General features: G+C 36.5%; 1 protein-coding gene and 1 long non-coding RNA gene across 2 annotated transcripts; both read left to right on the top strand.

The window, feature by feature from the left end:
* Positions 1 to 5,298: 5,298 nt before the first annotated feature.
* LOC125666691 (uncharacterized) lies at positions 5,299 to 34,778 on the top strand. The gene is made up of 14 exons (XM_056151813.1): positions 5,299 to 5,431; positions 7,145 to 7,314; positions 7,503 to 7,608; positions 10,110 to 10,210; positions 10,719 to 10,880; positions 11,237 to 11,330; positions 11,692 to 11,755; positions 16,415 to 16,575; positions 19,074 to 19,333; positions 20,792 to 20,849; positions 22,235 to 22,449; positions 26,111 to 26,201; positions 31,376 to 31,493; positions 34,601 to 34,778. Exons 1-14 carry the CDS (start codon positions 5,299 to 5,301, stop codon positions 34,776 to 34,778), a joined length of 1,911 nt encoding a protein of 636 aa, XP_056007788.1.
* Positions 34,779 to 43,393: 8,615 nt separating this feature from the next.
* On the top strand, positions 43,394 to 48,070 carry LOC130050913 (uncharacterized). Its single transcript, XR_008799299.1, has 4 exons — positions 43,394 to 44,225; positions 45,998 to 46,059; positions 46,330 to 46,403; positions 46,598 to 48,070. It is a non-coding gene; the product is annotated as an uncharacterized LOC130050913 (long non-coding RNA).
* The last annotated feature ends 12,116 nt before the right edge of the window (positions 48,071 to 60,186 follow it).

Genomic DNA, 60,186 nt, shown 5'->3' on the forward strand with positions numbered 1-60,186 from the left:
TATATATATATATATATATATATATTTAATAGTTGAACGGACAAGTCACATTTTGCCGGAGTCGACACCATAGACACCTGTGTTGATTTACCTGTACTAGTACGTTTATTAACCTGGGCCCAGGTGCACAAAAGTTAATTAACTTTAGCTGATAGTTAATATTAATACTAAAAACCAACAGTTCAACTTTAAGTATCGTATTTCGTAGACAAGCGGTATATGTGAACGCGGTGAACGCAGCTTGATGAACGGTAAGAGAATGTAAAACACGAATGGAGCGCAAACGCAATATGAACGGTGAAGCAAGATGGACGCTTTATTCGGAATGTCTTGGATGTTTTCCTTGCATTGTACTTATTTCATAATCAGGCAAGAAATGAGCCGGTTCGTCATCACGTGGGATAATGCAACATGGCAAGATGTAAGTGTAGGAAGTTTGAAAGTAACTCTTCTGTAACCGTATAGTAATTTCCTGACACGGCTATTTTACCATTGTCCCCCTTCACCAAAGTCAAACAAAGATGCGATTTGTGAAAAAGACACGGTCCAAAAACAGCAATATTGTTAAGCGAGTAAAACGCACAGAAGTATCACGACATTTGATAAAAGTCATCATAATGCTTATTATCCCGCCCATGCCTTGCTCTCTCCATCGGTTAGCTTTGCTGATAAATGGGATTTTCCTGTTTTCATTATTTCCAATACCATTATGATTATTTCCTCCTCATTGCTGTAACCCAAAGTCAGCACATTTATCTAGATGTTTGCCAGCAGTACAAGTTATTGCACAATCGAACACTTATTATGTGTCTGTGACGTGTACATAGGGCGGAAGTCTCTCTGTAATGATCTGGGTATCATTTGACATCCTTTCCGCACAGGTCGGTGACAAACACAACAATGTTTTTGACCCCACCCCCACCCCACCCCCAAGGGAGTTACACACTTCTAATGCGGTGCTTTTACAACAAGAGCGCGTATCAATTTCCCCACACAGTAGTCTGATCTGGTTCTCCATAACTTTACATGGTATGCCGCTCGAATCGATTTCAGAAGAAAAAACATTTCCGTACATGCAATGCTCTATTCTGTAGAATTGATACCCTTAATCTCTAGCTCATTTGGTAAGCATAAATAAACCTTCCCATTCACATACGGTATTACCCGCCTTAATATGCCTTTTGTGATTTATTTGATTCATTACGGTTTTACGCCGTTTAAGCAATATTTCAGCCATTTTACTGCGGTGCCTTTTGTGTTGTTTTAGTACATGTATAAGTACAAAGTACACATGTGTCAGCCATAGTGAAAGTTTTCATCATCCTGGTCACCGCATCTTTCATACTATGAAATAGTTACCCGGGCCTGCTATTGTGTGACTTAAGGTACAGCCTACACATTTCCACAATGACTGGCGAACGCATTTTATAGATCATCAAATAAATTAAATCAAATAATCTCATTGTGATATACTATTGGACTTTTGCGAGACGGGCTGACTTTTACAGTCAACGGCTGACTTTGACACGAGCATATAATACGGAAACCTTTTCGTGACATATCTGTATACATGAATAAGTGATGTACAGAAATGGTCAAGTTGTCCAAACATTATAGAGTTGTTCCGGTTCATTTCCATACTCGTACTGTTTCTGAAACAGTAAAGACTATGTGACCTAATATCCCCATAAATATTTTTGTCACCTGACCTAATGCAATTGGTCAGCATCTGTCGCCGTGCGCCGTTCGTGAACACTTGACCATTCTTAATTTCTTCCTGATACTGTAACTGCCATTTAATTTTTTTTTTAAATCTGGTATGAAGCATCTTTGGGACAAGGGGGTATAAAGTATAAATTTCAGGACTTCTGCATCCCCTGGGCCTTAAGGATGGAGCAAAAATTGGCCAATGTTAAAGCTGTATGGTCCGAATTACAATATTTTTTTCCATCTCGTAAAAACGCTATTAAATCATCGCACGTATGTAGTTATGAGACTGTAAGACATATCATACATTATTTCAACTGTTTTAACCCAAATGATTTGATTTTAAATCGATGTTTACTAATAACCGCGTCACTCTGCCATTTCAAGTGACAGTCACGTGACCAGTTCAAACTTTCATATCATTGGTGGTCTTATCTGTGTAAAGCTGTGTATTTTGTTATAACAGCACCGTACCATAAGTTTAATAGAAATAAAAATATCAAATACCTCTTAGTAATTCGTTGTTTTACGCTCTTTCAGCCTTAAAACTAGACAGTTGCGTATGAGTTAATACATCATGTTGGGATTCCCCTGACGCGCAGGGGTCTATTTATAGACGTATATTATGGGATGATTTATATATGTAGCCACTATATTTACTTTCTAAATAATATTCGCACTGTTTTCTTTTACATGCAGATGTTTTCAAGCATGTAATATGTAATAAGGGAAAGTTAATAACTTTATAAAGTAATTAATCTCCTTTAAAGTTATTATGTACAAAAATAATACATGAACATCGGGTCATACAGCTTTAAAAATCTCCCTTACATTTGTAAGAAAATCTGGTCATGTAGAGCTGGAGGGCCTCTACCGAAATTGTAAATTTCATGATATCCGGGGTAGACGTTCTGACTCCAGGTTGGGGCCAAACTAGGTACTAGTATTTAGTGTTTATGCTGGAACTTGATTCGACCTCGCCGGTATTACCGGGCCGCCGGTTTTTGACCGGCTGAACACTTGATTGGAAGCCGATTATGCGTGCGCATCAACCGGGCCGGCCCGCTGGCGCCGAATTTTTTGACAGGCGTGAGCGGGACCAAGATGGCGTCGTTTGTAGATATGCAAGTTTTGTCAGTTTCATTAACGAACATCAGCTTCTACATAAGTGCATTATGCATATATTTTTACAAGATCTTGTAACAACATATATTTTTATTATTCATTTCATCACTTTTGTCAATGCATACACCTCGAAGATCCTACATTTATGAAATAACAAAAGAATGTGAGTTGTTTAGTTACGACTCATCCAATCTTACAGGTCAGTTGCCAATTTTAATTTTTATTAGGGTTAAATAAATAGTTCTAGAAAAGCCACTTGCAGTTGCAAGAGAGGCTAGGACAGACAGTAGTTTATGTATGGTTGTCCGATTATTGTGTCAAAATAACTATATGGCATGCTATCAATAGATGTCTAATTAACATAATTGACACATAGGACATTGTTGCGGCAATGAATACTTCGTCGTTATCATCGTCAAGCTCTTCTTCTGAAAATGTGTATAAAACTGTAGCGGTTATGCTGGGCGCAGCCATATTGGATTTGGAGCCGGGGGTGCCGCCACACTTGATTCATTTTCAGCCCGGTCACATGACCGGCGGCCCGATTTTGCTGCGAATCAAGTTCCAGCATATTTAAAAATAGCATAGATCTTCTTCAATGCTATTCCGTGGGCCTCTTGTTAGTTAAATATTTTAGATGAAACAATTCCAGTTCCATCCCCGCCAAGTTCTGTTTTTATATGTCAGTATTGAAAAGATTAATTGGAGAAATGGGGACCAGACGCATGGCTTTCATAACGCACTAGGATTTCTTTTCAATATTTACGTACTTCATATTGGATAGAATGAATAGATATAAAAATCAACGGGGTTCGAATTGACTACTGCCTAACATGGCTACCTCTACAAACAGATGCGTTTTTGGTTCACATGCGGCTTTAATAAACGTTTGGACAGAAATACGGTATACTGGGAAAATATGTAAGGATTTTTTTTATATTATGATGCGACCTACGCCGTAAATCGAAGGTTTTCATAATGGGTGGATTTGTAGCTCTCTGGTATGTCCAAATATTTCCCCAGAGAGCTACACATCTGCATCAGTGCAGATACACATGTAATTCCGAATTAGGAAGAGGGCTGAAATAGGCCATGCCTGCTGCCCAATCCCATTCACTTCTAATGAATAGAATATTGTTCAAATAAAAATTCCTAATTGTAGGTACGTTTATCATGTTCTGTGTTGTACCTTTGTGTTTGATTGAATAAAGTTGTATAACAACGTCATATATTTTCACGATAAAGTAAAATGCAAAACTCTTGCATGATAAACTTGCATTTAATTTATTAATGATGCAATGACTTTTTGTAAAGTTTTAACAAGGTATCTGTGCGAGTTAAAATCTTACACCCAGGTATGCATGCAAAAAATGAAATGAATCAATAGCCTTGTGTGAAATATGTTTTGATAATTGTCAGATAAATAAAAGAAGTTCAAATGGTTTGAAACGTAACAGGCCGACCGTAATAATATTATAACGTGCAGTGATCTGAACACGCTCGCCGTTGCTTAGAGAGAGACTCTACCATATCACTAGAAAAACTACCTCACTAGCGAGGCCGTAGAAAATCCCTACATACTGTCTGCTACACTTCCCCCGCTCAGGGAGGTTTTGTCCCGAAGCTTAGCATGGGTCTTCTCTGATTTTTGGCACCTCTTTCGCAAAAGCATCTGTCGTTCACGTCGTTCACGACAACAACCACCGTCGCCCCAGGACGAAACAACGTGCGAACATGAACACACAGTCCCAGAGTTCCAAACATACTCTACGTAAGTGTTAATGTACGAGTATCGCTCCATTCCTTAAAAGTAACGGACCGAGGCCCCGAAGGGGCGGAGGTCCATTGCTTTTAAGGAATGGAGTGATACGAGTACATTGACTCACTTAAAATCCACCTTTGCTGGGCCCCTTGCTACTAAACTTTGTGCATTTTAATCATGTCTTACGTTTTTCATTCTTTTGTTGCATGCATTTATATCTACTTGTATAAAGGTTGACCTACTCTCCGAACACTCCATTCCTGAAAAATAATGGAGTGTTCGAACAAAAGAATGACGTCATAGGTGGATTTTAACTGAAGCAAGCCTCTGGACAGCCAAACACCAGAGTCACTACAATGTCACAATTTTGTAACGTGCAGCGGTTTGAACACGCTTGTCTTTGCTTAATTTGCGTGATCAAGAGAAATCACTATTTAGGAGTTATGAGATTGATCACTGTTCGTTATCTTCACCTTGCATATAGCTAGCTCAAGAGCAAGGTAGAAGTTCCCTATATTCTGTTCAACAAATCGACATTGCATATATTTAACGATTCCGTGCTTCCATACAATACGCAGGTCAGTCGTTGACTGTGAAAGTCAGTCGTGCTCGCAAAAGTCCATTTGTCAATTATGACGTCACATGTTTTGCAGATTTTCTCGTGATTTGTTTAGCATGTCAGCGATATATATTGTAATTTCAGCATGAAGACAAGATCCAATGACGCTGTCTTAACCTTCACAGACGTCTGTCTGACCTTGAAAGACAAGACCATTCTTACAAATATCAATGGCAAAGCCAAAAGTGGACAGATACTAGCTATCATGGGTCCAACAGGTAAACGATCTGTGTACACTCTCAACTTCATGTCAGGTGTTGCTAAAGATATTGATAGCGGTATTCTGTTTTGATGTAAAGGTGACATATGATAGATTCTATAGGAGAATGACTTGATGATTGATAGAGAAGCCGGTGTTTATTCTGGAGTCAGAGCACTAAGGATTCTATATTAAGCCAGCGTCTACTCAGACACAGAGCTGTTTTTTTGTTTTTTTGCTTTTTGTTGTTTTGTTTTTTTGGGGGGGGGGGGTGAAAGTTTCTAACAAAAATTACTAACAATATCTAAACGCAAACTTCGTATCGTCCATCGTTACTACCATCCCAAGATGGCGGAAGGAAATTCCGGAAAGATCACGTTTAGTTATTATATCTATTTGTATTGTTTATTTGCGAATGATATGTAGATAAGAAATATCATACACTAGCAACAATTACGATCAGGTGTTATTTTATCTTTTATACGGCTCATATGAAGAGAAAATTCGTCGTTGAAAAAACAGCGAGGATGATAGTAACGTAAAACTTTCGTTACTATCATCAGTTTAATACCAGTGACTAACGCGGTATATCTAAGTACTAGATTAAATTCAGGTCAGGTTGTGTTCTTTGGGAGAGCGTTTAAACCAGTGACTAACGCGGTATATCTAAGTACTAGATTAAATTCAGTTCAGGTTGTGTTCTTTGGGAGAGCGCTTAAACCAGTGACTAACGCGGTATATCTAAGTACTAGATTAAATTCAGGTTTTGTTCTTTGGGAGACGCTTAAACCAGTGACTAACGCGGTATATCTAAGTACTAGATTAAATTCAGGTTGTGTTCTTTGGGAGAGCGCTTAAACCAGTGACTAACGCGGTATATCTAAGTACTAGATTAAATTCAGGTTGTGTTCTTTGGGAGACGCTTAAACCAGTGACTAACGCGGTATATCTAAGTACTAGATTAAATTCAGGTTGTGTTCTTTGGGAGAGCGCTTAAACCAGTGACTAACGCGGTATATCTAAGTATTAAATTCAGGTTGTGTTCTTTGGGAGACGCTTAATTGGGTTGAAAGTCACGTGTTATCCATTCTGCTTATTTACAGAGAGTTTTCTTTATAAAATTCAACATCATAAAATTGTTCATTTTACAACAATCAACAAGGTCTACAAAATACAAGAATGTTTCATGAAATGCGTTTACTAGCTACTGAGGACGAGGATCGAACTGATATCGCAGCAGTGAGAAGCGAGTGTTATACCACTTTGGGGAGTTGAACTTCTGGCAAAGCGCGCATGGATATATTGCAAGGGACTTTTGAGTGAGCCGCATCACACCTCCGCCTATTTTTGATACTTAAAAGACATTACAGAAATCGTCAACTAAATCATGCCATCCTATATGTACAACACAGTTCCTACACAGAAAGATTTGCTTCATTAAATGTAAACAATATCATTTGAAACAGAATTATGGATCCCCCCCCCCCCCCAATTTATTGTGTTTTATAAATAAGATAAACTTCAGTTTTAATTTTTTGAGCATCAAGAAAGGGATATCGTTATTATAACTTGAACACTGGGCACTATGTAGGCGAGCTCGTCACTGAGGGATTGAGGGACACTAGATAACACGCTGGAATCTCCGCATATAATGAATTAACAATATATAAATCCATTGAACCAATGCTAACTGTATTTTTGTGTTTTTCTTAGATATTCTTGATAATTATAGGATCAGGAAAAACCTCTCTTTTGAATATTTTGGCGGGAAATGTGCCATTGACATCAGGAACGATAACTCTGAACGGAAGCTCCTTTACCAAGTTACAGCGGCGGAAACTGGCGTATGTTTTACAGAGTGATATATTCATGTCAAGGCTCACACTGAGAGAAACACTTTACGTAAGTCTGAGTATCAAATTCTGAAGTTATGGATTCAGCTTTTCCTGCGATCACAAAAGTGAAGGGTAATCTCGAAGAATGTTTGTATTTAAAAAATTCAGGATTTATTATGTTTCACAATATTAGAGAATGGTAGCAAGAAAATAGGCTGAACGGGAAAAATGAAAGCAGCTGTTCATTTCTTTCAGTTTACCGCCATGATTCGACTTCCCGATCACGTGTCAAAGGCGGATAAAATGGCGCGAATTGAGGAAATTGTGGATGCGCTTCATCTCAGAAAATGTTTGGACACGAGTAAGGAAGCAATATACTTAATTTGTTTGACTTCAAAGTATACAAAGTTTACATTGCACTCTGCTCAATGGTGTACATGTATGTTTAATGAAAATCGACCCCCACCTTTCCACTACTTTTACAACGCTAACAGGAATCAACCCCATGCATTCGGTAATGCAAGAAAAATCTGTGACCTACCTTACGGCCGAATTCCAAGCAGTGGTTACCGACTCCCCCTGGCGTTAAAAGCGATTCGCCAGTTCTTTTAGCGACTCTCCAAAGTAATGGTTGTGCACGGTGTGAAATCGTAATTAAAAACAATCACGTAACCCATGCCTTTATTGTAATAACTGTCTTTTCAATTATTTATTATATTGCTACAGAAATAGGGTGCCTTGGTCAATTAATAGTTCACCTGTCCATTAATACATTAGGAATTGGACGATATTTATTTTGATTTTTGGTGAACTATATCGTCAACGCGAAATATTTGAACTCGCGATATTTCCTCCTCGCAATTTGATGCAATAGGACTAGATCGCGGAATAAAGTACTCGCGTAAAATAAGGAATCTAAAATTAAAGAAATGTGTTAAAGCCTTCTCCTCAGCAACAGCAGGTTAATGCTTAGTCATACTGATATGCAAGAATCATCAGGTACTGCAGAGTTAGTCCTTTTAAATTAAGACAGGGGGTTCTGCCCGACTCTACACCTGAATGACCTGATCAAAGATGTCTTACTGCAGGATATGTTCCAGTTGTTTCAGGTGATCCGAAGAGGTTTATATAGACATGAGAGGAACAATAATCTTCATCACTGTTATCACCATTGTCGTCTCAAATGTAGGAAAAAAAGTCACGGATAAAAAGTCACAGGAAAAAAAGTCACAGGAAAATAAATAACAAGAAAAAAAGTCATAGGAAAAAAAGGTCACGGAAAAAAAGTCACGGACAAAAAGTCACAGGAAAGTAAATCACAGGAAAAAAAGTCACAATGTACATTTTGTATAAAAATCACATAGATGTAGGGAAAAAAGTCACAATATATATTATATTATATGCATAGGGAAAAATTCATAGTATATATTTTGATAGAAAAGGGTCATATATACAAAGGGGGAGAAAGTCACAGTATACTAGTATATATTTTGAAAGAAAACTACATGAATATACAGAAAAAAGTCAAATATTATATAAGGAGAAAAGTTTTTCTTAAATTTGATTCAAAGTTAGAAGATTCCATGGGTTTTTTTTTTTTAATCATTTGCAACAGAGTTTATATATTTTAATGTTAAAAAACGAATAACCCTAATAAAAAGTAATTAACTTTTAAGTATTTACAACAGTTGTTGACTGTTGAGATTAATTAGTGGCTTCACAAGGCACCTTTCCCCTTTTCTAGACAGTGTATTTCCTGTATAAGTAGACAAAATGGCATCAATTTACAATCTTTAAAGTCATACATAGGATGGAGGAAAAATATGTGTTTTTTTTCTTTTTTAGCAAAATGTATGCCAGAACCAACAATGTGTGACATCAAACAAATTGTGACTTTTTTTCCTAGGTGTGGTCATAGGCACTTTTTATACATATTGTGACTTTTTTTCCTGTGACTTTTTTCCGTTTACCGTCGTCTTATTGATATGACACTGACACTAGTGACAATGGTTATACATCTTTCATCGTCTTTTTTGTCCTGACAAGATTATTTCTCTACCAAAATTACGTCCATCGGATAATTTGTTCGTAAACATCATCGGGTAATAATGACATGAAATACGTTTGATTGGTAAATGACAGAAAATGGGCTTTAATTCCCCCGTACAGGGTTGACCTAAATTTTCTAAATATCAGTAATTCGAAGTCGGTCGCTTTGATACTGTCATTGATACCAGTTTGAAAATTTTGCTTTTTAATTCTAAATGTTCACATATTTGATAATCTGTTGATATTAAAATAATGATTCAGTGATGTATAAACATCTGAATCGCGTGTAGGAAAATCAGAATAGTAATGTAGACTTTTAGTTTATCTCCACATGATTTGTATAGAGATTACAGATCTGAATCAATATTTACAAGCTTACACTAATTGTCTTGTGGAATAGGACTATAGCCTTTTTAAATTTAAAAATACATCCTTAGGTAAAAATTACGACATTTGTGATGTTTTACGAACTTTGCTGATCTGATCTCTGATCACTTTATAAACTTTAATCTCTTCTGATCTGATCTCTAATCACTATATAAACATTAATCTCCTCTGATCTGATCTCTGATTGCTATATAAACATTAATGTCTTCTGATCTGATCATTGATTACTATATAAACATTAATCTCCTCTGATTTGATCTCTAATCACTATATAAACATTAATCTCTTCTGATCTGATCTTTGATTACTATATAAACATTAGTCTCCTCTGATCTGATCTCTAATCACTATATAAACATTGATATATTCTGATCTGATTACTATATAAACATTAATGTCTTTAATCTTTATACTTTCATTTGATAGTTATTGGTGACTTCATGCATCGAGGATTGAGCGGAGGGGAGAAGAAGCGAGCTAATATAGCATGTGAGCTACTGACCGATCCCAACATTATGTTGATAGATGTACGTATACTATTGAGCCAGTAATGTTTGTATATTTTCTTGACATCCTGTTGAGTGAGTTGTCACTTATATAGAGACATCATAGCCTATACATGAAAAGCCACACATTTATACCAAATGTCAATACAGTGGATAATATTCTTAACGTGTCCAACGCCTACCGCGACACGAAACCTTTCATGTTAAGGTTATATCTACAAGACCCGTGACTTTCACTTCTTATGCCAGGCACTTTACACTACAATAGTATCTCTCTCTCTCTCTCTCTCTCTCTCTCTCTCTCTCTCTCTCTCTCTCTCTCTCTCACACACACACACACACACACACACACACACACACACACACACACATACATACATACACTCACACACACACACACACACACAGATTAACGAATCTCAGACCCGGGTTTTAGCATAATGAGTTATTTACCTGCGAACCGAGTGTTTCATTGAAACGTTCCAATGAGGTATAGTATACGTTTTGAGTAACTTTATGAATATTCCAGGAACCCACTTCCGGTCTCGATTCGAGCACCGCCCAAGTGTTGATGGAGGAACTTCTGGACTTTGCCTCCCGGTATAACAAAACGATTCTGACCACCATACACCAACCTTCCAGTCAGATCTATCACATGTTCTCCTCCCTATTGTTGCTTGTCAACGGACACGTGAGTTTTGATTTTAAGTAACCATGTTGTGTTTGTGTTGGGTCTGGCAATCAACGTCAGGTTCAGTTCACCTTCTCCTTATTTCACACTTTGTGCTAATTCTAATTCCCAAGTTTCCATGTTCGTTACACTTACTTCAATATCCACAACCATAAATTTAGAATAATTAATGTTATACAAAACATTCAAATTGAGCAATAACACCTATAGCAAACAGAGTTAGATAGAAATATTTGTATGCGTACTTAAACCGACGATTGAGTGCAAGATATCGACAAATTCTAAAATACTCGTATATCGCAGTATAATTTGTCCCCAATATATTTTCACATTAGGTCATACTTGTTTCCCTTTAGGCTGCCTATTATGGTGAGGCTCAAACAGCCTTGCAGTACTTCAGTGACCTTGGGTTAACATTCCCTGACCATTACAACCCCGCTGATAGCATGTGTAAGTATGACTCAGAAAGGAGTTGATTACATCCATAAAATGCTACAATCCATTTGTGATATATCATTTTCTGTTTCAATTGAAATATGAATGAAATGATGAAAATAATTAATAAACATGTAGCTGTCTCGATCTAGCATAAAACGGAATTCAAGTGTCAATGATTTATTTTTATAAAATATTCTTATTTCTAGGCCGGTTTCAGATTAATCATTGATCATACATAATTGTACCAAATGTTGTATTTAGCAATCTCCAAAGTTTTATACATAACAGATTCGAGATACATATAGATCTGTGCGTGTGTTCAGCAACAGTAAAACTCAAACCGTCACTGCTGTTTTTTTTATATCCTTTTCAGTGGAGCTGCTAACCATTAATACGGAGGTTCTCAACAGAATTCTTGCAGCGTCTGACAAAAGAAAGTAAGTACAGGTATATATACAATATGCCCATTTTTAGGCCACCTGAGATACTCAAGAAACCTTTTGCTAACTGGGTTTTTGTTTGTAGTCGTTCATCGTCCAGCAGTCGTAAACTTTTGAACATTGTCAGTTTCTTCTCTGGAACGACTGAACCAATTGCAACCAACTTTGGTATATAACATCAATAGAGAGAAAAGGAAAACACAAATTGGGAAAATAATGAACCCTGCTTCCCTGGGGCCTTAGATGTGTTGCAAGTATTATCAAATTATCCTCAGTACTCCTGGACATGAAGTAGTAAAAGATATGAATTTGATAAGTAACATACCTTTACTAATACTGGGTCCAGGGTTCATGAACTTAAGTGGAGTTTAGTTGGACATGTATTGAAAATGCATTATCCATTATTATTATATTTCATGTTTTTTACCCCTGAACACCAAACAGTCAAACTATTGAAATGATTATAATAAGTAACAAGCCCTCTTTGCAAACTGTGTAAATTGCTTTGCCTTTTGGAACTCAAATAAAAAATCACATTTTGCTGTGATGTGATAAAAGTTAACATCCTATAAACAAGTTCTAAATGATTAATATACGTATCTATCATTTGATACAGAGTATAAAAATGGAAAAGTGCACGGCGGGTGTGACCGGTCAACAGGGGATGCTTACTCCTGCTAGGCACTGATCCCACCTCTGGTCTGTCCAGGGGTCCGTGTTTGCCCAACTTTCTACATTTTGTGCTCTTTATAATGAATACTCAACTGATTCGATACCCAAGAGCATGTTCTGCATATAACCAGTCTATAAATCGAGCCAGGCTACTGTCAAAAAAATAGATGTCAAATGGGGTTCAACAGTCTCGTTTATAGTCAATACTTCACAAACTATAACGATCTAATTTACAAATACAACCTGTCATTAGGTCGAATGCTGTTTTGTGTGTTTTATATCAATGGTTAGACCGTTTTTACATATTCTAACTACGGAATACTCTTTTTACCTAATAAAGATATAGGGCTCACGGCGGATGAGACCAGTCGACAAGGGATGATTAATTCTCATAGGCACCCAGGGGTGGATCCAGGAATTGCGGTTACGGGGGGCGCCACTTTATGAGCCAGGGGTCTGGGGGCCGCCTTGAGGCCCCCAGTGGTGGGGGCCTAGGATGCGAAGCCCCCGGAAGCTCCGGGATTTTACAGATTGTATAGGGCTTGAAATATGTCTCCTCTTTAGTCATTTGTACTATTTCTATCATTTCTTATAAGGTAAAATTAATAAAATGACGCTAATTTTAAGGGTTTTTGGAACAAAATTAAGTTCTCCCAATAAAGTAATGCAAGAAATCAAAAGATTTTGTCATTTATTTCTCCGGGAGTGGAAGAAATCATTACTTCTTTTATCGTTTAGTACATTTTTCTAAACAAGATACCCCGATTTACCTTAAATTTGAAGATTTTAGGGGGCGCGCGCCGGCTCCCTCCCCGCTTAAATCCGCCACTAGCACCTGGTCCACCTCTGAAGTGGCATGGGGTCCGTGTTTGCCTACCTCTTCATCTCTGTATTGCTTATAAGATTTGTGAGATTGATCGTTATTTTCCCTTTTCACTCTTGAGACTGATGGTTGTTCCTTATCTTAACTTGTTCATAAAAAGAACATAGATACTGATTTCTAAAGACACAAAATATTCATACTCAGGTGACTGTTCAGACCCATGGACCACTTGTGTAATAATTAAAGCATACGTGACCTCAGAATGAGTTTCCTTAAAATGTATTTTTAATGAAATATATTGCATAAAACATGAAAGTTAACTCATTTAATGGCACTGCACAATAATTTAGAATAAATCTCTTTGAACTAGCTTTGCAATTGCATTGCATAACTCAAATCTCTGAGGCTTTCTATATAGAAAACTCTGCGGAAGAACATTAAGATTGAGCCAAATGTCGTGCCAATCTGGACTATGATTAGGGCATATAATAGAATTACCCCCTGTCCGTCATAGTCAAATTTGCAGAATTCCTCGCATTGCTTTTAGATAATGCATAAGCTAATTTTCAATATGTCTCTTGATATTGATGACTAGTCTTACAGACGAAGTTCGTGTTTCATGTTGATTGACATATTTTTAGAACAATTATTGCCCTTGACCTTTGCAAATTACTCCCTGTCAATTCCACACTCGTAGATAATGAGCTGAATGATAGTATTACCTTAATTATGATGAATTATAGATTAAATTTCGCTTGCTTGTTTACTGGTTTAATTTTGCAGGGTTATTGTCCTTGGACTTAGAAAATATCAAATAGTTTTCCTCATTAGACTTGACATGTATACGTTTACAACTAAAAGATGTTGATTTATCAAATCAATTAGTTGCAAGGTGCATTACAGGAACAGTTTTGCAAAATCGTCATTTGATTTACATAAAATATAATTTTATTGTCAACTGGAATTTTGTATGTAGATCCATTCTTTTAAAAATCTGTGTCAATAAATATTTCTGATTTGAATAGCTTTAACAATTTCAATTGACAAAGTGTGACCGGTTGACGGGGATGCTTGCTCCCCCTGATCCACCTCTGGTGTGTCCAGGGGTCCGTGTTTGCCCAACTCAGGGTTTTGTATTGCTTATAGGAGTTATGAGATTGATCACTGTTCGTTATCTAAACCCTTTCATTGTACATGTGCATGTATATTCATTGGTCAACGTGTTCCTTTCTGCATCCAAAGATATTTTTATTTTAGTAATAAAAGGGGCATTAGCTGTGAAAGTTATTTCAACCATCCTCTCAAACTCTCTCACTGGCATAGTAATATAAATCAATGTCTAATAAAAACATTCATTTTCTACAAAAACAAGAGAAACCTATTAAAACTGTTAGATTGATTATATCTTCTTTAACGTCTCTCTCTCTCTCTCTCTCTCTCTCTCTCTCTCTCTCGATCTTTTCATTCATATGGAGACGTCACCAAGAACGGTGGACATCTTCAAATTTCGGCCTTTGCTAGATAACCGCTTTTAGTGTAAAGAAATATATAAGAAAGAATGACTGTCTTGGGAGATACTAATTATTTAATCACCAAAATCACATGTTCATGTGTCTTTTTTTTAAGTTAAAAGTGTTTGAAATAATTAAAATAATTGAATACTGGTGTTATAACTGAAATAATATAGAGCAATTTTCATCGAATTCAACTTTTGGTGACATAATGACATCTATTGGTGACAAAATGACAGCTAAAGGTGACAAAATGACAGCTAATGGTGACAAAATGACAGCTAATGTCCCTTTAAGGTCAACTTTGCACTTCCTTTGGAAGATATTTAGGTAAATTCTCTTCACAACATATATTCAACAAATATTCAACGAAATGTAAAATGAAACCCTATTTTTGTGTTATTTGCACCTAGATGTAATGTTATTTTTCACATTCTTTGTACTTTCAAATAAGGCAAACTTGTAGGTCAGTATTTGTGTTACACTGTTACTTCATTTAAATCCCCGAGGCATAATCAGATCTTGCCAACACATTTGAGGCTTTATAACCAGGATTTGCATCATATGACACACAGAAAGTGTTATCAGTCGGCTGACTTAACTGTATTTTGAATTCGCATTACAGTAAAACACGCTTACAGTGAAGTGCTAGAGACGAACCAATTCGTTATATCCAAAAAGTCGTTTTAAAATTACAGGAAATGAAATCACTTCGCTGTTAGGGTGATTTTATTATACGTGTGTTCGTTGTACCCTGTTTTATTGTAACTATTTTGTTTTCTTTAATGAAGGCGCTGCATCGTTAGCGTAGAACACTCTGTTCCCAACTGTTAGGTCATCCGAGTCACTCAGGTGACCTAGTGCTATCCGGACCCGACTATTGTCATTCATCATTACTTCTTCTTAGGAAGGATAGTGTCACAACTTCAGTAGTGCGGTGTGTCACGGCAGGCGTTGGCACGTTAAAGAATCCTCACTGCTAAGGCCGTAAGTGCTAAGTATAGGTCTGAACTTTTACGCGGTACTTAACCTGCAACTGATGACGTCTCAGTATGAGTGAAAGGTGAAGATAACTAACAATGAAAAAATTCTTGCGTTAAGCAAACAATTAACCCAAGTTAGCATTGAAAGATACAAGTGAATGACCCGCGTGTTTCATAATTTAAGAAAATGCATCTATGGAGCATATCATTTAATTTGTCTGAATGATTACAAAAATATATTAGATCTTTAATAGCAAATTACGTTTTCACACTTTGTAAGTGCAATCAAGTTATATTCATAACCCAAAACGTTGCTAGTAGATCTCATCTTTATGCTTATTTGAATCATTTGATGAATACGCTTTTGATTCTGTTTTATGGTGAATTTTAAACAAAGATATCAACTTCAAAGATGTCATGACATTTTGCATAGCGAGTTATGTCGCAGAAATTTAAAGTATCTCAATCAGCCAATCAAACTGTCGTTTACAAACGAAAGTGGATTCTTTATAAATGTGATAACTCTACTCATCACAAGTTGGTAAGCATTTATAATTCATTTGATAGACATAATATTCACAGTAATTTCAGGGTTTCTACATAGTAATTCTACACATCACAAGTTGGTAAGCATTTATAATTTATTTGATAGACAAAATATTCACAGTAATTTCAGGGTTGAAACAGATAACAGTGAAAACTGTGACAGGAAAGAAAAACACAAAGGTGAAGACCAAAGAACCGGAGCGATGACGTCACACTTGAATGGAAACATCGCGAAAACGCCGTCACATGATGTTGTCGTTGGTCTTGGGTACAACAAAAGAGGTAACAGTTTATGTTTAAAATAAATTGGTCATTTTGTCTTTCGACTCATTGATTGACGAATATCCAAGTTAAGGGTACATATTGTAACGTGTGTTGTACTGGGTTGTTCTTCTCAGGCGACAAGATGATACTATATAAATTGTCCTCTCACTCTACCGGAGTATACAATGATTGGTTATAAGTTACGATGAGGTTGTGTGTGTGTTCTTGATCGTGTTTTAGTCAGAGTTCTTATTGTGTTGTGAAGTACCAGGTTATTTGACCCTTATCGAGGATTACTTTTCGCTCACACTCAATTCTTCTAGCCTACGTCTTGTCACTGGTGCTACTTGCAATTGTACTTTCTATCCTAGCTCTTAAATTGTTTACCTTTAGACTGTCTAGTTATCATCTCCGTCTGCTCACTGAAAGCTCTAGCAACTTTGTCTCTCGGCTCCTCGCCACGCTGACTTATATACTAATGGATCAGTCTACCTAAAAGGGGTGATCAGCATTCGGGGAGAGTCTCAATGTCCTAAAATTCACTTCTTTTGTTACGATGGTTTTTCCAATTATGTACAGATTACACGTACGCATTAAGATTTATGGATTTAAAATTCCTTCCTCAAATCTTTCGAAAAACCTTCATTTTGGTACCTTCTGATAACCCTCACGGTTATTTGGTGACTGTTCATAACAGTCTGTGAACTGGCGTCCTTCATTTTAGCTATTATCTTACATCAAGGAAAATGGAAAAAAATCAAAGGCGCCATATGATTTCTAACTGTTTCTGTACTGATACAAGTTTCGGTAGACCCGTTGCTGTCAGAAATCTGCTTCTGATCTACCGACTTTCGCTTCACTCTAGGCGATGATGGAGAAATCTGCTTGTGGATAGTCCCGCCAGACTCAAAACGAGTTGGAAAATGAACTCACCAGGATCTTCATGTCATTCCTAACTGGTCGCGGTTGATCAGTGGTAGAGTGTTCGCTTCGTAACCAGGAGTAAAATAAACAATCAGTCAGGCCATTCTTGATCAATGTCCGATTGTGTGTAGACGACAGTCATACAGGTGATACCGCTACTAAGTGATTCCGGTGTGCTTCATATGGTTGTAGTCACGTGAGCTCTCTTATAATGTCGGACGAGAAAAGAAGCTTAGGCAAATGATTTTCTTCAAAAATCATATGTTGAAACCTAACGAAAAGGCCCCATGGTTTCTATTTCTGATTTTGATATAACCCCTGCTTAGTTTCAGACACCAAATCCTTCAAGCGATCGTAGATGGCTTTAGTAGATCATTTCACTTCTAGGGAGTATGCATGAACGGTGACGATAACAGTGATCAATCTAATAACTCCTATAAGCAGTACAGAATAGAAAGTCGGGAAAACATATTGGTCAAATTGTTGGGTGGGGTCACAATAGGGGATTAATGTTTACCATGGGAATATATAAGAAAGTTTTTTTTTAGATAAACAACAAGAGATCCACAGGATGAGGCATATTCCCGCATAATGACTGTCTACTAGCTTTTCCTATGAAGTCCCATAATGATCTTGATATGTGACCTTTAACCCCGAAATCAATACGGTTCTATCTCTCTTGATTACAAAGCTTCATGTACATGATTGGAGCACAATTTGTGGTGCGTAGAGTGTTTATTATTTTTTCCTATGATGTACCGTATAGCGTTCTTCCTCTCTTGATAACAAAACTACATGTGAAGTATGAAATCAATGGAGCAAAACATGTGCCACGTGAAGTGTCTCCAGGCTCTGTATTACACGCATACATTTACATGTACACAAACACACACGGTCCCGTTATGATATCGAATTGCAAGGGAATAATAACAGCAGGGCCATGAATACTCGTATCAAATATACAAGCATCCCCAGGTAGTGCAGATTCAAGATTGTTGAAATCATTGCCCCCAGGTAGGATGGGGCAGCAATAGGGGATCAAAGTTTTACATGGGAATTTATAGGAAAACTTCTCTAAAAATCTTCCCAAGAACAGCAGGGCCACGATTAGGTATACTCATACATATGTATGCAAAGATCTTCAAGGTACTACAAATTCAAGTTTGCTGAATTCAGGGCCTTCAGGGGAAGGGTGCCATAATAGGAGATCAATGTTGGTATCCGAATATATACAAGAAATTAATTAAAACAAATTATTTTCAAAATTAGCAGTCACACTAAATCATATCAAAATGCAAACGTTCCTAAGTCGTTTGGACTGAAGTTTTTTATGCCCCCCCCCCCCTCCCCGAGATTAAATTCTCCTGTCTGATTTTTGACCTTATGACCTTTTATCATGGTTATGTCGTGATCTTTTGGGGCTAGGTTGGGGTCACAATATGGGGTCAAAAATTTCCATAAGCTTTTTAAAATCAAAACAGCAAAGTCAACGTGATTCAGATGAGCGATGAGGCCCTTATTATTATATCCTTCCAAAAACATATTAACCAGATTTCATTAGACTTCCTTTTTCTTTTCTTTTTTATTATTAGATCCCTCAGAAGTTGTACTAGATGTTTCTTCCGTTGATGATGTGGTCACAAGCCGTGTTGAATTCTCCATACATAAAAAGTGGGAAGCCTCGTTTTGGACGCAGTTCCGTATGTTGTGCTGGAGAAATACGAAACAGTCAAAATGGCGGATATTTGATGACTGTACAATTGCACATACCCTGATCGTCTGCTGTGTCTTCTGTGTCATTTATTACCAGATACCACACACCATTGACACCCTCCGGAACAGGATGGGCGCGGTAAGATTCATTTATTACCAGATACCACACTCTATTTACTGACTCCGTAACAGAATGAGCGCGGTAAGAATCATTTATTACCAGATACCACACTCTATTGACTGACTCCGTAACAGAATGAGCGCGGTAAGAATCATTTATTACCAGATACCACACTCTATTGACTGACTCCGTAACGGAATGGGCGCGGTAAGAATCATTTCAATAGATTTATAGTCAACATGTGATTGTGTAGCAGAAGAGAGAAAATGCAACGGACCAAACTGGATAAAAATCCTAGGTTGATGTCTTCGAGGTTTGAAAATGTTTAAGGGGGATGTGATGACCAGACGGGTTTGATCGCCAGTGGCCACATAGCTTAGTTGTTAGAGTACCTAAGAGGTCTGGATTCGAACCTCGGTACGATCCGTTGTATTTTCTTCTTACCTGTTATTCTTATAATTCCTTGAGTTTTTCTTTTACTTTAGAGGGGCATTAGCTGTCATTTTGTCACCGAAAATTGAATTCAATGATAATTGCATTATATCATATATTTAAGTAATAAAACCAGTATTTAATTATTTCAAACACTTTTTATCCTCAAAGCAGGCATATGAATATCTAATACGTGACTTTCGAGATACGGATCCACTCTGACTTTCATCGCGCATTGAACGTACGGTGTAATCTGTAGGACACGTCACTTCCGGATTACAATAACAACTAAGTAAACAAGCTTGGGATACTTCAATTGTTATCAAATTCCTGCATTTAAATGGTATCTTTGAAAGAAATGAATTACTACAACCATTTTATAGGAACATGCGTTTGATTAAAATATGTGGTTTGACGAGGGAAATAAATCTAGGGAATATCTTGAGGATATCGGTAAAACCTCACGCCTTGCATCCAATGATACGCGTCTAAATTCGCCTTTTCCCTTTCATCTAATTTACACCCAGGTACTAAGCAACAATAGTGACTTTGGTCGTCATCGTAGGACTGTGTATAATAGCTCTTTACGGACCGTCGGCTAACGAAACACCATTTGTATCAATGTCAACTTTGCCCTACAATATGTTGGTGATCAAATACTTATTGTCTTGAAACACAATAATATATTTATTTACACTAAAAGCGATTATCTACTTGTAAAGATTTTTCTTGTTGTTGTATAGAATAAGTGTTTTTTATTAGTCATCAATATATTCCTATGCCATTTAGAGATTTTGAGAAAAAATGGCTGCCAACACATTCACAGCTAATGCCCCTTTAAAGTACAGTATTATTAGTATCGCGACTGGCTGCATGATAGCTGTAAAATGCGCATTTCTTTCGGAAAAGAAATTTTTAGATTGTTAAGCAGGGGGCATCGATTACTAAAGATCGCATTAACAGTTTAAGTGAAATTTAAATTTGAATTATCTGGCCTGGTGTATGATTGATAATCGTTCTTACTATTGTTGAATGTTTTGACAGGTTTTCTTTTCTTTGGTGTTTTGGGGATTTGCCATGGTAACCGATTCCGTCACAAGTTGTAAGTGTACCTTAAATATTGTTGATATTTTTCTCTACCACGTAAAACAGTTTACATGTATTATGAAAGTTATAGAAAGTAATTTTGTATGTCGCACGGTGTATCATGCTTTTGTCATCTTGTGCTCCAATCTAATTGAAATTATATGTTAGATCCTCTTGCATACTCGCTACACAAACATCTAACAACATCCCGTAGAGGGTCACGTCAGAGGTCAAATTCGATTGACCAATGAAATCACCGCTGGCAAAATCATTGAATGTTTGTTGAAGCCGATAAGTCTAGAGTGATACCGAATTTGACCTCTGACATGACCCACTATGGGATGTTTTTTTATGTTTGTGTAGCGAGTATGCGAGCGGATCCAACATCTAATTTTAATTAGATTGCTTGGGCTCTACAGATATAGATTTTCATGTTCATACTATTTTGGGTACTATTTTTATTCACCCCAACTCCTTACTGTTGTGATACAGATTTACCTTTCTGTTTATCAGCTTCTATTACCCAAACTCTCTGCTTATTGTAGCTCGTTTTTGCTGTCATTTAATATCTGAACAAAACATAAGAGTGAATGAGATTCAAAATTGTCTTTTATTACAATACCAAATGACGAAAGAAATCTTCAACAGAGGATTCTGGGGGAAATCAGCTAAAACATTCTACATCAAAGTACCTGCAAAGCTAAATTACTCAAAGTCCGATTTCCCCCAAAGAAGACAAAATAACAAAAATAATGCAAAAATAATTTCTAATCTCTCTCTCTCTCTCTCTCTCTCTCTCTCTCTCTCTCTCTCTCTCTCTCACCTTTTTTGTTGTTGCAAAAATGATGTGGATGTTTGTGCGTACAAATGTACGCCTGGCTACGCGCCTGGCAACACATAACTACAAGATTGTTCTTTACCTCAGTTGAAATTTCTACATCGTGGCGTTGGGGGTGGGGTTGGCAATCACTACTGCTAATAAAAAAGAGGGGGGGGGGGTCAGCTGATATATTTTACTTTGCATGTTAAGGTGACTAGCATTGTATATGAAAATAACGGACAATGACGCCCCCGGGTCTCTGTCCTGCGGTCTGAATATTCCGCACCAATAGGAAATTGTTCTTCCTGATAATATGGTAACTGTTTATTGACTACCAATTTTCCACGGGCAGCTCATCTTGTTAGAGCGGCTGTTCATGTTATATAATGGGTACAGCATCACTAATTATATGTAATTAAATAAACGAGGCACAAAAGGGGGGAAAATGAACAAAATACGCTTTCTAGACACTTGTCTGTTTGTTTGATATGCATGTACATTATTACTATCACTACAATATTTGTGCTTTTATACCTACATTAATCGATAAAATGTACGATTTTTGTTATTGTCTTTCAAAGTTATGGGAGAGCGAGAAGTGGTCAGGAAAGAGCGGAAATCCGGCGCTTACCGCCTCTCCGCCTACTACACGGCCAAAATGGTTAGCGAGCTGCCCATGATGATAGTGCTGCCCGTAGTCCAGCTCACTGTCATGTTCTGGTTAGCTGGAATCGGTGGACCAGTTAAATACGCTATGTTCCTGGGAATAAACCTCCTGAATTGTTTCACCATGCAGGTGAGGGTCACGTGACATTAAAACAAATTCAGCAATGTACACTCCCAAGCACCGCCGCCTTCTGTGTTAAGTAGGAATATATCACCAGAGAAATTTAGTTTAAACATTTATCCAATGCATTTAAGACAATATATTAATTGCAAAATACAAAGCAAGTTATACAATTTGATATGAATGGATTGATTGTATCTTGCTTAACGTCTCACTCGAGAATTTTTCACTCATATGGAGACGTCACCAAGACTGGGAAGGGCTTCAAATTTAAGCCTATGCTCGGCGCTTACGGCCATTGAGCAGTGAGGGTTCTTTAGCGTGTCACACCTACTGTGACACGGGTCATCCGTTTTTAAGGTCATCTCCGAGGACCCGTGACATTCACACCTGATGCCGAGCGTTTGGCGATGGAACTACACTACCTGTTTTAACGACTTAGGTGTGTCGCGGCCAGGATTCGAACCCCGGGCCTTCCGCATGCAGGGTGAACGCTCTAACCTCTCGGCCACCGCGGCGGTTGATATGAATGGAAAGTGGGGATGTATATAATAACATTTTGAAAACTTTGCCGTTTCTAGAAACCGAATTTAGTTCGAAATAGTCTTGTACGCGCTATCAAGAGCCTGTTCTGCGTGTGATAAGTTTTTAAATCGAGACAGGCTACTGACAAACAAGCTGCAATCTCTACCCAGAGTTGTCGTTTCTTGCTCTCAGTTACAAGTGTACATGTAAGTGAGTGTAAGGAACGAAAACTCTGGGTAGAGATTGAACAAGTTAATGTTGCAGTGGTTTCAACAGTCTCGTTTAAAGTCAGCATTTCGCAAATTTTATGGTCGTTATAACGATCTAATTTGCCAATATACCCCATCATTGGGTCAAATGCTATCTGACGTGTTTCATACCGATTATTAGGTCGTTCTTTACACACTGATTTTGACTACGGATTACCCTGTTTATCTGATCAAGAGATAGGGCTTACGGTGGGTGTGACCGGTCGACAGGGGATGCTTACTTCTCTTAGGCACCTGATCCCATCTCTGGTATGATCTGGCTGTAGATTCCAAATTCGTTTTCGCTGTACTGATAAGACAGGTTGCAATATATATATATATATATATATATATATATATATATATATATATATATATATATATATATAAGGACTAAAGTTCCAACAACATCCGATACCTCAAAGTGTCGGATCCACAACATGGATACAAGGTCAAATACAAAAAATTATACAAAGCACTAAAATGACCAACGACACGAACAACGAGATTGTCAAATTTTCGGGACGACCCGTCCCTTCTTCAGGACAAACGAAAACAATTACATAATGTGGTCAATATCAACAGAGCATAATAAGAACAACTACATATAAATACATCTAGCACTACAACTACACTAATCTACAAACGTATTTACAACGCAGACTACATGTTTTTGGTCTTTAGGCTTGCCAATCAATGTTAAAAGTGGAGCGAATTAGGACATGCCTTATTCGTCCAAAGAGCTGATCCAAAATGTCCGAAAAGAAAAACAATAAACTTAATTAATCTCAAGTGGAACGAGTTAACCCAATTACGTTGACAAATAGTAAAGCTAACTCGTACCCAGAGAGATTCTATTTTAACCATGCATAATTTATAAAAGATAATAGTAAGTAACAAATACAAATAAATAAATAAATGAAAATAAGCTATGTAAACGAAGTAAGAGATGAACAAAGTTTGAGAGAAAGATAATGTAAACAACAAGTTTGAATAAGTTAACAAAATGGACCAACTCCAAACAAAAACAAAGAATAGGCAGCCCAGGAAATTGAATCAACATCAGACATTCCCGTACTGATCATGTCTAGGGTAGATGTGTAAGAAAAACGTAGAATCACGGAAACTGATAAATGGGTTTTACATGTAAGCAATCGGTTATGAAGTTCAAAAAAATTAAAAAAAAGATGGACTGATTGTAAACAGAATTGAAAAGAGAAAAAAAATGTGTATGATTAAGAAAAGATGAAGATAACAAACAGTGATCAATCTCATAACTCCTATAAAGGTGAAGATAACGAACAGTGATCAATGTCATGACTCCTATAAAGGTGAAGATAACGAACAGTGATCAATCTCATAACTCCTATAAAGGTGAAGATAACGAACAAGTGATCAATCTCATAACTCTTATAAAGGTGAAGATAACGAACAGTGATCAATCTCATAACTCCTGTAAAGGTGAGGATAACGAACAGTGATCAATCTCATAATTCCTATAAAGGTGAAGATAATGAACAGTGATCAATCTCATAACTCCTATAAAGGTGAAGATAACGAACAGTGATCAATCTCATAACTCCTATAAAGGTGAAGATAACGAACAGTGATCAATCTCATAACTCCTATAAAGGTGAAGATAACGAACAGTGATCAATCTCATAACTCCTATAAAGGTGAAGATAACGAACAGTGATCAAACTCATAACTCCTATAAAGGTGAAGATAACGAACAGTGATCAATCTCATAACTCCTATAAAGGTGAAGATAACAAACATTGATCAATCTCATAACTCCCGTAATGGTGAAAATAACGAACAGTGATCAATCTCATAACTCCTATAAAGGTGAAGACAACGAACAAGTGATCAATCTCATAACTCCTATAAAGGTGAAGATAACGAACAAGTGACCAATCTCATAACTCCTATAAAGGTGAAGATAACGAACAAGTGATCAATCTCATAACTCCTATAAAGGTGAAGATAACGAACAGTGATCAATCTCATAACTCCTATAAAGGTGAAGATAACGAACAGTGATCAATCTCATAACTCCTATAAAGGTGAAGATAACGAACAGTGATCAATCTCATAACTCCTATAAAGGTGAAGATAACGAACAGTGATCAATATCATAACTCCTATAAAGGTGAAGATAACGAACAGTGATCAATCTCATAACTCCTATAAAGGTGAATATAACGAACAAGTGATCAATCTCATAACTCCTATAAAGGTGAAGATAACGAACAAGTGATCAATCTCATAACTCCTATAAAGGTGAAGATAATGAACAGTGATCAATCCCATGTAAGGAATAAAACACATCAAATGTGGCCTGAATTTTGATACAGTTATAATTATGTTTTTTATTCCCCTCTCTCAAAACATGAACCAAGTTTCACTGATATTGACTTTGCAGTATTTCTGCCTATCCATTTTAAAGTGTCGTGGGTGAAGCTTATAAGGTGTGTCCCAGGGAAAAGACAGTATACTCATGTATTGCTTAATGAAAGGTGAAGATAACGAATAGTGATCAATTTCATAACTCCTATGAGAAATACAAAATAGAGAGTTAAGAAAACATGAACCCTTGGATATACTAGAGGTGGGGTCGGGTGCCTAGAAGGATTTAACATCCCCTGTTGACCGGTCACACCCACCGTGAGCCCTATATCTTGATCAGGTAAACGGAGTAATCTGTAGTTAAAATCAGTGTGCCAAGAACAGCCACCTAATTATATTATATTAAATCCAACATCCATGCAAGTCAGTAAATAGCTTGTGTATTGTTACTGTTCATTATTGTTTGTATGTCGGACTGTAAAAAGATCATTTATGATTATTTATTTACACAATAATGAAGTTCAATACCATCCTGTGTTTGTTTACAGAGTATAGGTTACGTCATAGGCGCCTGTGTCCACAGCTTTAAGTACAGCATCACTGCAGTGAACACATTGATGGTGGTATTTCTACTGTTAGGTAAGAATTTTACATTTATACTTGGTAGGAATTATGGAAAGCCAAGAGGGTTAAAATTCTATCCCTGTAACTGTGTATTTGTCACTACACAATGCACCATTCCTTCAATGTCAATATAAAAAATGTTAAACGTAGATGTAATATTGCTAAATGTAAATGTAGAGTTGTTAAGCATAAAAATGATAAATTCAATTTTTTTTAGCTCTTCTGAGCCGAAGGCTCAAAGAGCTAATCATATGGCCATATGTCTGGAGTGCGGTGTGCATCTACTTTTTGGAAAAAGGGCTATATCTCACAAACCCTTTGGCCAATTTTTGGAAAATTTGTCACAGGTTATCCTTGGCCCAAGGGCTTTCATTTATACCAAAACTAGGGTTGTGACCCTTTCACAAGGGGAGATAATTAGGAAAATGCAAACAAAAGTAGTGGTTGCTAAAAAATCTTCTTCTCAAGAAACACTGGACAAATTATAACCAAACTTATGCATAAGGATGAGGATAGGTTGTAGATAAAAAATATTGTTCAAGGCATCATCCTTGAGCAAAGGGTGTGGTATCAAGGTCACTTCAAAGTTGACCTTAAATTTTGTTTTGTTAAAACTTTGATATTTTGCTTAGTATAAGGACTAGGGTCATCAAATTTTGTCAGTTGATGCATCTGAGGACCTAATATCATGTTGTCTCAAAAGTAGGTCATGGTGACCTACTTTTTGAATTTCACAGGTAATTATTATTAAATGGATTTTGATGCATACCTTGGACACTTTTGAGCATATCATCATCAAAAGTTGTCAGATGATGGACCATGGGGCCTTAAAGTGCGTCATGTGAAAAGTCTGTCACCATGACCTACTTTTTAAATTTTATGGCCAATCATTTATGAATACATTTTAGGTTGTTATTTCAGATACCGAGAGGTTTAGAATCATCAAACTTGTAAGTAGATGCGTCTAGAGGCCTCGAAACATATTTATAACAAAAAAGTAGGTCACAAATTTCACATTTTCAATTTTAGATGCGTATTTTGGACACTATGAAAGCTAGGATCATCAAACTCTGTCGGTTGATGGATCTTGAGTCTTCATAGTTTGTTGACCAAAAAGTACGTCACCGTGACCTACTTTTGGAATTTGACGGCTATATTTTAATATTTGAACTGGAGCCACTCAATGAAAATAAACAACACAAAATCAGCTTCTAGACAAATTTATCATTACACCTGAAGAAGTTGCAAATCAGCTCTCCGGTATAAAAACATCCATAGCGATCGATTCCTATGTCATTCCAAACTCGGTTCTATAGGAACCTGCATATATCATAGCTAAGCCAATATGTGCTATATTGAACAGTTCCCTGGGAGAAAGTCTGGGAAAAGGCTGTTATCATGTGATACTAAAGCTTACACCTAGTAACCAACTTTAAAAGGATCTGTGATCGATTTCACTCGCCCCCAATTTTGCGAAACTAATGAAGAAACATCTTTGTAACATCTAAGAATAGCATGTCAAAATATCGATCAGAACCCGATTTTTAAGGTAATCAATGTATAACGATTGAATAATTTTGAACTATTTAAATCAGCATAAATGTTTATTGTTAAATTATGATGAAAGTGATATAATTCAAATTCACATGACTAACTGGTAAAGGATTAGAAGCAGATCTTTTTGCACTTGAAACTTTTTGGAAGAGTTATTCGCCCTTAATAAAAATTAGAAAATACAATTTTCTAAACATTTCTGTGGTGAATGATTAATTTTATTTCATATTTTTATAAAGAGAAAGTTTATGTACCTTTTTACCAAGAGATTTATATGACAACACAATTTCTTTGAAAGATATTTTAATAAAAAAAATACATGTATTCTTCCCATAATAAAATTATTTAGATAAATTAGATATCACAGAAAGAATAACTTTTTGTCGATTTAGAACTTCTAACCATAAAATAGTGATAGAAACTGGTAGATGGCAAAATGTTAAAAGAAAATGCATTTTTGTGACAAGAATGACTTAGGATATGAGTTTCATTATATTTTAGTTTGTCCACACTTACGTTTGTAAAGAAATCGTTTTATTAATTTGGAAAACAGAACAAATGTTAATATTATTAAATACAAAAATCTATTCCCATCTAAAAATACTATCATTTGAAAAAAGTATGTAAATTTATCAATTATATCAACACTTTGATTATTTAACTTTCATGCGCTAGTCCTCTAGAATATGTACATTGCATTATGTACATGTTCTTTATGTACGGTATATGCATAGGTGTGCGTGTATATGTGTGTGTATGTATGTATATGTTTTGTTTTTTCTTTCTTCTTTTCTCTTTTGTTCTACTTTGGATACTGACTTTGTGTATTGTATACTGTAGTATTTGTATTTCTCTATACCTTTTGTTCTACTCTGGATACTGACTTTGTGTATTGTATACTGTAGTATTTCTCTATACCTTTTGTTCTACCCTGGATACTGACTTTGTGTATTGTATACTGTAGTATTTCTCTATACCTTTTGTTGTACTCTGGATACTGACTTTGTGTATTGTATACTGCAGTATTTGTATTTCTCTATACCTTTTGTTATACTCTGGATACTGACTTTGTGTATTGTATACTGTAGTATTTGTATTTCTCTATATCTTTTGTTCTACTCTGGATACTGACTTTGTGTATTGTATACTGTAGTATTTGTATTTCTCTATGCCTTATGTACATTGGTTTATGAGAATAAATCATCATCATACATGTAATAGACTTCAATGTAAAATTCAAGGTCAAACGAAAAAAAGAAGAAGCAGAAATCAAGTTTTTGTTAAATTCCTTTGTTATGTTATTTTTATGCGATAAACCCTTCAAAATGATACCATGATTAGAAAAAAAAATCATACCATTCATTTATTACATATGATATATGTTCGTTATACATTGAATACCTTAAAACCGTTTATACGATATAATAAATCGATCGTAGAAAAGAGATTTTTAATCGTAGAAACGACTTTGTAAATCGTAGAAACGACATTCGATATCGTTTGTACGAGTTCACATATCGAACCAAAAGTTCAAGGTCAAAACGACAAATCTGAATTTCGTGTAAAATATAGTTATCGTTAACAATACAATAATGCGCATACAGTCAGAACTTCTCCATAAACGCATCTTATGTGATCTCCACGGTGAAGAGCTTGCCTAATTTAGTGTATAGAGTAAATAGCCGAATAACAATACCACGCTCAATAAATAAGTATCAAATTAAAAAAAAAATACCAAGTGAAAACGAAAAAATTTATTAATTATACACCAGATCCACATTCCTTGATACACGGCTGGCTTCTGAAATTAGTTCATCGTTAACTTCACATTTGATTGCTGTTTCCAAACGCAGAGGCGATTCCCAATACGAGATAAATTTTACAGTATAAATAGTTTACAGAGGTTTAGTGGCATTGCTCTCGAGGGAAATATGCCACTTAAGAATAATTCATGTTAGATATGTTTTGTGAAAAATCCCCTGATGCATAGAAGTATGCATTTATATTTGATTACGGTATTGAATTCTTCGCATTTTCCTCAAACATAAATAAATTAGACTGAAATCTCCGTCGCGGTCTCATCGTATGATTATTGTAAACAAACGAACTTTGGCGGAAGTATGTGCTGTCGCGAGTTAACATTTTGCTGACCTTGATAACTGACCAAACTAAGCTAAATCATCAACTAGATCCTTTGTAATTAAAATTTTGTAATCAGTGCAAAATATTTCTGATCGAAGAATTTAATCTGGGCGTCAATACCTGCATGGTTGATAGCTAAATCTGCCTTGGAGTGATTCAGTTAAAATAGCATGCATGCACGGATCATAGGGTTATTGAACTTACATTGGTGATTGTTATACACCTTAATTTATTTCCTGTATAAAACTAATACGATTTGGAACAAACATTTAAAAAAACAAAACTGTTTAAACAACTCTCACTCTTGCCCAAATTTTATTGGCTACGCAAGTCACGTGATTTTTAGTATGTTGCTCTCTTTACGTAATGTTGAGGTTCACTGATAATGAATACAGAATTTATTAGATGAAAAGCAAAGCAGAAACATGAAAAATATAATCATCAATTAAGGTATTGGGTAATGTTTTCTTTTAAACTAAAGGACACGGTGACAGATGTACGCAATCACACTGTCCTGTTCAAACTTCAAAGTTCAAAGTCGAACCACGTGCTTTGAGGAAAAAACACGAAAGAAAGAAGATGTATAACAAAACAGTTATAGACTGTGTCCTCGGACAACAGCTGTTTGACCCGAGGACGCATGTGTTGCCCGAAGTCGTAGGCTGAGGGCAACAGATCCGTTCCAGTGTCAAACAAAACAGCTGTTTTCTAAGGACACAGTCAATAACTGTATAATATTGACTGAGCCGAGTTTAAAACATTCGCGAAATTGTGAAAGAATTTTTACTACCATTTTGATGTACATATATGATTGATTGTATATTATTGAACGTTCCACTCGAAAAAGTATCACTCACATGGAGACGTCACCATTTCCTTTGACGGGCTGCAAAATTTAGGCTTATGCTGGGCGCTTATCGCCTTTGAACAGGGGGATCTTTATCGTGCCACACCTCGGTTTTTAGCGATCTCATCCAAAAGATCGTCCCATTTAGTCCCTCTTCCGACAGCCAAGGGGTACTGAGGACGTATTCTAACCCGGGGCCCCACGGGCTTCGTACATATATGAAGATACTTTCAAAACGTCGTGTAGTTAAGCGGTGTATCCTGACGTCATAGAAATATAGTACTTGTATCGTAAATGAAAATAGCAATTTGCACGAACTACATGTATAATTATTGGTTTTGCACTTTGAATGGGTAGAAAGAATTGAATACATGTACATGTATTATGAACGCAAAATCAGAGAGGCCGTGCAACAGCAAAAGAAAAAAAATAATAAAAATTAAAAAAAAAAAAAATAAATAAATAAATAAAAACAACAACAACAAAAACAAACAAACAAAAACAGAAGAAAAAACCCAAACACTACACATTACAATTATCCGATTATTCAAAATCAATGCGCGAATCTACATGATGCACATAATTAAGTATTCAAGGGAAAACATTGGCTTTATATTGTATAAAATTACTAAACATTTCATTACAGGTGGATTTTTTAACACGTCCTTTCCGACATGGTTCAGCTGGGCTAAATATCTATCCTTTCTCCATTATCCGTTCGCCGCCATTGTGACCTTGTTGTTCGGAGATATGGAACCCGTGCGGTAAGAATAATATTCTGTGTAACGTATTCTAGTATCTATAGAAATAGAAACATAGAATAAATGTCAGATATCTAATTTATGTACGTATACAGCTAGTCTTAAATCAAATGATGTATCACTTCCCTTACATAAGATATATTAAGTGTATGTCAGAATATCAATAGATTGTATTTATGTATCTCTTGAATATAATTGTCACACCTGAGTGATTTTTCTTGCTGGATTCGATCGATGCACATATCGGGCCGTCGGAATACTGGGCTTGAACCGAACGCTCTAACCTCTAGAGCGATGAAATCTCAAAATGAAGTGGAAAACTCTTGAAGAGACGTAAAACAGACATTTCCTAACCATGTACAGTACTATTGGATATGTGTATCGATCGAATCCAGCAAGAAAATCACTCAGGTGTGACAATTATAATCAAGAGATACATAAATACAATCTACTGGTATTATGACATACACTTATATCTTATGTAAGGTTCAAGCCCAGTATTCCGACGGCCCGATAGTCCGACGGGCCGGTATTCCGACGGGCCGATAGTCCGACGGTCCAATATTCCGACGTTCCGATACGTTGACCATCACCAATAATTTTAATTAATAGAGTTAAAATTTATTCATGTCATATTTTATGGAAATTACCAGAAACCGCCAATGAACAAAATCATTCATACATTCATAATACTTGCAATAACCACGTTTGTTGGCAAAAAAAAAAGGGAAAGAAAAGAAAAAAAGCCTAAAAAGCAAACAAAGGAAAAACAGAGCCCCGGTGTCGTTATCCAGGTGAGTCAAGACCTTATAAGAAGTGACTTAATTGTACAAGAAGTTGTTACGATAAGGCGTGAAATATGCCCCAATTAAAAAAAAAAATTACAAATGAAATATATTATGTTGGTAAATATCCCCTCTAAAAAATTTGGAATAAAACTCCAAATATCACTTTGAGATTGTAAATTACAGTGCCATGCCATTAAACGAAGAAAACGTTTGTAAACATTAGTTTATATCAAAGTTATTTTTAGGAAATGCAGCCGAGAAACAACATGTTTATTCCATTCCTAGTAAATATATAATGTTTATAGCATAAATATTAAGATAATATCAGCTAATACTGTAAATATTTGCTTGTTTGTAAGACTCTTTGTATAGCTCAACAATAAAACAATACACCATCTGTTGTAACCATTTATTCCAGTGTTTCAACCTACAAATGAAAGTACAAAACTTACCAAATTTATGACAAAACTTTGTTATGTAGTTTTCACATCAAGATAAATCCTAAAAACATTCAATATTTCCTCAAAACCGCATAACAGTCTACATCTGATAACTATAGAACTAATACTTAATAAATGTACATGAATTTACTCACACATTGATGGGTCCAACATTATTGAGCTATAACGTACTAAACAAAACGTGGGATTATCTGTCCATGCATGCCGTTCCAAAACAAACACACTTCCGGTAAAATAAGTAACAAAATAGTGGTCAACTATAATATTTCCGGAAAGTTTACAATATCGTTGACGATACACTCTTAATGACCCCCTTTTTCGGTTTTCCGCTGTAGGACATCATTCTCCCCACTATTACCAGACCCAATTTTTCAGAATGCCTGTTACTCAAACACATGTCTGTGGTACAAGCTGATGTTTGAAACATAGGAGGAATGATGTTTTAAAACAACTTTCCATTTCTCTGATTTCTTAGTAAAAATGAGAATTATAACCAAATTTCCTCTTATTATGCAATCTTTTGCAATATAATTAACAGATACCAGTGACTAACAAATTGATCAAAAATGTAACACTATACAAATATTGCTGTTTTTGAGGTCAATACAGTGATTAAGCCGCCTGAGTAGTACAATATTCACCGAGCCCAAAGGACTAAATCATCGTATTGACTGAAAAAACAGCAACATTCATTTTATTATATGATTTAATGATTAAATTATACAAACTCATTAAGTTATCCATGCCATCTTACTTGTTGACATACCGGTCCGTCGGACTATCGGACCGTGGGAATACCGGCCCGTCGGACTATCGGACCGTTGGAATACTGGGCGGTCAGCAGAGCGTTCGCCCGCGTGCGGAAGGCCGGAGTTCGAATCAAGGCCTCGACAGACCCAAGTCGTCAAAACAGGTAGTGACAGTTCCATCGTCAAATGCTCGGCATTAAGTGTGAATGTCACGGGTCCTAGAAGATGACCTTACAAACGCATATCCCGTGTCACAGTAGGTGTGGTACGCTAAAGAACTCTCACTGATCAATGGCCGTAAGAGCCGAACAAAGGCTTAAATGAAGCCCTTCACAGGTCTTGGTGATGTCTCCATCTGAGTGAAAATTATTTCTCGAGAGAGACGTTAAACAAGATACGATCAATCAATCAATATTGAAATTTCACAATCTGTAGGTAAAGTAGCACAAAGTTAGATCTATGCTTAGCGCTCAGGGCCGTATCAGTGAAGGTTATTTAACGTGTCAATTCCTACCACGACACTAAACCTCCATTTGTGCGGCCATACCCTCGCTTCTGAATGAAGAGCGTGTGGTGAAGGAGCAATCACTACCTATGTTTCCGTCTTAGGTTTGACGCGGTCATGTCTCCAGCGCTACTCGAACTCACGACCTTCCAGTCACGAAGTGAACGCTCTATCAATGAGCTACCACGACATATCTAATGTCGGGCCTTTGGCGGGAAAACAGTCTCTACATATGTTAAACGTCTTGGGTTTGATACGGCACTGGGATCGAGAAAACATGACCTGATGGCGAAATGAGCGCTCTAACGAAAGCTACCGCGGCCAGTCTACTAAGTGTCGTACATCCAAAGGCACGATAAACAAACCCTCACTGCTACGGCTGTACGTAAGCGTCCTGCATAGGTCAACATTAGCGGCGCTTTCTATACAGCTGGTGGTGTTTACGTGAGTGAGGAATCCCTTACATTTAGACTCGTAGTAGTAGTGCCATATATACAAACAAGTCAAACAACGAACATTTAGACTCATACTAGTAGTATTGTGTTGTATCTCAAAAGATGCTTTATAATCATTTAGCAACAGATCAAAATTTTCTTGTGTTTTGCAGATGTGGAAACTCCCAAATGTTCAAGATGTGCACAAATGCAACACAGATTATAAGCGGAAGTGACGTGCTAAGCAGTGTGGGAATTGACCTTCCTGTGTATTGTTGTGTTGGAACACTAGCTGTGTTGGTTATTTTGTTACGTATTCTTGGGTATTATGCCATTAAATATAAATTGTAAGTAATGATTTGCTTGTTATTCTTAGGGAACAGAGTTGTAACACAAACTGCTGAGTGCAAAGCATTTCAATGAGCTACTGTAAATAGGCTTATTTTCGTTGAAGTTTTGATATCGCTATTTTCACTACAGACTAAAAACTGTAGTGACTAAACGATAGCTATTTGTAATGATTGAATATAATATTATGTTCTTTAGTTGCTTGGTACATGTATATGGTATTTGTTTTCACACGTTATAAATCGCGAATTCACCATCCTAGATATACGAAAGGTTGCTGTTCTAGTAACCTTTCTAGTACGCAGCCGTTTTCTCGATTACCTGAGCATTGACGCGTCGTCCCCTTGTATATAATAAATTGTTGATTGATTGTATATTGTTTAACATCCCTCTTGAGAATATTTCACTCATATGGAGACGTTACGATTGCCGGTGAAGGACTGCAAAATTTACCCGTATGCTCATCGCTTGTATGGCCTTTGATCATGTAGAGATCTTTATCATGCCATACCTGTTGTGACATGGAACTTTTGCGATCTCATCTGAAGGACCAGCATATTTAGTCGCCTCTTACGACAAGCAAGGAGTACTGGGGATGTATTCTAACCAGGGTCCACACGGGACTTGTAAGTAGAAAAGTCTGTCCGTCTGTAAACTTTTTACATTTTCGACTTCTCCAGAACCACTGAGCCAAATTCAATCTTTGACAAAAGCATCCTTGGGTGAAGGGCTTTCACGATTGTTCAAATGAAGGGTCATGCCCCTTCAAAGGGGAGATAATCACAAAAAATGCAAAAATAGGGGAGGTGGCATTTAAAAATCTTCTTCTAAAGAACCACTGAGCCAGAAGAACTGAAATTTACATGAAAGCTTCCTGACATAATGCAGATTGAAATGTCCAAAAATCATGGCCCCGTAGATAGGATGGGGCCACAATAGGGGATTAATTTTTTACAAACAAATATGATAGGGAAAATCTTTAAAAATCTTCTGAAGAAGAATCACTGGGCCAGAAAAGTTTATATGAATGATTCCTGACATAGTGCAGATTAAGGTTTGTTAAAATCATGGTTCCTGGGGGTAGGATGGGCCACAATAGGGAGCAAAGATTTACATACAAATATATGGATAAAATCTTATAAAATCTTCTCAAGATCCATTGGGCCAAAGAAGTTTACATTTACATGAAAGGTTCCTGACATAGTGCAGATTCAATGTGTTAAAAAAAATCATGGCCCTCTGGAGTATGTTGGGGCCGCAATAGGGATGAAAGTCTTAAATGCGAATATATAAGGAAAATCTTTAAATACTGGCCAAGGTGACTCGTGCAGATATACATTTGATATGTTGTACATTGCTTTGCCATAATAAGTTACAGATCAAATTCCATTTCGGTATGTTGACTTTCACTAAGTTATGGCCCTTGGACTTGAATAATAACATGAATTATCAGTTTTCCGGACTTGTTTTGTTGTGTTTGCAGATATTCATTTGATATTTGGTACATTGCTTCGTCATAACAAGTTACAGATCAAGTTCGAATTTGGTTTCGTCAATTGATTTCATTGCCCTTGGATTTAGAAAAATAGCGTAAATAGTTAGATTCCGTATTTTTTTTATTTATTTTTTTTTTATTTATTTTTTTATTTTATTTTTTTTTTGGTGCTTGTAGATACTCATTTGATATTTGGTTGGTACATTCCTTTGCCTTGGCATGTTACAGATCAAGTTTGAAATTCGTGATTTTTTGCCGAGTTTCGGCCCTTGGACTTCGAAAGATAGTGTGAATTATCAGCTTTCGAACTTTTTTTGTTTTGCTTCCAGATACTCATTTGATAATTGTTATAGTTTTAGTTCGTCCCATCCACAGCAGCTTAAAGTTTACATCCAAGTTTCTTATTTCTGTACAACATAACTACACTGATTAAAACTTTTAGCATAGTACTACAGCAATGTAGCTAAATTATTCATGTTCACCTACATTTCACAGTTCACTGACTCGGTTAAAGACTTAAACTTAATTATAAATTTGTCTTTTTTCATGGTATAGTCTTTGTACCTGGATAGTACAATAGTTTATTTCCAACCATTCCTATCCATCCTCAATTTTCCCAATCACCATAACCTACATAAGGAACTTCGGATATTGTTGTGGCCCAGTAATTTTTGCAACCGGTAGGGGACTATGTATTACCATGCAAAACTCTCAAAATGCTTGTTTATATTGACATTTCTTTTATTAATAGAAGTTAAAACAATATATTCAGGTGTATTTGCCTGTGTTTTGATTTAAACAAGCATATTTACGAAGAGACTAAAATTTCTGTGGATCGTTTTCCTTGATCCACAGTCTGCTTTACCGACGCGAGTTTACCACTCATTGAGGAAAATCAAATAGTTTCATCCTCACATAAGCACTGCTTCTTAAAACCTAATTCCTTACGTGTACAGTATTTTGAAATGAATTGCAGTTTGTCCATCTTTTTTCATTTAAATTGGTTTAAGAAGCTCATCTTTTACATGCATGTTGTTTTAAGAACGTGTAAAATTATTTAAGGTCTGATCATACCGACATTGTTCTGTATATTGTTTCAACATGAAGGTCTGGGGAGTTTTAGAAATCATAAATGCATTTCGATATCTTCTATAGCAGGGACATCAATGATGGGTTGCATGTATGTTTTGTGCCAGTGACTAACTTTGCATCTCCCCCGGGTCTCAAGTCAGGGATCATGGATTTTACAACTGTGCACTTAGTTTGTCCATTATCCAGGATAAAATAAGATATTCCAAACTTAATGCACCATTAATTTGTATTATACCATGATTTCATTGCCTTCCTGGGTCCAAAATACGTGATATAACTATTTAGGCAGATCGCTAATTGGTCGTTAAGCATGTAATTATTCTTATTTATTAAGTTACGGAAGAGAGGATGCCCTGTCTAAATGCAGTGTATTTCAAGATATGATACTGCAGTGAGATAATACTTATTAATAAGTTTAAGGAAATGTGTTTTGCTGCTTCAGTTTTCACATAAATAATTTAACCCGAAAATAAAATGTTCCTGCTGCCTGACTGAATACTAATAACATATGAAGTCCCTTGATAGTTCTTAACGAGAATTTGATAACTACAAGTGAGAAATCGATGGCCATCCTCCGAGTCGTCGTTCTGTACAATGTTGTGACGAAGTAAACAAAAGCAATTGTTACAGTGTTTTCAACTTGACGTTTTTTGCACTTAAAAATGTAGATTGGCGACATATAATGACCGTGTGCACTTGATATACGAAACAAGAGGCCCACAGTCCTTATCGGTCACTTGAGTATATCAGTGAATAATTATCACTACTCTCTCCAAGGGCTATGAAATCTAGAAAACATTACCTATTTTGAATATCTAAGCTAAAATTTTAACTTTCAGCAAAAGTATAAAACAAGATGTGCTCTTACAACTTTAATGCCTTCATAAGTGAATACACTGATGAAAGGCTTCACATGATATAATTGGTGTATTAACATTGAAACATTAAAAGATATGACTAATTTGGACCCATCCTAGAGTCAAAACCCTGGGTTGTGAAATTCACCATTTTTTGTACATCTGTTTCTGCTAATTCTTAGTATGCATTTAGATTGTATACAGTATCAGAAAATTTACACATAAACATTATATACTAAGTTCGACCCCACCATGAGATCAGAACCCCTACCCCGGGGATCATGAAATTTACAATTTTAGTAGAAACCTGTCTGATTCACATCTTAATGCATTTGGTTTTCTTAGGCATGTGCGATTATAGAGAAAATGATTTTTGAAAATTGGCAAATTTTGGGCAGTTTTTTGCCCCGCCCCTAAGGCCCCAGGTGTACAAGAATCCTGAAATTTACAATTCATGTCCCCCTTGTTCTAAAGATGCTTCCTACCATATTTGAAAAGAATTTGAAAGATAGTTATCAAGAAGAAGATAAAAATGTCTATTATTCACACGTTTACTAACTGACCATTATGGCCCCACCCTGATACCAAAACTCCTACCCTTGGGATCATCAAATTTACAATTTTGGTAAAGGACTACCTGTTCTTTCTAAATATCTATTTAGTTTCAATTTAGTATCAATAACACTAAAAAGATGCTATTTAAGTGTTTTACACATAAACACTATATAGTAAGTTTGGCCCCGGCCTGGGGTCAGAACCCCTATCCCGGGGATCATGAAATTTACAATTTTAGTAGAGGCTTCCTGCTCTACATCACTATGTATTTAGTTTTTCTTACATGTGTGCGGTTCTAGAAAAGAAGATTTTTGAAAATTGGTCAATTGTGGACAGTTTTTGCCCCGCCCCTAAGGTCCCAGGGGTGCAAGAATCCTGAAATTTACAATTCATGTCGCCCTTGTTCAAAAAATGCTTCATACCAAATTTGAAAAGAATCGGAATCATAGTTATCAAGAAGAAGTTAAAAATGTCTATTGCTCACACATTTACTAACTGACCATTATGGCCCCACCCTGGTACCAAAACCCCTACCCTTGAGATCATCAAATTTGTAATTTTGGTAAAGGACTACCTGTTCTTTCTAAATATCTATTTAGTTTCCATATACATGTAGTATCGATAGTACTAAGGTGTTTTACACATAAACCCTATACATGTATACCAAGTATGGCCCCGCCCTGGAATCAGAACCCCTATCCCGGGGATCATGAAATTTACAATTTTGCTAGCAACCTTCTTGCTCTACATCATCATGCATTTAGTTTTTCTTACACATATGCGGTTCTTGAGAAGAAGATTTTTGAAAAATAGTCATCTGATACCTAAACTCTACCCCTGGGATTCAGAAAATTTACAATTTTAATAAAGGGCTACTAACTTAGTCAATATTAAAAATACACATTGAAGAAATTGCTCCTTCTAAATTATTTCTATTTACTTTCAATTTAGTGTCAATAGCATTGAAGATATTTTACACAGGTACACTACATGAATAGGCAAAACTTAACCCCGAACTGGAGACAGACATTCTACTTCATGGTTCATCAAATTCACAATTTTGGTAGAAGCTCTCCTGCTCTACATGACTATGAAAGGTGAAGATAACGAACAGTGATCAATCTCATAACTCTTAAAAGCAATATAAAATAGATAGTTGAGCAAACAAGGACCCCTGCATATACCAGAGGTGGGATCAGGTGCCCAGGGGAAGTAAACATCCCCTGTCGACCGGTCACATCCACCGTGGGCCCTGTATCTTGACTTTACATCTAGTTTTTCTTTAAGAGATGCGGTTGTAAAGAAGGGGGATTTATGAAAATTTGTCAGTTTTGGCAGGTTGGTGGGTTGGGTTTTTTTTTTTTACCAACCCCTAACACTCCGGGGTTGCAGAAGTCCTAAACATTGATCAATTTTGATAGGTGGTTTTTTTTTTTTTGTTTTTTTTTTTGGTCCTACCATTCATATTTTAAAGGTTATGCCCCCTTGTTCCAGATATGCTTTATAACAAATTGAAAAGAATAGGAAGTTTAGTTATCAAGAAGTTGCTAACATAGACGCAGAACAATAATAGTAGGTCCCCTGAGTAATCCTGATGTCCTGTTAGTCAGACATGGACGTACATTTACTTGTAAATCATCGTCGGATACCCACGGGTGATCTCGTCTTTTACGAGATCACCTGTGGGTATTTGACGATGCTTGGAAATGTGATCAAATAAAAACAACACATACATGTAACTACTTGGCAGGGTCTATAAGCCCGTGAACTGATACAATCAGAAGTTCCGTGAACTCAAACACACACAAATTGCATACGTCATACAATTTACTTTCGTTTTTACTAAAGGTCTAGTATTAACTCGTACCCGAGATGCATATTAAAAATCTTTTGTAAGTGGAAGTACAGAATCAACACTAATAAGGATTTGATTGAGTTCACTGGGTTCTAATTAGGATGTGATTGAGTTCATGGGCTTCTAATTAGGATATGGTCCACTTCACGGGCCTGTCTCTAACACTAAATAGGATGTGATTGAGTTCACGGGCCTGACTCTAACACTAATTAGGATATGATCCAGTTCACGGGCCTGATTCTAACATTAATTAGGATGTGATTGAGTTCACGGGCCTGATTCTAACTCTAATCAGGATATGATGCAGTTTACGGGCCTGATTCTAACACTAATTAAAATGTGATCCAGTTCACGGGCCTGAGTCTAACACTAATTAGCATGTGATTGAGTTCACGGGCCTGATTCTAACACTAATTAGCATGTGATTGAGTTCACGGGCCTGATTCTAATACTAACTAGCATGTGATTGAGTTCACGGGCCTGCTTCTAACACTAATTAGGATATGATCCAGTTCACGGGCCTGATTCTAACATTAATTAAAATGTGATCCAGTTCACGGTCCCGATTCTAACACTAATTAGCATGTGATTGAGTTCACGGGCCTGCTTCTAACACTAATTAGGATATGATCCAGTTCACGGGCCTGATTCTAACATTAATTAAAATGTGATCCAGTTCACGGTCCCGATTCTAACACTAATTAGCATGTGATTGAGTTCACGGGCCTGCTTCTAACACTAATTAGGATATGATCCAGTTCACGGGCCTGATTCTAACATTAATTAAAATGTGATCCAGTTCACGGTCCCGATTCTAACACTAATTAGCATGTGATTGAGTTCACGGGCCTGCTTCTAACACTAATTAGGATATGATCCAGTTCACGGGCCTGATTCTAACATTAATTAAAATGTAATCCAGTTCACGGTCCCGATTCTAACACTAATTAGCATGTGATTGAGTTCACGGGCCTGCTTCTAACACTAATTAGGATATGATCCAGTTCACGGTCCTGATTCTAACACTAATCAAAATGTGATTGAGTTCACGGGCTTGATTCTAACACTAATTAAATGTGATTGAGTTCACGGGCCTAATTCTAACACTAAGTAAAATGTGATTGAGTTCACGGGCCTGATTCTAAAACTAATCAGGATATGATCCAGTTCACGGGCTTGATTCTAACACTAATTAAAATGTGATCCAGTTCACGGGCCTGATTCTAACACTAACTAGCATGTGATTGAGTTCACGGGCCTGATTCTAACACTAATTAGCATGTGATTGAGTTCACGGGCCTGCTTCTAACACTAATTAGGATATGATCCAGTTCACGGGCCTGATTCTAACATTAATTAAAATGTGATCCAGTTCACGGTCCCGATTCTAACACTAATTAGCATGTGATTGAGTTCACGGGCCTGCTTCTAACACTAATTAGAATATGATCCAGTTCACGGGCCTGATTCTAACATTAATTAAAATGTGATCCAGTTCACGGTCCCGATTCTAACACTAATTAGCATGTGATTGAGTTCACGGGCCTGCTTCTAACACTAATTAGGATATGATCCAGTTCACGGTCCTGATTCTAACACTAATCAAAATGTGATTGAGTTCACAGGCCTGATTCTAACACTAACTAGCATGTGGTTGACTTCACGGGCCTGATTCTAACACTAATTAAATGTGATTGAGTTCACGGGCCTAATTCTAACACTAAGTAAAATGTGATTGAGTTCACGGGCCTGATTCTAACACTAATTAGCATGTGATTGAGTTCACGGGCCTGATTCTAATACTAATTAGGATATGATCCAGTTCACGGGCCTGATTCTAACACTAATCAAAATGTGATCCAGTTCACGGGCCTGATTCTAACACTAACTAGCATGTGATTGAGTTCACGGGCCTGCTTCTAACACTAATTAGGATATGATCCAGTTCACGGGCCTGATTCTAACACTAATCAAAATGTGATTGAGTTCACGGGCCTGATTCTAACACTAATTAGGATATGATCCAGTTCACGGGCCTGATTCTAACACTAATTAACATGTGATTGAGTTCACGGGCCTGATTCTAACACTAATTAGGATGTGATTGAGTTCACGGGCCTGATTCTAACACTAATTAGCATATGATTCAGTTCACGGGCCTGACGCTAACACTAATTAGGATATGCTCCAGTTCACTTGGCTGACTCTAACACTAATTAGGATGTGATTAAGATCACGGACCTCTAATTAGAATTATAGCATTATTATTTATTTCCACAAATCACATTTTCATACAACTCTGTATAGTGAAATGTTACACACATCTATTTTGATTTAAATCGTATCATTGATTATTCATCTATAACTTAGACTTTTGAAATAGTTTATTTTAACAGGGTTTTTTTTACAATAACTATCGGAAAAGACTAACAAAATTTATGTTCCTATCGTGCATAAATCTAAATAAATCATTGATTTTGCAAAATCTGATGACATCATAGGAGGGTGGAATTACTTTAAGTTATGTTTAGTGCTGTGTTTATATAAACATGCACTCATATAATTATATCTTCCCTCTTCCAGGGGGAGACATATTGTATTTGTATTTTCTGTCCGTCCTTCTTTCTGTCACAAAATCTTGTGAACGCTTCTCCACCTATATGGCTTATCAGATAGACTTGAAACTTTGTGCAATGCTTCATTGTCATTTGCAGATGTGAATATTATTGGGACGGGAGGATCCAATTGTTTTCCTAAGAGTTATAGTGGATCTAAGAGGGGTGGAAGATGTAAAATAGCTTATGAACTCTTCTCCCATATGGCTTATTGGATAGACTTGAAACTTTGTACAATGCTTAATTGTCATTTGTAGATGTGCATATTGTGGGAATGGGAGGATCCAAAGTTTTTCCTAAAAGATATAGTGGATCTAAAAGGGGTGGAGGATGTTAAAATACCTTGTGAACACTTCTCCTATATGGCTTATCTGATAGACTTGAGAATTTGTACAATGCTTCAATGCCATTTGTAGATGTGCAAGTTGTAGGGACAGGAGGATCCAATTGCTATCCTTAAAGTTAAAGTGGATCTGAGGGGTGTAGGGTATAAAATAGTTTGTGAACGCTTCTCCTCCTATATGGCTTATCAGAGTTCATGTCTATCTTCCTGCCCATGCTTTCTCCTCCATACTATTCAATACATTAAGGGGGATGTTTCCTATATTTTACGAATTAATTGGTTGATTGACAACAAACTTGGTACACTTGTACAGCATATATAAGGAGTAGATGACCCCTATTGATTCTTAGGTCACATGGTCAGTCCACTCTTGACATAGGAAGGTATTGTCTGCTCAATATTTTGAATTGGTGTAACTACTATCAATTAAATGAGGCACGGGTATAACCCTTTCAATTTTGCAACTTGGGGGGCATATGTGTTTTAGAAACATCTCTTGTGTTGTATTATATGAATTACAGGTTTTAGTGTGCTCAGTTTAGAGAATAGCATAAAAGTATTTGATAATTAAATATCTTACAGATTGGCAGTTTACTCCATGCACCGAAAGGAATGATAAACTGTGATATTCGTAAATGGTGAGCATTTATATTTTTAGCTCACCTGAGCCAAAGGCTCAAGTGAGCTTTTCTGATCAAAATTTGCCCGTTGTCTGTCGTCGTCGGGCGTCATAAACGTTTTACATTTTCGACTTCTTCTCAAGAACCGCTGGACCAATTTCAACCAAACTTCCCACAAAGCATCCTTGAGTGAAGGGCTTTCAAGTTTGTTCAAAAGAAGGGTCATGTCTCTTTCAAAGGGGAGATAATCACAAAAATGCAAAAATAGGGTGGGGTCATTAAAAAATCTTCTAATCAAGAGCCACTCGGCCAGAAAAGCTGAAATTTACATGACAGCTTACTGGCATAGTACAAATTCACGTTTATTAAAATCATGGCCCCTGGGGGTTGGATGGGGCCACAATAGGGGATCAAAGTTTTTACATACAAATATATAAGGAAAATGTTTAAAAATCTTTTTCTCAAGAATCACTGAGCCAGAAAAGCTGATATTGACATGAAAGCTTCCTGACATATTTCAGATTTCAGTTTGTGAAAATTATGGCTCCCAGGGGTAGGATGGGGTCACATGGGGGATCAAAGTTTTGCATACAAATATATAGGAAAAATCTTTAAATACATATGTATGAGCCAAAGTGACTCAGGTGAGCGATGTGGTCCTTGGGCCTCTTGTTTGTATGTGGCTGTGGTAGACAATTTTTAGTTCATCCTAGCTCCTAATTATTCAAATCCATTGGCCAGGGGTTGTGGGGAAAACATGATTTACATCTACATCCTTACTTCTGAAAACAATGTCCACTTCAAAACCATGTATTAACAAGACAACAGTATTTTTCCAGTGAGGAAGAAGACCATGAAAGACACCACCAGTTTATAAAACAAGAGGCCCATGGGCCACATCGCTCACCTGTGTCACCTTGGTCCACATCAGAAGATTTTCCATATCTATTTGCATGTAAAACCGTAGTCCCTATTATGGCCCCAAACCTACCCCTGGAGGCCATGGTTTTTGCAAACTTGAATCTACACTATGTCAGAAAGCTTTCATGTAAATGTGAACTTCTTTGGTCCAATGGTTCTTGAGAAGAAGATTTTTAAAGATTTTCCCTATATATTTGTATGTAAAACTTTGATCCCCTATTGTGGCCCCATCCGACCCCCGGGGGCCATGATTTTAACAATTTAGAATCTGCACTACCTAATAAAGCTTATCTATAAATTTCATCTTTTCTGGCCCAGTGGTTCTTGAGAAGAAGATTTTTTAATGACCCTACCCTATTTTTACCTTTTCTTGATTATCTCCCCTTGGAAGGTGGCATGGCCCTTTATTTTAACAATTTAGAATTCCCTTTACCTAAGGATGCTTTGTGCCAACTTTGGTTGAAATTGGCCCAGTGGTTGTTGAAAAGAAGTTGAAAATGTGAAAAGTTTACAGACGGACGGACAGACGGATGGACAGACGGACGGACGGACGCCGGAATACGGGTGATCAGAAAAGCTCACTTGAGCTTTCAGCTCAGGTGAGCTAAAAATCCGTTCAATAAATATATTAAACTTTACTGCTTTGGGGAAAGTATATTGATATATTGGTAAGAAAGTAATTTTCTAAAGAATCAGCAGCTCACATTTTGATTACTTTGATATGATAGGAATTAGTCAATATATATTTTGGGTATGGATCCAAAATACACATCTTTATGAAGTTGAATGAACATGTTTGCTCAATTTTTACACAAGTAGTGCATCACATAACATATTAAAGCTTTCTAATCCGACTCTTTTATTTTTAGGAACTGGAACACGTTCTAAATATACTCAGGGACAGAATGATGTGCAGCAAGGCTCGTCATGGGTAGAGATACTCCCATTTAATATTGATACTTTTCATATCCAAGCATGTATATGGCTAGGTTGTATAATGTTTGTTATAATTATCTAAATTATGTCCTTCCTTCCATCTATTGTTCTGTGTGTTGATTTCTCACCACTCTGCAAGAAAGGGCATTCATGTTTATTTCATAGACGATCCTACATGTAGTTGCAATTGAATCATAAATTATTCCCAACGAGTTCATGATTTTATCATGTTTTGAATATAATATTTTTTCAATATCTATTTCAGATTTTACCAAATACAGAACACTGCAAGGCTTGCAAAATGAAGACCTCAGTAAAAAAAATTCTAAATTATCCACTGTAAGGCTACTTACCAGTAATTCATATCTAGAACTTAAACATATCATCCTTGAAACAATAAAAACTAATTTAATATAGTATATTTATGTATGTTATGCTTTTTCAACCTTTAAATTTTTTAAAGACAGTATAGTTTATTATGATTGCACAATATTTAAAGTTTAAATTTTCATAGAATTTTGTTTGCTCTCCAGAATGGCAGCTCACTACCTGCCCCTAGTGATGTTAAAAGAGGCCGTTGTTCTCATTTGTTCCAAAACAGGAATGGCATATGAGGAGGCCAACAGAAGATGCACCTCCACTGACCTCCACTGAGTGTGCACTCACAAAACGAATAAATTATTATTATTTCTTTTGTTTGTAATTGTATATTGTCAACAAGGTCAAAGGCACTTGATCCGATGCCAAACTTTTGCATTTCTTTTGCTTTGTGGTAAATTTTCTTCAGCAACATTAACATTGTTTAAATTGTTTTCTTTGGAGAGTTTACATGTACACATGGATCATTTGTATATTAGAATTATAGCATTGTTTAATTCAACTCATTCTTATCATAGAGAGGTTATTATATACTGCAGGCAACGACTTGTAAAGGGTATACTGTTTTAACTCACATGCAAGGCAGTATTATGAAACTCTGTAGTTGATAAGGACATATATCACATATCGATATGCATATTTACAGGAATCTCTGATGTATTTTAAATCTGAACGTTAATTTAAAAGTGGGGAGAAATAGCATTGGATGAAAAAAGACACATATGAAGAAAATTATTCCATACGTAAATACTTTTTAGCTCACCTGAGCTGAAAGCTCAAGTGAGCTTTTCTGATCGCCTGTTGTTCATTGTCTGTCCGTGCATGATTAAACATTTTATATTTTCTCCAGAAGCACTGGGCCAATAATAACCAAACTTAACCAAAAGTATCCTTGGGTAAAGGGCTTTCGAGTTTGTTCAAATGAAGGGCCATGCCCTCTTCAAAGGGGAGATGACCACAAAAATAGGGTGGGTCATTTAATTTTTTTTATCAAGAACCATTGGGTCAGAAGAGCTGAAATGTACATGAAAGCTTCCTGACATAGTACAGATTCAAGTTTATTGAAATCATGGCCTCCTGGGGTTGTATGGGGCCACAATAGAGAATCAAAGTTTTACATACAATTATTCAGGAAAACTCTTTCAATATGAGCCAAGGTGGCTCAGGTGAGCGATGTGGCCCATGGGCCTCTTGTTCAACATATAGAATAAATAGTTATGTTGTATTTCCCATGGAACATTGAAACGTTTAATGCGTTTACCAATTAATCACTGAAAGAAAGATAAAATTGTTGTTTCATATGTTTTATGAAAACTTAAAGATGTTTCATTTCTTTTCATGAAAGACCCCTTAATTACCCAGTAATATATAATCAATTCTTAACAGATTATGTAAATTTGATTTATATTAAGGATGTTTGATCTGATTACCCATCATCATCAATCTGTCTAATATGGCCATCATGTGTTACTATTGCTACGCAATCTTGGAGCATGAGGTAGAATGCGAGCCAGCTCTTTCATAAGTACATGTATCTGGAAAATATTTCAATGTCAAAGGTTACAACAATGTGATAATTTAATCATTGTATGTCTAAGGTGTTGATAATAAAACTGTTATCTGTTCAACTTTTTCTTCTTAATTAAAATCAAGACTAAGTACCAGAGGAAATTGTGGAAAAAAATGTCTGTCAAATACGTCAAGCTCTTACATGTAGTAGTTGCAGATTCAACTATTTATAGAGATACTGAGTTATGATGCACACAAAAATGGGTCTGGCACAAAAATGTTGATTTAGCTCAAGATGACTGGAAAAGTCTATAACACAGAGAGACTGGGTATTTATTCAATTGTGCATTGATTGATTGAATATTGTTAAACGTCCCTCTCGAGAATATTTCACTCACATTGAGACGTCACCACTGGCGGTGAAGGGCTGTAAAATTTAGGCCTATGCTCGGCGCTTATAGCCATTGAGCAGGGAGGAATCTTTATTGTCCCACACCTGCTGTGACACAGGACCTCTGTTTTTCCGGTCTCATCCGAAGGACCGCCCCATTTAATCGCCTCTTACGACAAGCAAGGGGGTACTGAGGATCTATTCTAACCCGAATCCCCACGAGACTATTCAATTGTGCCTGATGATTAAACTAATAATAAACATGTATGGAAAATTTATTATCAGTGAAATACGATACTGTTGTACAGAGACAAAGTTGCATTTTATAGGCTAAGACAGTGTAAGGCTCTACAGGAACTAGGTTATGCTCTACAGGGACTGGGTTATACTCTACAGGGACTAGGTTATACTCTACAGGGACTAGGTTATGCTCTACAGGGACTGGGTTATACTCTACAGGGACTAGGTTATGCTCTACAGGGACTAGGTTATGCTCTACAGGGACTAGGTTATACTCTACAGGGACTAAGCTATGCTCTACAAGGACTGGGTTATACTTTACAGGGACTAGGTTATGCTCTACAGGGACTAGGTTATACTCTACAGGGACTAGGTTATGCTCTACAGGGACTAGGTTATACTCTACAGGGAATAGGTTATACTCTACAGGGAATAGGTTATGCTCTACAGGGACTAGGTTATACTCTACAGGGACTAGGTTATACTTTACAGGGACTAGGTTATGCTCTACAGGGACTAGGTTATGCTCTACAGGGACTAAGCTATGCTCTACAAGGACTGGGTTAGGGTTTACAAGGATTGGATTAGATGCATGTGAACTGGATCATATCCTAATTAGTATTAGAGTCAGGCCCGTGAACTCAATCACATTTTTTATTAGTGTTAGAATCAGGCCCATGAACTGAATCATATCCTAATTAGTGTTAGAATTAGGCCCGTTAACTAGATCATATCTTAATTAGTGTTAGAATCAGGCCCGTGAACTGAATCATATCCTAATTAGAGGCCCGTGAAGTGAATCACATCTTAATCAGTGTTAGAATTAGACCCGTGAAATGGATCATATCCTAATTAGTGTTAGAATCAGGCCCGTGAACTCAATCACATCCTAATTAGTGTTAGAGTCAGGCCCGTGAACTGGATCATATCCTAATTAGAGGCCCGTGAACTGAATCACATCTTAATCAGTGTTAGAATTAGGCCCGTGAACTGGATCATATCCTAATTAGTGTTAGAATCAGGCCCGTGAACTGGATCATATCCTAATTAGTGTTAGAATCAGGCCCGTGAACTGGATCATATCCTAATTAGAGGCCCGTGAACTGAATCACATCTTAATCAGTGTTAGAGTCAGGCCCGTGAACTGGATCATATTCTAATTAGTGTTAGAATGAGGCCCGTGAACTCAATCACATCCTAATTAGTGTTAGAGTCAGGCCCGTGAACTGGGTCATATCCTAATTAGAGGCCCGTGAACTGAATCACATCCTAATTAGTGTTAGAGTCAGGCCCGTGAACTGAATCATATCCTAATTAGAGGCCCGTGAACTGAATCACATCTTAATTAGTGTTAGAATTAGGCCCGTGAACTGGATCATATCCTAATTAGTGTTAGAATCAGGCCCGTGAACTGGATCATATCCTAATTAGTGTTAGAGTCAGGCCCGTGAACTGGGTCATATCCTAATTAGAGGCCAGTGCACTGAATCACATCCTAATTAGTGTTAGAATCAGACCCGTGAACTCAATCACATCCTAATTAGTGTTAGAATTAGGCCCGTGAACTGGATCACATCCTAATTAGAGGCCAGTGAACTGAATCACATCTAAATTAGTGTTAGAATCAGGTCCGTGAACTGGATCATATCCTAATTAGTGTTAGAATCAGGCCTGTGTACTCAATCACATCCTAATTAGTGTTAGAATTGGGTCCGTGAACTGGGTCATATCCTAATTAGAGGCCAGTGAACTGAATCACATCTTAATTAGTGTTAGAATCAGACCCGTGAACTCAATCACATCCTAATTAGTGTTAGAGTCAGGCCCGTGAACTGGATCATATCCTAATTAGAGGCCCGTGAACTGAATCACATCTTAATCAGTGTTAGAATTAGGCCCGTGAACTGGATCATATCCTAATTAGTGTTAGAATCAGACCCGTGAACTCAATCACATCCTAATTAGTGTTAGAGTCAGGCCCGTGAACTGGATCATATCCTAATTAGAGGCCCGTGAACTGAATCACATCTTAATCAGTGTTAGAATCGGGTCCGTGAACTGGATCATATCCTAATTAGCGTTAGAATCAGGCCCGTGAACTGAATCACATCCTAATTAGTGTTAGAATCAGGCCCGTGAACTCAATCACATTCTAATTAGTGTTAGAGTCAGGCCCGTGAACTGGATCATATCCTAATTAGAGGCCCGTGAACTGAATCACATCTTAATCAGTGTTAGAATTAGGCCCGTGAACTGGATCATATCCTAATTATTGTTAGAATCAGGCCCGTGAACTCAATCACATCCTAATTAGTGTTAGAGTCAGGCCCGTGAACTGAATCATATCCTAATTAGAGGCCCATGAACTGAATCACATCTTAATTAGTGTTAGAATGAGGCCCGTGAACTGGATCATATCCTAATTAGTGTTAGAATCAGGCCCGTGAACTGGATCATATCCTAATTAGTGTTAGAATCAGGCCCGTGAACTGGATCATATCCTAATTAGAGGCCCGTGAACTGAATCACATCTTAATCAGTGTTAGAGTCAGGCCCGTGAACTGGATCATATTCTAATTAGTGTTAGAATGAGGCCCGTGAACTCAATCACATCCTAATTAGTGTTAGAGTCAGGCCCGTGAACTGGGTCATATCCTAATTAGAGGCCAGTGCACTGAATCACATCCTAATTAGTGTTAGAATCAGACCCGTGAACTCAATCACATCCTAATTAGTGTTAGAATTAGGCCCGTGAACTGGATCACATCCTAATTAGAGGCCAGTGAACTGAATCACATCTTAATTAGTGTTAGAATCAGGTCCGTGAACTGGATCATATCCTAATTAGTGTTAGAATCATGCCTGTGTACTCAATCACATCCTAATTAGTGTTAGAATTGGGTCCGTGAACTGGGTCATATCCTAATTAGAGGCCAGTGAACTGAATCACATCTTAATTAGTGTTAGAATCAGGTCTGTGAACTGGATCATATCCTAATTAGTGTTAGAATCAGGCCCGTGTACTCAATCACATCCTAATTAGTGTTAGAATCGGGTCCGTGAACTGGATCACATCCTAATTAGTGTTAGAATCAGGCCCGTGTACTCAATCACATGCTAATTAGTGTTAGAATCAGGCCCGTGAACTCAATCACATCCTAATTAGTGTTAGAGTCAGGCCCGTGAACTGGATCACATCCTAATTAGAGGCCCGTGAACTGAATCACATCTTAATTGGTGTTAGAGTCAGGCCTGTGAACTGAATCACATCCTAATTAGTGTTAGAAGCAATCCCGTGAACTCAATCACATCCTAATTAGTGTTAGAGTCAGGCCCGTGAACTGGATCATATCCTAATTAGAGGCCCGTGAACTGAATCTTATCCTAATTAGTATTAAAGTCAGGCCCGGAAACTGGATCACATTTTAATTCGTGTTAGAATCAGGCCCGTGAACAGCATCATATATAGGAAAACGAAAGTAGAAGGTATGACGTATGCAATTTGTGTGTGTTTGAGTGCACAGAGTTTCCGGTCGGATCAGTTCACGGGCTTATAGCCTTTCCCTAACTACTTAACGTTTCTTTAACAACTGTAAACTGGTTAAGATCCAGATTGTATGAACAGAATCAAAATCCTCCGAGGCTCAAATGGTTGAAGTATATTTATAGAATATATAATTTTAGGGCGCATTATAGACTGGGAATTAAATTGAGTCTAAATGTTTGACCCGGCCCAATGTCAATTTTCTATAAATTACATGCAAGTCAAATTTTCAATTGATTAATTCATGAAATATTGTTATTTTCATATCCAAATTAAGTTATTTTCACATAGGATATAAAATTGGCGGATTGACCCCCATCCCACTCTTTTGGTGGTAATAATAAATGGTAAAAATGTAATAATGAATGAATTGAAGGACGAACGGAGCCCCCTTCCTCCAATTTAGGAGTATGAAGTTTGGGCAAAACAATATATCTTTAGGTTCCTTTTCTGATTGTCAACAATTGTAGAAGACAATTTCTCCTCCGACTGTCCCTACACTTTGAAAAACGATGCTACCTGTTAGCGTACTATTCTAACTCTTTCCAAAATAATTACTCAGCAATATGAATGAAAGTGTTTGTTTGTTTTGTTTGTTTGTTTTTTTGTTGTTGTTTTTTTATTTATTTATTTTTTTTATTATTTTATCTCTTTTTATTTTTTTTTTTTTTATTTATCTATTTATTTATTTATTTTGTTTTGCAATTGGCAGTCGCCCTGTATAAATTAAATGGCGGTCGCTATATAAATTAAGTGGCGGCAGCCATATAAGTTACGTGGCGGTCGCCAGTTAAATGAATGTTAATTCTATACCCTGCGGTACTTCACCTACAGCTGGTGACGTCTCAATATGAGCGCAACATTCTCGATGGGACGTAAATCAAACAATCAATCGCTTCAAAATGACAATAACGTGTTCATGTGATTTTAACAAAGCAAGGTTATTATAATGAAGGCGGACGTACTGCTCTCTGATTATAGCTTGCTGTAAGATTCCGGGCAACGGGCACAATGTGTAATACACAACACATTCTTCTGACGGAACTGAATTTATTTCTCATCACAATTACGCAATTGTATACAGAGATTTAGTACATGTATTTTCTATAAAAGTGATGGTAATATATCACTAAATGTGTTAAGGCATGCGCGAGTACGGAGATAGGCAACATATGCAATTTTAGATTCGAGTAGTCATTGGGTAGGGGAGCATAGTTTATTAATATTTCTTATAAAGGAACACAATTTTCTTAGAAAAGATTGCTTGTTTGAATTCATTATATTTTTAAAAGTGATGATGTTTTTCTTCAGAATTTTATCTCGCTCTGGGGAAGGTATTATCACAAATCAAAACACAGAAAATTACGTTTATCAATTGAAAATACAACATTTTTCCAAACATTAAAAGAGGAACGTGTATTGTGAATGCTATTTTATGTTGTACTAAGTATTTGAAAATGTGTAACACGTACTTTTATATAATGCGATGCGGAGAAATTAAATAATGAGGGTTAACACAAGGCTACGAACAATAAATAACAAAACAATTGAATATGTTTGGTTTGCATTTACGTTGAATTTAGATATCCTTGTCATTGTAAAACTCGTAGAACTTCCTGTGTTTGTCAGCCAACAAGTTAAAATTGTAATTGTTCTTTTTTACGTAATTGTCGGATATCCATTGCTAAAATAACGTTATCGGATAGTGTGTCGTACCAATGAGAGTTCTTGTCAAATAAATCACCGTGAGAAATTTGAAACTTTTCATAGCAAAATCAACTGGGAATATAAATATTTAATTATGACGCCAAAAAAAATGACGTAATTTCGTATTCGTAAAGATTTAGACAAACATTCAACACCAAAGTATCAATGAATGAAAAGCTTATTACTCATCTTAAATCTTTTTTTAAAAACTTATAACATAGAGAGACTGCAGAATACGGCTCTACATAATTTGTCTCTGATATTCGCAATCACTTCATCAACGGTCACGCAGTTTCTCCACTCTTTCAAACTTCGTGGGGATCCGGGTTAGAATAGGTCCTCAGTATCTCTCCCTTGCTTGTCATTAAATGGGCGGTCCGCAAACACTGAGGCCCTGTGTCACAGCAGGTGTGACACAATAATTACCCCTGCCTGCTCAAAGGACGTAAGCCCCGAGCATAGGCCTAAAATTTGCAGCCTTTCATCGGCAATAGTGACGTCTCCAAATGAGTGAAAAATTCTCGAGCGGGACATTAAACAATATTCAACCATCCAACCAAGCAAATTCAATAGATGAAATGCTCATTTGTGGGTTTTTTTATTTAAGAAGAATTAGAACGCAGCTATAGACAAAAATATTCCATCGCTTAAGGAGGTAATATGCTACACCAGAGAAATTTGAAATGAATGAAAAGTGGCGGATATGTACAACAATATCTTGAAATTGAAAACTTTCAAATTTACTTTATTTAGTCAAAAAATGCAGTTCTAGTAGAAAGCAATCTAAACAAAAATCCAAAACCCCTGCTGGACTCCAACACGCGATCTCAGTGCAGCAGTTGACGTGCTAACCTGCAGAGCTACATATATGTACCGGTACTCGGCTAAGCGATGATTTTTTTTAAATGAATAGACAAATATCGCTGATATTTATATTTTCGTCTATGTTTTAAAAGGTAGTCAGTCAGCCCATATGACAATTTAGAGTACCTCCTTCAATTTGGAGCATAAACATGAAATTCGTCCTAACCTACGCTTGATGCGTTTGAAACTGCGTGAAAAATAACTATATCATAAAAAGGAAGAAATATAACGAGAAAATTTCATTGTTAAGGATATAAGGCCTTCTGATCAAATTGAAGATAACAACCGCATCGTTTCTTCTACGAAACACTTAATTGCACTTAACTTTGTAAGAGTGATAAGTAGGGAACTAACCATCAGTGAAGCCCTTACGATAGTTTGCCCGTGTTGTAGAGACGATATTTTAAACGGTCATACAATCGATACCTGCATGTTTTCAATAGCTATGTTTAAATGGCCATACAATCGATATCTGTATGTTTTCAATAGCTATGTTTAAACGGTCATACAATCGATACCTGTATGTTTTCAATAGCCATGTTTAAACGGTCATACAATCGATACCTGTATGTTTCAAAAGCCATGTTTAAACGGTCATGCAATCGACACCTGCATGTTTTCAATAGCTATGTTTAAACGGTCATGCAATCGATACCTGTATGTTTTCAATAGCCATGTTTAAACGGTCATACAATCGATACCTGTATGTTTCAAAAGCCATGTTTAAATGGTCATGCAATCGACACCTGCATGTTTTCAATAGCTATGTTTAAACGGTCATACAATCGACACCTGTATGTTTTCAATAGCCATGTTTAAACGGTCATGCAATCGACACCTGCATGTTTTCAATAGGCATCGATTCGTTTCCATTACTGTGACTTTCTTATTTCTTTCACATTTAATTTCTTCAAAGTTCCCATGGCCGGAACAGTTATCATTAAGTAATAAATGTTAAAGTTATCAGAAATGTAATAAATGGTAATGTAATTTTAAATGTTAAAGCAATACAAGCTGTAACTGACGGTATTTTTTCAACGATCCAACTATGCACTAAATAACACTTATCGGTATAACTAATATAATCCCCAAGATCTGAAGAAAAATTCAACAAAATAAACAAGGGAATATTGTTTGAGAGCATACCTACAATAAACCGCCATTGCGTCGTACACAAGGACATGGGACCGAAGATTACCGAAACATAATCGGGTTTCTGAGGTCGAGGTTATATACAAAGACGGACACTGACGTGAGTAACTACACGTGTCGTTTGTTTTAAAATATTACATCGTTTCATGAATGACAAGAAGTGTAAGAAAGCAATGGTAACGCAAATGTGCTATTCAAAGAAAATTTTGAACGTGAATTTTCTATAAAATTGGCATGTTAATTTGTTTACAAATCTGACACTGCTCAGTGCCTCTCTTTCGCTTTTTTCCGGACTGATGACCTTCGAGGTCAATGCACATCGGAGAAACATGTAACGAGGGGGATTTACTGAAAGGATGATAAGGATTCATGAATCGACATTTTCTGCTGGTTGACGGGTCTATTGCTTCAGATTCACACTGATTCTATTAAGTTATAATATGTATTCCATCACAGATATGTTAAATATTTGTTCTTTTATTTTTCAATTTATTTGCCGTCAGTACAGCTGTCATTTATGTAATAAATATTAAAGTTCCCATGGAAAAGCCGTCAGTTATATAATAAATGTTAAACTTTTGGTTGAACAGCTGTCATTTATGTAATAAATATTTAAAGTTTCCATGGAAACTTGTATAATAGATGTTAAATGTTTGATTGAACAGCTGTCATTTATGTAATAAATATTTAAAGTTTCCATGGAAACTTGTATAATAGATGTTAAACGTTTGATTGAACAGCTGTCATTTATGTAATAAATATTTAAAGTTTCCATGGAAAAGCCGTCATTTATATGATGAATGTAATGTTAAATTTTTCATGGAACAGCTGTCAGTTATGTAATACTCCATCATATCAATTTCAAGTTCAAGTTCATTTTATTCACTCAAACCACATTATACATGGTACATGAGGTGCATTAAGTAAACATACATTTGAGTAAGAATAAGGTCAGAATGTGTACAAATATACAATATACATGTATTGAAAAAGTATTTACAAAATATATTAAGGAGGACAGACTAACTCATAGATTTTTGAGATAAACATACAGATTTTTTTAAGTGTTTTAACCTTACTGGTTGACATAATTTCATGAAATTTAATAACATTAGGTCTTGTGTAATACCTACTGTGTAGGTACTCTTTTCTAATATTTGACAAAGCATTGCATTCTAATATATAATGGAATTCGTCTGCAATTTTCGATTCGTTACACAAAACACAAAATCTTTCATTATATGGAATACCAATCCATCTACCAGTCTCTATAGGGAGGCGGTGATTTGATTAAGTGACACACCTCTGCGCGTTTGTATGAGGGTGCTTCTAAGATTAGAAATATTGACACGTGATCACACACCACTAATGTTCCGAACATTCACAGTAGATCTAAGTATATTTATTAACTAATTTTACTAACATTGATGATGGAATCACGTACATATACTATATTGTTAATACTATTTACAACAGACTCATGTAAATACACGTACACTGACTATTCGTACTATTATTACCCATGTACAAATGTATATGTTAAGTTTCTACGTAAATCAAATACGATTGTATTCCCCGAGAGATTTGCATTTGTAAAAATATTCAAATCGCCGTATTCATACTGAAAACATCCTTGATCAACCCACCGAGAAAGATAGGTACTTTATAATTCTTTGATATCTCAATATTTATTTATTGCACATTACACATAAAATCATTTCAGTCTATTTGAAATCATCATTTGCGTCCCAAGGGATACATACATTCTGATTATGACTGATGATTGAGAAATAAACATCTTGTGTACAGCAAATTAAATGTTTAATGTATGTGCCCAAGCCGCTACAGAAACGTTTTCCATTTCCTGATACAGTACTTTAATGACGTCATAATGTGTTTATAATGCCTATTGTAAATGATCGTTTTCAGAGTCTTTTACTAGCCGACATAGACATAGCTTCATTTGTGATCTTATTCTACGAACTCAAATTTAGCGAGCTTTTCGGCCAAAGGAGACCTTTGGCACAACCTGAAATTATGATATGGTCAATACTAATACTTGTCGGTAGTGGTGAAACTTTCATGTCTTTGGTGGTTTGTTTTTTTACCAGAGGACGTATTGAACAAGTTTTTGTATCTAATATACACATTTACAATTATATCATGACAAATGACAAGAAAAGGTAGGTGGTCCAGTGCTTTTTGATTGGTGGAAAAATCCGAAGTTTCTTTGGTGGAAAAGTGCGAAGTTTCTCTTGAGTTAGTGTGATAATTCACCGAAAAATAAGTTGGAAAATATACAGTAAACATTAAATTTTGTTTATATTTATGCTTAAAACAACAAAACAATCCTATCGTTTTCTATGTTTCCATCGTGGTTTAGCGTTTGATTTACTGACGCGCCATTGACGTATAAACCAAGTCGGGTCCATTATACTGCGTGAGTATCACGTTGCCAATTTTATAAATTAACATTAGGACATAATTAGATAAACGTTTTGAAGATTTTATTTAAGTTTGGCAATCTGCATGCAAATTTGTCTATTTTTGTATTATGAAAATTGGTTTCAAAATCGTGTTCGAAAACTACGATGTGAAAGGCAAAGATAACGAACAGTGATCAATCTCATAACTCCTATAAAGGTGAAGATAACGAACAGTGATCAATCTCATAACTCCTATAAAGGTGAAGATAACGAACAGTGATCAATCTCATAACTCCTATAAAGGTGAAGATAACGAACAGTGATCAATCTCATAACTCTTATAAGCAATACAAAATAGAGAGTTAGACAAACACGGACCCCTGAATATACCAGAGATGGGATCAGGTGCCTAGGAGAAGTAAGCTTCCCCTGCCAACCTGTCACACCCGCAGTGAGTACTTATATGTCCAAGACATACCAGAGGTGGTGTCTGACATTTCATACTAATTATTAGACCGTTCTTTACTCAATGATTTTGACTAGGATATGGGACTCGAATCGGGTGTGACCGGTAGACAGGAGATGCTTACTCCTCCTAGACACCTGATCCCATAGGTCCGTATTTGCCCTACCTTGAATTTTGTATTAGATCTCATTGATGAGATTGATCACAGTTCGTTATTTTCACCTTCGTCTAAAAGACTAGGTTTTTTGACATTATAGACAGCTGCTTTTTCAATAAAAATGAAGCACGGAAATCTTCATAATCTTCTGATCAGTCATTCAAAATCGCGCTCGAAATCACACGGACTCTCACCTCTGTCGGCACGGGTTCGAATCCCGCTCGCGCCGGTAAGTGAGAAAGTTTCCCAGTTTACTTTCGGAAGGTCGGTGGTCTCTTCCCATGTACATTGTATCTGAGTTCTCTCTTCCACCAATAAAAACTGGGCGCCACCAGATAACTGAAAAATTGTTGGGTGTGGCGAAAACAATCAATCAATCATTCATTCAAAAACTACTTTGTTAAACACCAAGTACTCTGATTTTACGAACAAGTACGCTGAAGTTGATATGAAAAAAGATGCTAGATTTCACCACTGACAATATTTATGTGGTCTTTGGAGATCAAGTCTTCCAACAGACTGTTGGAAATACCATGGACACGAATTATATTTCTTTATAAGCAAACCTATTTATTCCAAAAACGTCTACATGAGAAGCTATTTCTTGCTGTGGCCCTCAACTCGACATTTAGATATATCGACGACGCTTTATCTATCAACAATAATCATTTTCATTCATATGTCGATTCAATATATCCAAATAAACTCAAAATAAATGACATCAAAGAGTATTCCACATCTACTTCAAAATTCGATATCTTATTGAACATAGATGTCAACGGCTCAGCTGTATGACAAAAAGGATTACTTCTGCTTTTCAATCGTCACCTTCCCATATTTATGTAGACAGTGATATTCCATTATCACCTGCATACATTATGCCTCTCAATTAATTCAATACACGAGAGCTTGTTCTGCGAATGATGAATTTCAAATCTAGGCAAGCTTCTAACAAATACGTAACGTCTCCGTGTGAGTGAAAAATTCTCGAGTGAGACGTTACACAATATACAATCAATCAATCTAACAAATAAGTTGATGTTACAAGGATGTTCATATCAGTCTCGTTTGAAGTGAGCATTTCACAGGTTCTATGGCCGTTATACTGACCTTATTTGCAAATACAATTTCTCGTTAGATCAAATGACGTGTTTGTTACCAATTGTTACACCGTTCTTTACGCACTGGGTTTGACTAAGGATTACTCCGTTTACGTTATCAGGATAAAGGGCCCGCGGCGGCTGAGACTGATCAACAAGTGGTGCTTACTCCTCCTAGACACCTGCTC

The sequence above is a fragment of the Ostrea edulis genome, chromosome 10 (genome assembly GCF_947568905.1).
Source record: "Ostrea edulis chromosome 10, xbOstEdul1.1, whole genome shotgun sequence".
NCBI lineage: Eukaryota > Metazoa > Mollusca > Bivalvia > Ostreida > Ostreidae > Ostrea > Ostrea edulis.

What these genes read in the sequence shown, in the direction of transcription:
- LOC125666691 (XM_056151813.1), top strand. Translation starts at nt 5,299, where the DNA reads ATGAAGACAAGATCCAATGACGCTGTCTTAACCTTCACAGACGTCTGT. An exon ending in TGTTGCTTGTCAACGGACAC is followed by an intron (nt 10,881 to 11,236) that starts GTGAGTTTTGAT and finishes GTTTCCCTTTAG; the next exon opens with GCTGCCTATTATGGTGAGGC. An exon ending in TGAATTGTTTCACCATGCAG is followed by an intron (nt 22,450 to 26,110) that starts GTGAGGGTCACG and finishes GTTTGTTTACAG; the next exon opens with AGTATAGGTTACGTCATAGG.